The sequence below is a fragment of the Phragmites australis genome, chromosome 5 (assembly GCF_958298935.1).
Source record: "Phragmites australis chromosome 5, lpPhrAust1.1, whole genome shotgun sequence".
Taxonomy (NCBI): domain Eukaryota; kingdom Viridiplantae; phylum Streptophyta; class Magnoliopsida; order Poales; family Poaceae; genus Phragmites; species Phragmites australis.
In genome coordinates, this window is record NC_084925.1 from 7,936,144 (window position 1) to 7,990,000 (window position 53,857).

Below are 53,857 nucleotides of genomic sequence, written 5' to 3' on the forward strand. Positions count from 1 at the left end.
TATTTGCAACAGCAACCTGACGAGGATTTCGCTCTGTCGCATGCATGCACTGCAGCAGCTAAAAACCGGGCCTCCTGGCATGTGATTGTGCCACATCATTCAGATGTCCCCCTCTCTCTGTCTCTCTACTGCATCGTCAGATAGCTAAAAGGTGGCAAGTCCAACTATATAGTTCGAGGCCCATGTCAGATTGGTTTATTGTGGAATTTCTGCTTGTGTTTGATCTGATGAAATCAACGGCAACCTTCGGAAAACAAATGGCAAACTCATTCGAAATTTAAGAGACTCACGGACCAAACAGCCAGCTCGAGAGGCATGGCATTCCACATTGGATAGCTCGCAAGCAGACGAGGAGTGTGCGATGCTGAGAATACGTCCAGCTCAATTACTGACCCTCCGCGTACAACCAGATCCATCTCTTCTTCCTCATCCGGTCATCCCCGTTGTTTTTGGATTTGGACCCATGCTCCTGCCATGAACCGTCAGCTCAGAACGCAACGCATGCTCTGACAATATTCCTCCGCCGGCCGGCATTGATCGTCTGGATCGCTACTGAACTCTCGCTGCCCTCGAATCCTACGCAATTGAACTGTTTTCCGTGGAATTTTTACGTTTCCAACAAGTTCTAGCCCCGTAATTTTGACACTTCAAATTCAAGGAGACGTTGAATTTGGCGTACTTTTATCTCTACCGATGTCTAAAATCATGTTTTATCAAGGCCAGATGAGGGCCGGCACAGATCAAATATTCGAAGCCACGGAGGAAATACTACTTTGTTTGGGTGGTGAAGTTCACCAAGGTTCAAATTCTAGAATCCATAACCGATCCACGTACGGGTGTTTAGGCCAGCGCCAGCCCCAATAAATTCTTTTCGGAGATCAAAATTCTATCGTGAAAGGATTTTCGTTCTTTTCAGCGCTTCAACAGTTTCCCTTTACGGTTTCCTTCACGATGGAATTCTCAGCTCATTCCCTTCAGGATAGGATTCTCTCTCCTTTCCCTTCGCGATTTCTCTCGAAGGGTAGCTGTTGAAGATAAGAGAAAATAAAGAGAATGAGAATGGAGAAGGAAATCGGAAACGAAATGAAATGAAGGGAATATGATTAGGGATGGTCTTGCAATGGTATAATTTATAGCTGTGTCTTCGGAAAAAAAAATTATAGCTGTGTGATAGTGATGTGCTCAGCTGATGTCTTGTTATGGTGTTGGTGATGGAATATGGTGGGAAAAAAGAGTCATCATATTTACTTTTAAAATCATAAAATTACTATGCTAATCAGAAAAAAAAATTATAATCTAGACTATTTATTATTATAAACATCGAACAGTCTAAATTAAAACAAAAAACCTATATTAAATATGATTAATAAATAGCTAAATTCGAAAATCATAAGAGTACATATCAAATATGATTAATAAATACCTAAAAAATTAAAAATTATGGAAAGCTAGCAGTTTGATTTTTATACGGTTTGAGAAGCAAAATATTTAAATAAAAATCAATATTAATAAAATTAATAATAATTTAAATTGAGGTTAGAATAGAAAAAATAAGGATCCATATCAAATATAGTCTTATAAAAAATTAAATTATTATAAAAATTAAATACCTAAATAAAGAGTCCATGTAAAATACAATTAATAAATAGCTATAATTCATAATAAAAAATAATGAACACTTTCAAAATTCCTACAGATAATAGATTAAGAAGCATCTTATAGCTCAAGGTCATCACATTAAGTAAACATCAGACAAGGCACAATACGAAGTTAAGACAAATATATTTTGATTTTAGTTGAACTACCTACAACTGCCACATAATTTTAATAGTTGATCAAGCATATATGAATAGAATTAATACGTGTGTACGATTCGGTTATGTTTGAAACATAAATAAGTTTTTCATTAACATAATTTTTATTTTTTCTAATTTTATGTGTTTTGTTACTAAATGACACTTATCTTATAAAAAATTAAAGATAGTTTCTTTAGTTAGACAAGCCGGTGATTTCAGCATGGAAGTGCTAGCTCTAATAGTCCATGGTTTTATTTTATTTTTTCATGTCACACACATGACAACTTCAACTTGCATAAAGTGACCATAAACCAGGCCGAACATCTCATGTGCCCTCATGTGGCGACCTTTGGATGAAACCCCCTGGATCAAGAAATGGGGCACTACCTAATAGCTAGGGTTCAAGAAGTAGCATGCTGTGGTAGGGCAGATAATCCAACCTACAATAGCATCACTTCGTACTTTGAGCAACCAAGGCTTTGAACACTCACTTCATGAATCATGGCTCCATGATTTCTGTCTATGTTGTCCTATTTAGATACTGATCACAACTCAGTTTTGATGATACTGATCACAACTCAGTTTTGACGGTGTGTATTCTGAATTGGCTGGGCTTAGCTCTAGAACCTAGCATGAACCAAGCTCCAAGATTACTGAGATTACCTACTACAACCTGACAAGAAACAAGCTTGGAATCTGCAATTGAATCATGTATATGCTCAATTCATTCTCCCTGCTCTTCCAAGTGAAGAAGGATGCACTGATGATCCATTGGAAAATGCTAGCATTGGCAATTATATGTACATATAACAGAAGAAAAAAAATTACAATGGCAAATACATCAACGGCAGAAGCTGAATGCTACAACGCAGTTCATTGCCCATCTTCTAACCGACAAGATCTTGGCTGCTCATGTGCTGCTCCATTGCCACCCCCTGCCCTCCTCCAGCTGAGCTCCTCTTCAGATCCTGGTACATCTCCTCGATCATCGGCTTCCATATCCGAACTCGCGCGTTTATGAACCAGTTCGACACCTAGCAACGCAGATCACTCAAATTCGTCACCAAAAAGTTCCAATTTGAAATGAGCTTGATGGAACTTTGTTTCAGACGGAGGGAAGCTTGTACCTGTGAAAAATTTATCGTCGAAAAAAAATCGATAAACCCGATAATCCTGTTGAGGGCCGGTAAATTTACTTATCGACCAAAATTTCGGTAATTTTTGAATTTAGCGTCATTTGATTTCCGGATCCAACATGCGAGCAACAAAACGTCGATCCGTATGCCGCAAACCGCCAAACCACCCATTCCAATCGAAATACATTTATGTGTTATTTTTTATGTCAAATGATTTGGATGCAATCTATAATTTTTTATATAATTGAACCTTTATTTTCAAATTTTATCCGAAATTTTTTGTCTATCGCCGATAAAATTCCGATAAATCCGATAATTCTGTTTATTTTTTTTATCGATAAATTTTTCCTTGGCTTGTACCTGGTTCCTGGTGAGGCCGCTTCTTGCAGCTAGCACGTCCTTGTCATGGTCGTTCGGATACCTGACCAAAGCACCATCTGATCATGATCAACGATGTCGATTCATAGTCACATTTATCGATGAACATGCGGCAAGATCATGGCTTTGAGCGATCGGGGAACGGACTTACGGTTTCAGGAAGTTCTCGAACATCCACGCCTTGAGCACGGCGACGGACTTCTCCGGCAGGCCGCGCTGCGGCCGCCAGCACTGCTGCTCGCCGGGCCGCAGCTGCTGAACCGCCCAGTGCTTCTGTATGAACGCCGCCTCCCAGCTCCGCTCCATGTCGCCGGCCGTCACCGAAGACGACGACTCCCCCAAGCAGGCGGGCCTGCTCGCCGCCGCCATAATCTCGCCGGCGATCCGCCGCCTCAGGCCACGGTACATTGCCGACAAGGCACGGTGCGCGAACGGCGCGCAGATGCTGCCATTGCCGATGCCGGCGCCGCCCGACTGCGTCAGGGTGCTGAACTTGGCCATCGTGCTCTGGATCTCATCCAAGCATTGGTTATACTTTTGATCGATCTGCAAATCATTATCGAAACGTAGTTTGTTAATCTGAATTGCATAAGAAAAATGCTGTGAAATTTGCTTTAAATATAGCCGTATGAACGAACGCCCACCAGCTGAAGCATCTTGATGAGGTCGCTCCTGATCCTCTGAGCCTCCCCCCACCGGGGGCCGGCGTCACCGCCGTGCGGGTGCTCCCCGGAGCATGCAATGAGCTGGTTCGAGCTGACCGCGGACGGCGCGCCAACCGAGCCACTCGACTGCCACGGGCCGCTGTCCGAGTCGGCGGCAAGGTCCGCAACGCCGTTCAGCAGGCGACCGACAACGTCGTTGAGCACCTCCTGTGCCACCGCCGCGTACGGCGAGCGCGCCACCACCACGGCGAAGTGCGCGGACCTGGAGCGCGCTCGCGGGTACACCGGCGGCAGCTCGGTCAGGGCAGAGCGACTTGCTACCGACGAGCACTGGTCGGTGGCGTTCAGCATGCCGTCCGATGACGACTTGGGGCACAGGGTCAGCGACAGCTCGCTCGCCGCCGGCGCATTGGCGCTGCCGCATGCGGTGAGCGGGTAGTGGACGCAGGCCGCGTCAGGGAGCTCGGCGAGGTGGCAGGACCCATGGACCGAGACGGTACTTGATCCGTCGACGCTGCTCCAGCTGCCGTACGGCTTCTTGGACGACGATGATGACCAAACCGCCATCGCACCCGACTGGCCGGGGCACGCCAGACATGCCACGCTGCAGCTGCCAACGTCGGCGGCACCATACCCGTCGTCCATATCCTCCCCCGGCGGCGTCCTCGCGCCGAGGTGGTCGTCCTGCGGCGGTGCGGGCGCGGTGGCGAAGAGCTGGCTGGCGAAGGAGGCGAGTATCACGTTGTTCGCAGCGAACTGCGCGCCCAGGTCCGTCGCCGTCGCGGCGCCGCCAATTGCCGCGCCGCCGAGGCCGAACCCGAAGCCGCCATGCTCAAGAAGCATGCTCGGGTGGAAGTACGGCACGTCAGTGCTCATCATGCCGCCGCCGCCGCCGCCGCTGCCCGCCATGAAGTAACCGCCGTTCATGGCTTCCACACCGATTTGCGAAAACGTTGACGGATTACTTGTCATTGTAGCCCCAGAAATCTTTAAGAATTACTGTGATTTCAGCACACCAGCAAACAACAGCATGAATTAGATCACTGGATACATTGTTATTTGCAGTTTTTGTCGGATCAATATTAAGTGTCCTCGTTAAAAAAATGGTTGCTTGTACAGTTGCACATAGCAAAACTTTCATCTTTCCACCAACTATTTTTGCAGTACCACAATAATCAGGCGTACAAGCTCAAAAAGGATCCTCATGTTGATTGCTAAATTATTCACTTGGAAGAAGAAAAAAGAGTGGGAGAAAAGTATAATCTTGCTGCAACTCTCAAGATATGCACAAGTTACAACATCCTAGTTCTGCTAACTAGTATCTGCCTGCCATTCCTGTAAGCTGCAGGACTGAATCGAACACATTCCTAAATGGATTATAGCATGTATGGTTCATGAACAATAAACTAATGTAATTACAGTGACTAGAGATGTGATTATTAATATGCATATGTGACAGAATGAAGTACAGACAAATGAAGTTCCCGATGCAGATCGTCACCAAATAGCCTAGCAAATCGAAAAAAGACAAGCGTAAGCTGCAATTATTCCTTGAAGAAGAGTAAGTTGAGAAAGAAGCCCTTGCCAAACCACATGCCTACTCCAAAGCAATCAGAGGCAATATAAGATGAACACAAGAACCAAGTGAGACAAAAAGAAAACCCCCAATAACTCTTTGAAGCTTCAGCTCCTCATGCACGTCCTAAAATGGAAAGATGAGCACTTCCAAATGGAATGCGAATAAGGAACAAAAAAACAATTGGGACAGGGAGGTGCTATCACTTCTCAGGCAAGCATGATGATCAAAACTAAAAGGCAAGGTAGGCCTACCTATATCACATCAAACTAATCACTGTTTAAGAAAAAAAAAACACCAAACAAAATTAACCCAAGAACAAGCATGGTATCATAAGAGAAATCCAAGGACCAGGACAAGAAGAATGAACTTTAATTACCTGACGACTACTCTAATATGTTCTAGCCTTGTGGCTAGTTTCTCCCACGCTCCACTTTTCTCTTGCTGTAGCAAATGCAAGCAGGCAATTCACAAGGCAAGAGGACTGGAGGAGGAGGCCAAGAAAGTATGTCCAAACCTGCTGCTTTGGTTTATACTGCATGACTGTTGAGCAGGGTGTGGTCAAGGGTGAGGCAACATCAAACCATACAAGCAAACCACTCTACCTATCAATCAGAGAAGAAGCATGCAGCAATGCAAGCAAAAGCCTTCTGAGCTAGTAACACAAGAAGACAAGACGAAGGGAAGATGGGTCTAGCATTTGTGAAAGCTTCGCAGTGGGACTGTTTGAGCACCGCTACTCTACTCACTGTGCAGGCTTTTGAGGGACGCTTCTCTATGATGATGGAACCGGTTCGTCTGACGTTCACATCAACCGGATACAGTCACTGATACGTAGGCCTCTGTTCCTGTCTCATGCATAGGACATTTTGTTTGCTTTATTTTCTGCATACACTTACACACCGATCCTTGTGATATTCATTTAGGCGTGGTCCGTGCAAATGATCTAATAGGGCAGCTAATAGTGTGATTGGTTGTTCGGTTAGTCTCAGGCTGAATAAAAATAGGATGAATAATGTTATATTTATTGAGGAGGAGAGTATATGGTTGGTTGTATCTGTTTAGACAGATTAAATTAAGATTCTATTTGATTGACTGAATCTAAGATTGTACGAGCGAATATAAGAGTTGAGATTATGATTAGTTGTCCGTATATAAATGATTTTATGATACTCACATTAGACCGTATGTATGAGCGGATGTAGACTTTGCATCCGTCGAGCCAAGCCGTTTATGCAGGCTACATCCGTTAGACTAGATTATAAATATATATTTGTATCCGCTCAACCAAAATAGATTAGTATATATAGATAGCTAAATATAGTTTTTAAAAAAAATTATACTTAGCCGACGTATCCGATAACCAGTCGCACAGATCCTGGAATCGCTGTGCAGGGTTTGCAGCTGCAGCTGCAGCTTCTTGCAGGATGCGAGTATCAAACTTGCCAGTTGCCAGTTTGCCACACTGCCCACACACCTTGAGACAAAGGAGCATTGCTCCCTCAGTAGCTGCACACAAGTCACTTGGAGAGAAAAAATCGCATGCGTACCTCCCAAGGCCGCTATTTGAACCACATGAATTTTACGTAAAACAGTATACCTCCTGCAGAAATCCTACGGAATTCAGGCGTTGCAATGAAATCGATCTAGATCGAATCAAACCACTCTGCTACCTGACTGCATGGATGGATTACCACGCGAGTAGGACGGGGAGCAGGTGGTTGCTGCATTTATGGACGACTGTTGGTGTTGAATCAAATAAAATGAGTAAAAATTTAAAATTAAACAGCATATATAATCGTATTTATTGAAATTTAGATAATATATTATCGTATTTACAATTTTAATATCCATATTCGACACTTTATTTATCAAAAACTGATTTTCGGTACATCGTACATAAAAAAAAACGTTGGCTCGAACATATTCGACATACGAGGTGCCGAATATAAGCTCCAGTGCGATATTCAGCACCTCATATGCCGAATATCAGTTGTATTCGGTACATGATGCGTCGAATATCTCATGGGCTATTCGGCTACAATGTGGTCTATGTCGGCTGCGGATATTATGATGCTGTCATTTTATGTCGAAATCTCATTGGTCAGTATATACCATATTCGGTATATACGGCATCTTGTGTGTCAAATACATCTGATTTTCAGCATATGAGGTGCCGAATATGAGTATTCGGTGAATATACCTGATTTTTTTATAAGTTACCGAATATGGGTTATAGTGTTATATTCTACACTCGGGTCCGTGTTTTTTCGATGTACGATGTATCGAAAATTATTTTTTGAAAAATATCAAATACGAATGCTAAAATTATAAATACAACAATATATTACCTATTCTGATAAATATAATCATATATAATATTATCTAATTTTAGATTTTACCAATAAAATGAGGCACACGACGACGGACGGGGGCTACGTTCCCTGGTACAGTAGAGGGACCCTCCTCTGGAACGGAGCGCTGCATTGCATTGGGAAATGGGAAGGCTAATACTACTAGTTACAGGCAGGCGGGATCGATGATGTCAGCAAAATCTGGGGAGATCTCTGGCAGACACAGCCATTAATTATATGGGACCAGAGAGGAACTCCCGTTCTCAAATAAAACATCGTTTTAGAGATTCATTCTGTTCTTAAATAAAATAAATATAGTTTTATGTTTTCAGTGGTGTTTTTCTAAAGGGGCTACAACCGGAGGTTGGAGTTGAGACTGAATAGGTGGGGTGGATTAAACCAAATTTTGAGAACGGAATTTTGTTCTCAACCGATCAAACCAAAATTTGGTCTTGTCAGGCTATTTTAGTCTCCAAATTTTTTTTCGTCTGCCCAGCCCATCCCTTCACAAATGCTCGGCGTGATTTGGGCACCGGAAGCGCTCGCCCGAGCTGCACCGCCCCTGCCGTGCTGATGTGGCAGCAAGGAGAGGGCGGTGCTTTGTATTAATTGATGGATGAAAAACCATCAAACAATTATATCTCTTAGATAGTGATTCTATTTCTTAATCCGTTTGAACTAACATGCTGCATACAATTTAATTTACAAATCAAGACCCATACTCCTCTATTTAGAAATAATAGATATATTTCTTTTTAAAAAGTCAAACTTTGTATACTTTAACTAAATTTTAATTAAATTATAAGAATATCTAGTGTATAAAAACTATACAACTGGATTCACAATTTAAAATGATTTCACACTATGTATGATTTGTAGCTATAAATAATATATTTTATAAGAAAATCTTAGCCAAAATTTTATTTCAAAGACTGAGAAGAAAATACGCATATTATTTCTAAACGGATAGAGTATTGACTATATTTAATGTTCAAATTTTGTTTTTATTTAAGGTCCACATGTTATACTAATAATAATATATTTTTGACTTACCTCGAACTAAACGTCAAGTTTGAGAACAAAATTTGATCATATTTCGATTTTAACCATAGACAAAATTTGTTTGGCTCACTTTGGCCACCAACTAAATAGGCTCTATATGTTATTAATTAGAAATAGAAGCAATTAAAAGGGGTAATATATTAAAGACGACTATACAACTAGATTTACAAATTTTATATACTTTAACTAATATTTAATTAAATTATAAAAATATTTAGTGTATAATAACTATACAACTAGATTTACAACCCAAGCTGATTTCATATTATATAAATTTTATAACTATAAATAATATATTTTATAAGAAAATTTTAATTAAAATCTAATTTCAAAGGTCGAGTAAAAAAATTGGTTTACCATTTCTCACCGGCATAGTATAATATGGACTGGTATAATCATTGGTACGTCACTGTAGCAAGATGGAGATATAGCATGAACTCCAAAATCAAGGAAACCTGTCTGTTTCTCTTCCTCCTTTGTACCCCTTGGGAAAAGGGAATATGGGTCTGCGCACCTCTGCGGTTGTCTGTATGAGCTCGAACGCAGGTGCTTATCCACGGCGCTCGTCTTACGTGATATTACACACGTGTACGTATTCACACATGTAGTAAAAAAGATTTAGAGGCTTGAGTATATATATTTTTATTCTAATCTAACTGAACTCAGTCTAGTCACGAATAAGCACCGGAACCAGTTACTCTGACATACGTTAGATAACAGTTATTACTAAGGGCATGTTTGTTTCAGCTAGAGATTCTGAAAAGCAGCTTATAAAAGCTGGATTGTGAAAAGTTGGATTGTGAAAAAGTTGGATTGTGAAAAGCTTTTAGACTGTAGATTCAAAAAAAATTAATGGACAGTTTAGTAAAATGGACTTTCACAATCTATCAAAAGCTGAGGAAAACCAGCTTCTCAGATTCTCACAATCCAACCAGCAGATTTTAAAAAGCTATAACCAAAAGCTGTCTGTTTGTTTCAGCTTCGGATTATAAAAGCTGAAAGCCAGAATCCGAAGCTGAAACAAACAGGGCCTAATTGAATCTCTATTTATGACTAAGTTGAGTCTAATTAGATGAGAATAGAGTATATACTCATGCCTCAATCTTTTTTACTCTGTGTAAATACGTACACATGTGTGTAATATAAGTGTGTATATATATGGGTAATATGTGTACCTACGTACTTTATAAAGAGAGACTTAGGGTGTGTTTAGTTTCAAGGATGGAGTGGAATGAGAGGGGTGATTCTGTTTTTTTAGTGTTTGGTTTAAGAGCAGCAGGGATAGGATCATCTCTTAAAAAATATTCTTTTAATATGCTGGATAAAGCTATCCCTCTAAATCAGTAGAACAAAGCCATCTATCTTTGTCAATTATACTTATAAATATGTTTGTATTACTTATTAGTATATATTACTATGAGATTAGAATTTTTAAGATTATTGTACTAATTAGTGGTAATTAATGAGCTAATTAGAGTATGATTAGGATTAATTAGCATATTTTATTGTTGATTAGTAACAACTACTATAAAAGTAACATTAATACACGTGAGTACATGTTAGTTAATTAGTGTATTATTAATAATTATTATTTAAAATTAAAAAATATAATTAGTTGATGATTCCCATCTTCATCCGTTCTCATTAAAAAAAGAGAAACTCATCACATTAAAAAAAATCATCCTATATCATATACTACTTTACCTCCAATCAAACACGCCCTTATGTGGCTCATGATCTATACCAAATATATGTGGTGTGATTACCAGGAAACCATGCTCTACAGATCACACAAACCAAGTGGCCAATTTGTTCCTGAGATGTTACGAAAAAAAAATATATCAGGTACTATTATGTGTTGGTGTGCATATGGAGGTAATCCACTGCAAGAAGGTATGACCTCCATGGCAGTAGCCTATGGATCCTAGGCTGTCCTCCATCCCTGCTCCCTACGTACCTGTGCATAGTGTCCAGCCTCCCTACTCCCTATCCTTAGACTAGGTTTGTCTGCTGCACACATTACATTATTGCGTACACAGTCGTTTTAGCTGGTTTTCTTTTTTTGAGTAAATTGTTTTTGTCAGCTAATGCTGCAAAGTTTCCTGCTTGCAGAAGCTAATTAGCAGTAGTTATGTACTTGGCTTGGTTAAGTAGTGAAGCACCAATATTCACATGCTAGCAGCAGGATACAGTAATCTATGTGCAAAACTGAGGTACACAGAGCCTTCTATGCAATGTGAATAGCTGCAAGATTGAGATTGAGGCAAGTAGTAGAGCCTTGTATGCAAGGTGAATAACAAACAACCTTGCCTGGAGGACATAAAGAATTTGGAGTAAATAAGAGTATTTTTAATAGATTCTCTAAATCTCACTCTTTATATTTTTATATAAAAAAAATTTTTAAAGATTTTTTTCTATTTTTTACGCGTTCTAACTGACTCTTTAAATCTTGCTCCTAAATTTTACTCACTTATAAATTTTATATTCTATAAATAAAAAATATTTGCAACGGCTATATTTCTAACGGTAAAATTTTGTATATAATTGAATTTGTTTGAATTAAAAGAAGAATATCACATGAAATAATAAAAATACATATAATGAAACATTACAAAGAAACTCACTTTTTAACCATATAATCTAGAGCTAAAATTAATTTTAAAAATTAGTCATCACATAAGAAGAATATTAGTGATTTTTTTTAGATTTTTGAGAATTTACTTAAGACACTCGTAATTGTTAAAAGTTATAAAAGTAGTCTTTTTTAGATAATTTTAGTTTAAATTTTACATAGGTTTTTTTAATCTAATTAAAATAGGTTGTATATTGATTATGAAATATATAAAAAAGTTTTAAAATGTTTAGAGCAATAGAAGACTATTATTGAAGAGATAGGAAGGAGAAATCAGAGCTGTCTAGTAATGTTCACAGCTGTTACATCCTCATGGTCCATACTGTCACGATAGCGAGCCTCTCTCCTGCTCCCTGGATGTGGCGAGTGAGTAAAGCGGATAGCGAGCGAGCAAAAATAAGGAGTATAGCGAGTCAGTTGGAGCGTTTTTTTTTCAACTCGCCAAATCTGAGGATGCCGAGCCGTATAGCCGGCCCCTTGAAGTTGCTCTAAGGCAGCACCAGAGTCATTGTTCACTCAGGAACTCAGGCCCTGATTCAGTAAGGTGCAGAGTGCTCTCAGAGTTATTTCATGCGCTGCTGCAGTTGATTCATATGTACACTCAACATGTATACAAAATTACTTTACCCCCTTCTTTTTATTTGCAAGGATACTTCACCCATTTTAAGTCTCGAGGGATGGACATAGACAGAGTTCTTGAGATAAACCTCTCAAGTAACCACAACGTCGTATGCAATGATAGTAATGCAGTTGGAGTATCACACAGGCTAGAAACTGAAACCATGGCTTCTGTCAGAAGTTAACTGGATACGTTCAGAGAACTGAAACTGTATCAAGAACCAGTACAGGCTACGGCATAGAGGTAAAGAATCCGAATTTTGCAAGAATCTGAATCAAAATCCAAGTATCCAACACATACCGTGTTGCAACCCGCAAGAATCCAACAAGGTGCGGAAAACAAAAATAAAGTCGACCACTTCCAATGGAGTTTTATGGCTGTATATAGACCGGGTCAAGCTGATTTCAAATACAGCTTCCTCTAAGAACTTGCCAACGCATGTTCTGATAACCTGCACCCAATATTGATTGGTGGAGATTTCAATATCTTAAGATATCGACACCAGAAAAATAATGACATGTTCCAAAATAGATTGTCTTTCCTGTTTAAAGTAGTCATCAACAGCTTGTACCTTAAGGAAATCGAACTTTCAAGCCAACAATACACCTGAGCCAACAATCTTCCTACCCCTACATTTGAGAAGCTTGACGGAATGTTAATGACCATAAAGTGGGAATCAAAATACTCACTGGTCATTGTTTGTGCTCTCGAACGAACGATAATATCAGACCATGCTTCCATCCTTCTAGACACTAGAGACTCTTTTGCTTGGGTGGGTCATTCAATTTTAAATTGGGTTGGTTATATCATGAGGGATTTGTAGAATGGGTCTTGGAGGTGCGGAATCGACCATCTAAAGGTCAAACGTCCGTACAAAGGTAGACACATAAACTCCGTTAGCTGAGGCATAATCCCAGAGGCTTGGCATTGAACACTGTTGGTGCGTACAAAAAAGAAGAAAAAACACTTGTAAATCATTGACAACCTTAACAGAATATCCAAGACAAGGGGTTGACTGATCTAGAAATTGAAAAAAATAAAGCAGTCTAACTTGAAGCTGGTTACACTTCTCCGTGAAGAGGAGCTAAAATGGTACAAAAGAGTCAAAACGAATCACGTTCTCTATGGTGAGAGTAATACAAAGGGATAATTGCAAATAAACTATTATTCTTGGTGTTATTGCAAGCTTGCCACTAAAAAATTACAAAAATACTATTAAAATTGTTGTTCGAGTGGCATCGTTGTAAAAAATAAAAAACCAGAAAGGTATTTGCAAATGCCCCTAATACAAAATATTTTCACTCAATTGCTAATAGCAAACATAGGAAAAATCATATTTATTGCCTAGAATAGGACGAAGGTATAATCGAGGGGATCACAAATTGAGGCTTACATTACAAAGTACTGCAAAGAGCTTTTCGGCCCACCAGAGCACAACTACTTTTCGTTGAGTTCATCACGAAGAGGAACATCCCTTTGGTGATAGATGCCAAAAATGACATACTATTGACCCCTTTTTAATGAAAATGAAGTGCAGGATGAATTTTCCAAATAGAGCACAATAAAGCTCCTTGCCCGAATGAATTCTGAATTCTACCATATATTATGGGATATCATCAAGGAAGATACAATGATGTTATTACATGATTTGCATTCTGGTACTCTACTGCTTTATAGTATAAACTTTGGCATAAATACCCTACTTCCTAAGGTCAAAGAAGCTAACCACATCCAACAATAAAGTCCGATATGCTTGTTGAATGTGAGCTTCAAGATCTTTGCAGAAGTGACCACATATCGTATAAATAGCATAGTAGATCGGATAATTCGACCCACTCGAACCGCATTTATGCGAGGGCAAAATATCTTAGAAGGGGTAGTCACCCTGCATGAGACCTTACAACAATGTCAAGTAGCCTTTTTTATTGCAATCATTCGTATGAAAGGTTTCTCGTCTAAATGGTGCTCATGGGTCACCTAAATGGTGCTCATGGGTAGAGACCTTTATCTCTGGGTCAAAGTTAATGCTAATACTGGCTAGTACTTCCAAAAAAAAAGTTCTTAAGACAAGGGGACCCACTCTATTCAATTCTTTTTTACATTGCCGCTGACATATTGGCAGTCCACATTGAGAGTCAAAAGAGATGGGCAAATTGATGGTTTAGTGCCACACCTCGTCGATATGTTGATGACACTCTCCTATTCATGAACCATGATTATGAAAAAGCCAGAAATATGAAGGCCTTACTCTATGACTTTGAATAGCTCTCTGGGCTAAAGGTAAACTTACACAAAAGTGAATTATTTTGTTTTGGTGCGACTCAGGACAACGTTGAACAGTATGCCGAATTGTTAGGATGTGCTATGGGGGAGTTTCTCATGCGTAATCTAGGAATTCCGATCCATAATAGAAAACTCAAGAATGCAGATTGAAAAAGGGTCAAGGAAATATTTGAAAAGAGACTGAGCAGCTGGATATGCAAGCTTCTGTCTACGGGAGGCGGGCTTGTTCTTCTTAATTCGGTTCTAAGTAGTCTTCTTACACATATGATATATTTTTTTCCTTATTCCATGAATACTAAAGAGACTGAACTACTTTTTTCAGATTCTACTGGCAAAACGATAGTCAGAAAAAAGTACCATCTCGCAAAATGGAGTTTACTATGTCAACACAAATATTAGGGTGGTTTAGGGATTCGAGACCTTGATGTTCAAAATACAGCCTTCTTTGTAAATGGCTTTTTAAACTAGGAACCGAAGAGGGGGTCTAGCAAAAATTATTGAGAAACAAGTATCTAGGTTTCAAACATCCATCATGTGTCAATTGAAAACCAGACGATTCACACTTTTGAGTAGGTCTCATGAAGGTGAGACTGCATCTATTTTGTTTTGGCACCTTCATCCTAAAACGATGGATCACAAAACTGGTTTTGGGAGGACCATTGGTTGAGAAACTGTTCATTGAGAGACCAATTAAAGTATGACTCAGTTATCAAAGTGCTACAATCCTTTCCACCAGATGTCTTATTCTGTAGGAAACTAATAGGACTAAAACTGGTAGCATAGAACAAATTACTTCAACACCTTACCAATATTAATCTTCCACAATAGCGCAATGAGTTTTGATGGAATTTGACCCAATCGGTAAGATTCTGTGTCAACTCTGTATATCATGCTCTCCTTCACAGCGACGCTCCAATAGTGAATAAGCAATTGTGAAAAATAAAAGTACAGTTAAAAATTAAAATCTTTGTTTGGTACCTACATAAAGGGATACTCTTAACCAAAGGAAATCTAGCTGAAAGACATTGACAAGGTAGTTCGAAGTGTTGCTTTTGCCACAAAGATGAGACAATTAAGCATATCTTTTTTACCTATCATTTCGCCAAATCTGCATGGTTTCTCATCCAGATGGCTTCGAATTTTTACAAACCACGTAGTGTTCCAAATTTATTCGGAAATTAACTTCGTGGTCTTAGTAAACAATGAGAAGCCACAATTATGGTAGCAGCAGGAGCCTTTTGTTGGTCGTTATGACTATATATAAATGATATTGTCTTTAATAAGAAGAAAAATATTTCTTCTTTATAGGTAATTTATACATATATACATTGGCTTCATACCTAGTCTGTTCTGCAACAGCAGGAGCTTCTGTTGCATCGAAAGACGGTGATGGTTGCATTCATGCACTTGGAATGGGTGGCAAGGAAGCTTTTTACCTAGTTTGAATGACTGTCTAAACTGTAGATCAAAACTCCTCCACAATAAACCAGCACTGGAGTATTTTCCTTCCTACATTTGTTTGTGTTTCCCTTTTTTCTTTTGTTCGGTTTGTATGTGTGCATCTTAGTTATATAGAGGTAGAGATTACTCTTATATGTTTGTATCATCTAGACATAACTGAGTCAATAAAAAAAGTGCAGAAAACAAGGCATGATATATTCTTGTACTTCTGGCAAAGGTTGACGCAAACAAGTCATAACCAGGTCTAAAAGAAGCTACATATGACAGCAGGAAATCCCAAGTCTGAACTCAGCTTTTTAATCAACAAGCAGAAGTAGAAAGACGAGCATATTAGCTTTGAAAGGCTCTGAGTTTTTTTTTTTGGAACTAAACAAGGTTCTGAATTCTGACCTCACCAAGAACTTCTCAGTTTGAGACAAGCTACTATTCAATTATATACAGAATCTGTACAGGGTGAAATTCCACAAGAATTGGTAATTTGCAAGGAATTATGTACCTCTTGTTAAATGCTAGGATGTTTCTTGGCATCGACGACTTGCTTATGGGCTTATTGATGGTCGATCACTACCTCCATTTTATTGTTGAAGCCTAGTAACTATGGCGATGCGGCTCCAAAAAAGAATGCTATACTACACGCCTTATGAATGTTAAGGCAGCAAGGAGCATCACATCATCGAAAGAGTTAAACTCATTCTAACTGGAGTGAATAGGAGCTGCATTACTTCTTTCTTCTGTCAATACAGCAACAGTTGCTGCTTCCTCCCTTGATGGAACTTTAAGCCAAACCTTCATCGAGTCATAAACAGTAAATCCTATGGCTACAGATGGTACAACCTGTGAAAGAGAGAACGTATGAAGATGTATATTTTCATTTTGACATCAAATACAGATTATTTACTTTATTAACTTCAAAAGGAGGAGATGAACATTATGTATGTAGTATTCATAACTATATCAATCAATAAATATTACGTGAGGCACTCTTTTGCCTTTTTGCTTGTAACACAGAAATGAAAGGAAAATATGCTGATGTGTCCAAACTAAAATACTACTACAGAATGATCGCACAAATAGAACAACAGCCCTTGATGAAATGGCTAACTCCTACACAGTTCAGCTAAATTAATTAATTGACATAAAAGCGCAAGTGCTTAAATGAACCAAAGACTTTGGAGGCTTCCGATGACAATACATATCAGAACTTATAGCTTTGCCAAAGTCAAGTTCTACAGTCAAGAAATGGGAATTGCAGTGTTTCAATAGCTGCTGCTTACCTGCCGTTTCTCGGCAGCTAAAAAAGGCTTTCTAAGCAAAATACAACTAAATAAACTATTAGTGTACAATACTGGAAATATCTCACCTTCAAATAGTTGATAGATAATCCTGAGAATAGTTGTCGCCAACCTTGCTGTTTCGCTATCATAACAAGGCTTTCAAATGTTCCTTTCCCCACAAGGCTGGATGATGAAAGGGCCTGAACCTGAAAATTGTGCATCAGAAATTATTCTTTAGAATATTCAAATGCTTAATGGCCACATGCTATGAAGAAAACTGTACCTGCATTTGCCGCCTAACAACATCAAGGGGGTATGTTATTGTCTGTCCTAGCAAACCAGCAACTGATCCACAACCAAGTTTTGCTATGATATCTTTTCTGTGCTCTTCAGGAACATGAGTCTTCATCTTCTCATAAAAGTAGAACTTAAGACCAGAGTAAGGGAAGATTCCATATAGTGATGGAGCTGAAGAACAATAAATCTTAGTTAATAGAAGGGAGTGTATTAGAAACTAGCCTTGAGAAAACACTGAAATACAATATAGGCATACCCATGCCATGGTATAGGCCTTTCAGTCCATTTTGTCTGTATATTGTTTTGACACAATCCATGATCCCTTTGTAAACCTGCTGAGAGGGCTTAGATTCTCTGAAACCGATATTCACTGCACCTTTTACCTGCAGAGAAGACTACTAATTAGAAAGGAATTGACAATTGAAGGAAATGGGCGATATACTCATAAAAGAGTACACTAGATAGGTCCTATTAAAAACAACAATAACAGTAGATTATGATAATCAGATCATTGTTCAGAGAATATGTTGACCTGTAAATACATCAAAGGTGGCTTAAAACCAACAGAAGAAGTGTGGTTTTCTAGTTCAATGGAGGATGCAAGAAGGATTTGGACCAACCTGATAAGCCAGCTTTGTGCGGACTAGATCAAGAGGGTATGTGCATATGACAGCTGTTCCTCCAGCTATCGATCCGGCCATGAGATCAAGAACAGGCCCTTGCTCAATATTAGGAAAACCAAGAATGATCCATCGGCGGTATTCTTCATAGGCCATATAATGCAAAGCTGCATAAGGAACAATTCGAGCAACACTAGCTCCATTTCCCCTAGGGAAAGACAATTCAAAAGTCAAGCTCAAGAGCACAATATGTATTGATAACCCACAATTGTTCTGTAAACTAGGAAGAGACCAACCTGTAAAACCCTAAAAGACCTTCTGTCCGAAAGATAGTTTGGAAGGATCCTATCAATCCAGAACCATGAAACTCTGCTCTTCTTGTCTGAAAGCTCCAATAGGTTTCAAATATCAGATGTAAGTGTCATGGTGATAGAGGAAGGGGATTCTGTACAAGCACGAATTTCGAAATAGTGACAACGAACTAAGTGATTGGGACTACAATTATTTTGAAGTAGTGACAACGAACTAAGTTTCATGATGACCAGTTCATGGTTTCTAATAGCAAAAAAAGCACATAAGACAACATATTTTCCTATTTGTATACTGGAACAATATGAACATAAAAACTAGATATTTCCATGAATGCAATATTCTTTAGTTGAATATTTAATTTATCAAAAATTCAAAAGTATAATGGAAATGTTAATTTTGTATAGCAGGTTAGTTAGGTTGCACTTGGCACCAATTTTCTTTTATGTGGAAATGCCCAGCCCAGGTTATTCCATTTAGTAGCATTGGTGTAACATATGTGTTCCACTCTTCTGTCGTAACTGCCACTGTGAAGTTCAATCCTCTGCACACAAGGTACTTTTAAAAGCAGAGTTCCAACCATCAGCCAAATTAGCAGTCATGTTACAAGACATCAGGGTCGCTGATATTTGCTAATCTGTAATCTCCAAAATGAAAGGCTGTGGGGGCTTTCTGCCTCCTAAATATCATCCTGGAAAACTGATTTTCTCACCATTGCTCAATGAATATTCAACTCCTACACCCGAGCATTATCTAGCACTATCCAGGCATTCCCAGAAACTTCCTTCCTAAAAGGCTTTTCATTTCATTAAGTGGTATATTTCCCCGCTTTCTGTCCTGTTACATATAATACTTGACCTGGTATTATAGATTTCACTAAGACCCCACATGAAAAAGTTCAAAAGCTAGCATATGCATGAGAAATTGGGAATACAGACTATTTTCTAAACTTAGTTCATCTAAGCCAGAATCCCCTGTGGGGATCTCAGCGCTCCAAGCTTATAACTTTGGTTGCAGTATCTCAATCAAGAAATATCAATTTTATTCTTCCCAAATTAGTAATTTAGCAGAGGTTCCCATCTAATAGCCTTACATTTCCTAACCAAACTGAACTCACAGTTCAACTAAGCTAGATCCCTAATTTCCCAACGAAGCAGACGTCTACTCCAGTCTCCAGTAAATCAACCACTGACCTCAAACCTTTAATTTCATTTATCCTTCACTTCATAAACCATAATAGTACCAACTCCTAACCCTTGCACAAAGAATGTGCCACGGATTACCAAGGACCAATCCTAAACCTGATAGCACTAGCAAATTCTAACCAAAATTTTGAATGCCCATCAATGTTTCCCCAATGGCCCGATTATAGCATTACGAAGCATCTTAGGATTCTTCACAAGTTCACGCCCTGCATGGCCAAGTGTTCAAGAAAGAATACATTGCTACTGCCAAACCTTTCAAGATTTCTCGGGATTTTCGTTCCTCACGGAATTTCGATCTTTAACAATGAAAGAGACTCGAGGGTACTCGCCTTTCGGCGAAAAAGAACCCACCGACAAGATTACCCGACAACAGAAGCCTCACAAAATCCCATTTCGTCTCCCGGTGGCTCATTAAAGGTAAAATATGCCACGGGAACATTCCCCAAGAACCCAAGATAACCCCAATTCGTCAAGATTCTACATGCTATCACCAACGAAACAAACTGCGGGACTAGAATGACCCTACGTGCCTGGAAGAGAATCTTGACGCGCTCGAGCGGCGCGACGGCGGACTTGGCGACGCCTCCGGCGACCCCTCCAGCGACGAGCTCCCGCACGGCGAGCGGCAGCGCGGCGCCGCTGCTCTCCGCCGCCTCCCGGGCCCGCGCGTCCATGGCGCCCCTCCCTCCTCCTCGCCCTCCTCTCGCGCGTGGACACGGGAGGAGAGCGAGAGGGAGAAGCGAAGCGAGTTAGGTGGGAGAGAAGCCGCCCCGGCCCCGAGACGCCAAGGCAGAGAGAGAGAGAGAGGGGGGGGGGGGGACGAAAGCGAATATGTAAGTGGGGCCCATATGTTCCAGGGCGTGGGGCCCATATGTAAGTGGGAGCAGCGGCCCACGTGGATAGCGTGGAGGTGTCCGGAGGAAAGGGGGAGGAAGCGAAGCGGGAGGTGGTCAGATGTGTCGGAATTGGTGTTTGCGCATTTGTTCCGTAGCAGCAGCTGGTCTGATGACATGTACTATTGTTTTATCTTTAATTTAACTATTAGATAAAAAATAGATAATATAGATAGAATATTTTTAATAAGCTTTTATAAAATTTGCTTCACTGATCAGTTATGACAGAATTAAGGGTAAGATTATATTTTAAATTCTAGTGCTTATGATTTATGCGCGATAATAAATCTATAAAAAAAATTCTTCTTTCTTCTTCTCTACTTTTTTTTCTTCCTTCTCTTTTTCTTATATGCCCAAAAATTAAATGAGGCTTATGAAGCTCTTAAGTGCACCTAGGAGGTAAGGGGGCTTAAACTCCCCTAACCCCTCCTGATCTGTCGCTGTTTACGTCCACACTAATTCTTTCAGCAGTATCATTTGTATGCGTGTGATAAAGATGTACTCACAAGTACGTGAGTGTGGTATACATGCGTAGTGATGTATACCCGTGCTTGTGCATCACCTTGTAATTTGCAAAAATTGTTCCGATTCAAATATGTTGAGTCACTTCCTAGATAAACTTAGAGATAAACACATCGAAAGCGCAAATGTTAAATTGTTTCAACGATTTAGGTTCGTGGCCTATGTAATTAACGAAAAATTACTCTTAAATTAAGATGTCATAGTGCGATTTTTTTCAAGGAATAGTGTGATTTGACTAAAAGAGTACTCAGAGTCAAGAAATGAAATACTCTCCTCTCTTTTTATGCAAGAATTGGAGAATTCGATGTGCATCGCAGTTGATGCAAAAGTCAGATTGAATCATTTGGCTCTTAGATTAAACATGAGGTGCATGCGTGTGTGGACAAGCATGAAGTGTGCGTGGAGAACTTTGATTACTCAAAAGGAGATAGGTCATTCGTTGCATTTGTTTAAAAACAGTCCCCGAGCCAACAACTAGAGAATAAGAATAGTATATGGTTGGATGGTACAAACTGGAAACAATCGCTGTCTTCCAGTTTCAGGTGCTGCTGCAGCCTGCAGACTTGTTCTTGCATGATTCACTCCTACTCGCAACAGGAGGTGAAGTTATCAGGCCTCCGTCCATGGATGGCATGATCAGTTGGGCACACGGACCGCCTTGGGGAGGAGCGCCTCCTGCACGGAGGGAACCAGCGGCGGCAGGACGCGGCACTCGGGCACGGGGACCATGCCCACGCCGGCGACATCTTCTTCCGGTACACTTGCAGAGCGGGCAATCTCGTTGTCGACGATGCCGAGAAGCACCCTGCCGAGGTCCTCGAAGCCGGCCCACCCGCGGACGGTGCCGTGCCCGGCGCCCGGCGGTGAGCCCGCGATGAGGTCACACACGGGGTACCCCGTCCGCGGCATCACGTAGTCCCCTTCACACAGCTTCAGGGACGGGCAGTAGTCGCCCCTGCCATCGCCCAGGTACACGACGGCCCTCCTCCGCCTCTTCGCCGTGGCGGCGCCGGCCGAGGCTTCTTCCTGGAGGTGGAGGAGTATCCTCTCCATCACCTTGCCCTGAAATTGAGTGGCACCAAGCTCCAGTGAGGCGATCAATGATCAACAAGCAACTGATCGGACATGCAGATTCAGTGATGCAAATGTATGCACGTGTCACCTTGCACATGTTGGGAGGGCATGTGGGGAGGGCGCAACCGTGGCCGGGGGCGGAGGCGTGGAACTCGTGGTAGGGGCGGATCCTGAGGCGGCCGGCGGCGTCCACGTGGGCGGGGTTGGTGTCGATCGCGGAGAAGTAGCCGGCGAGGCCGTGGTGCGCGAGGATGGTGTCGATGAAGAAGGTGTTGGCGTCGCTCAGGATCCGCAGCTCGCACCTGCACCATGCATGCACGCATCGATCAATCACCACACGAGTAGTATTCGCGCAAGACACACGTCAGTACGGTACAGAATCTGGAGGCAAGCTAGCACCCATGCCATGCGTGCGTGTTGGCTCCACCTCCGGCCACGCAGATGGATCAGCCAAAACACCCGATCCTACACACAACTCACGTCGACACTGGAAGCAAGGAGACGAACTCGAGCATATATCCTTTTGGTGCTGAGCTCAGAGGACAAACATGCAGGAGCAACTACTGCTCGGGTCTCATGTCACACCTCTGAGACATGGACAACTAATCATGCATGCTGCTAATTCCTCGCCGCACTCCGCTTATTCCATGACGACTCAGTCGTGAGCAAGACACACCCTGCCGACTAGCACAGACCAACAAGCTAACTCCTACATGCAACACCCATGCACTACTCCAGGTGACAGACACGTACTACTAACTCATGCAACTAACACACAATAAACACGGTCAAGATTAGTGCTAACAGTGCGTACCCAAGGGCGTGCGCGGATCTGATGGCCGCGGTGACGTGAGGGGACAGCGGCGCCGTTCTGAGGCAAGCTCTGATGTCTTGGATCGTCTTGCCTTGCGAGTGCAGCTCGCCCATCATTGCATCCTGCAGTGATCAATCAACAATCGCAATTGTTCATTGATCGGCAAATCGCAATCGGTGAAACCAGAGTGCAAACGCGCACTTGTGTCACCATGTCAGGGCGTCTTTAGCACAAGGCTATTAAACAACAAAGAGATCGACCACTGGTAGATAAAAAAAAAAAAGGATTCTTGGAAAGGTGGAACCGGCAGGCCGGCGGCGCTCACGATGGCGTAGTTCCAGGGCAGTTGGCGCAGGAGCTCGTCGAACCGTTGGGTGGCGCCGAGGGCGTCGACGACCCAGTTGTCGCTGTCACAGTCGACGATGGTCTTGTCGAAGTCGAACACCACCAGGGGGGCGCCGTTGCTAGCCGCCATTGTTGCGCCTCGCCTCAAAGCTAAGCTCTGAATCTCTGATCAGAGCAGAGCAGAGCAGCAGCTGTCTACAGAACAGAAGAGGGAACGAACTGAGAAGGATGCCTGCCTTGCACTGAGCGGATCGGTTCGATCACCATTGGCGATGTATTTATAGAGGGGAGCAAGAAGGGAGGCGACGTAGTAGCCATGCCAGCAGCTCGGCTCTGCTCCTGGCATGATGAAACGGAATTGGCAGAGAGAACAAGTAATGGAAGATCACGCGCGCACAGAGAGACGGCCTCGTTGGTTAATGCGCTCTGATGCATGGCGTCTGCATTATTGCGTCCACAAGATCGAATAATTTTCTGCTCCTTTTCCCACAAATGTTCACGGGGAGGAATGGGGATCGTTCCTGAGAATATTCCTGGAACAAAGGGTGTTTGCTCATCGGCGCTTCCCCGCCACCGCTTTCCAGGCGGTTATAACGGCCGGTGCCGTGCCGCCTTTCCCACGACGCCTTTCATGGGATGGCCGGAAAACCTGTGTCGTGGGCGGGTGTGCATTGTGCAAATATGACCTCGCAAGCCTTTCTATTTACGAGAGAACTGTTTTACGAGTTTTCATTCTTGGACAAAGGTCAAATGGTGAAGAAGGACCTTTATCTTGCAACCATGGGAAGGAAATTTTGCCTATGAACGACGACATCGTGGAGCGGTTTGTACATGCCTCGATCAGCAACTCAACATTACTTTTACAGTTACAGATGGATCCATGGGTACCAGCTTAGCCATGCATGCATATTGCTGCAGCAAAGAACTGCATGCGAAGATAGATTTGGCAGCTTGGTCTTGGTCTAGCTAGGGATAGAGCTGCTTCCGTGTCCGACAGCAAGAGCTGGATCAGTTGCTCTCCCAATCTGCAGGCGCAGCTTGTCACCCGGCCACGGCGTCGCTGACGTGTTCCGGCACCAGGCACGTACCTGCATGCTCGTAGCTACGTCCGACATGGCAGAATAGAAAACGTCGGGCCGGTCCGGTCGAGTAGATGCATACGTACGTTGTGCGGGTTCACCAAGCGAATAAGATCAAAGTGGAATATATATATACCCCGGCTGGCCCAACCGAGTCGGCCAATCCTAGCCACGCTCACCCGCGTGCGCCACGTATCCTCATGCCGCTCGGCTCACATGCCCACGCCCACACCCCCGTGTGCTACATGTCCCCGCGTCGCTCGCCTTGCGCGCCCGCGCTCGCCACATGTCCCTCCACGTGCTACTCGTCCTGTGCCACCGCTTAAGTAATTACTAGTTTGATTGGCATGCGTAGCCCGCGCTCATTTTTATTTTACTGTGTAGAGCACGAAAAAAAATATTAAAAAATTAAGTTCACAAATTTTGTATATTTCAATATTTATTTATAAAATCATTAATGTTAAACACATCAATATCTATATTCTAACGGTGGAAGGAATGATGCTCTCTCAGGGGCTTGCTGCTGTAGCAGTGGGCCCAAGTACATATACGTACATATATATATATATATACATATGTATAGATATACATGTATACGTATATATATACATACATATATACATACATATGTAATTTTCTTTTAAAAAATTCTAGAAAAATATCGAAATGAATATTAGTTACATTAATAAATCAGCTAAAAAATCTAAAATGCAAAGAAAAATAGAAAGTTAGATAGTTTGGTAACAAATTAGTTTGACAATAACTACTAAATTGCAGGAGAAAAAGGATGTATTGATTTCTAAGAGGACACAGTTACATGTCTTCATGAGAATAGAAGGCATTTAATTCCTTGCTACAATGCTATGTTGCAAAGAATAGTTTGTCTCGCATAGCTAGAAATCTTTGGGTTATAAGACAAAATAACCCAAAATTTCTGACTTGATTTGTTTGCTTCACAATTGTTAGAAGGACATAGCTGTATGGTCTTTTGAAAAATAGTGGTAAGTAATGAAAAACATGTATGATGTAATAAAGGCAAAGAACAAAAAATAGATAGCATACTGAGAAGCTATTTTGACAGTAATTAATATGTTGCAGGGGCAAAACTATATATTGATTTCTAGCAGAACATGGCTACAAAATAATATTACATACATAGATGTATATCTATATTTAGAAAACTGTCTTCATGAGAATAGAAGTCAAGCAGTTTTCTTGTGGTATGTTAAGTTGCAAAGAACAGTTGTTTGTCGATAGCATGAAATACATGAGTTATAAGAGAGAATAATCCAAAATATTTACCTTGTTCTATTCACTCCAAAATTGTTAGAAGGATATAGCTGGCTGGTGTTTTTGGAATTTTTTTATTGGAAAATTATGGAGCATTGTTGCATAAAAAAAATTCAGCCTCCAAATTCTGTTTCTGCGTAGTTCATAACTGTTGGAGAACTCTGTGATGGACAACATTCTTGGTGATCATTCCAGTAGTACCATCCTCATTCTTAATTAGTATTTTGAGACCTTCTTTTGATGTTACCCTTGAAAGAGCTACATAAAGTTGCCCATATGTAAATACAAGACATTTCAAATATACTCCAACTCTATGAAGTGTTTGGCCTTAAATTAATTATAGAGAAAACAATAGTACTTTTATGCATGCACATAGTTTTAACATGTAGGTGAAAGTAATACTAACTTAAAAAAATTGTTTCATATTTTTTTGAGTTTTAGATATTTTTCTTTGCATTTTAGATTTTTTTAGCTAATTTATTAATATAGCTAATATTCATTTCGATATTTTTCTAGAATTTTTTGAAAAAGAAAATTACATATGTATGTATATATGTATATATATGCATATATATGCATATATATATATATACGTATACCTATACATATGTATGTATATATATGTGTATGTGTATATATACATGTATATACGTATACATACTTAGGGCCTACTGCTACAGTAGCAGGCCCCTGAGAGGGCGCTATTCCTTCCACCGTTAGGATATAGATATGGATTTAGTAGCTGTCATATATTAATTTTTTATAGTATTTAGTAGTTATCATTCAGTAATTTTCCAGTAGTTATTAGTAGTTTTGTTATTCAGTAGTTATGTCAGTAGCTAGACAACTACTGAAAAATTATTCAGTAGTCTTTAATAATTTAGTATTCAGTAGTTTTAATTCACAGTAAACTTGTTTAGTAGCTTGTTAGTAGTTATTAATAGTTACCAGTAGTATTAGTAGTTTATTCAATAGTTTTTATCAGTAGTTTTGCTCAGTAATTTTGTTAAGTTGTGTCAGTAGTTTGTTCAGTAGTGATAATTACTAATACTATTGAACAATAATTATTGATAAAATACTGATACTATTGAACAACTACTAAAGAACTACTGAATACTACTGGACAACTACTAAACAACTACTGAGCGACACCTACTTAACGATTACCGACACATACTGAGCGCATGGCGCATGGGCGCGGACGCGGTCGGCGCGCCACTGGCTGGCGCAAGCGGGTTTTGGGCCGACGTGCTAGTTCGGGCGTAGGTGGGCTGCGAGACGAGCCTAGAATAGCACTATCGTATGTATGTATATATACATATATACGGCAGTACTGTTTTATGTATGCCGGTTTTATTAGTTTGTGGCGTGCAACCTTGCAAGAATATTATTAAGGTTCGGTCGAGGACACACATCCATCGTCAAATTCCTCCCAATTTCTTCCGCGCATCAGATAGATGATTCGTTAGGAACATATGCCATTCGAATCACAATGAAAGCTGTTCAGGGTTTCTGATTCGATCGGTTCCTGTAATGTGTATGTGTTCTATCTCGCTGGTAGCATACGGAGAATGTAGCGTGGATCACCTCGGCATGTATGTATGGATGGATGTGCTTGCAGTATCTACAGCATGATCCGTTCATTATGCATGTTGAAGTTGTGCTGTAGAATATGTGCCAAGAGGACATAACTCGTAGGGAGACCGGGCTGAACCGCAGAAAACTACTAGTAGTTACTACTCCCTCTGATTTATATTTTTTTCATCCATACCCCTATTAAATGACATGATACAATCATTTCATCTCTTTCAAATTAAGCATTAATTTAATTAGAGGTAGAGTAAAAATATTGTAATAATTACACTCTTGATTTTCTCAATGGACAAATATTTTAAAACGGGTTAGTAGGTATACCTATACTTTAAGTGTGGAGCGATTGTTCATCAACATAACTTGCTAATTCACATCACTCTCAAGGACTCCGCGCAAGCTTTACGCCTTCCCTTAGCATTTCGAGTGCAAAGGGGGTGCCAGAAAATGAATCATCGAACTAAAAATGGTTCCTTTTGCCTCTAGATCCGCAACTAGATCTAAAGGAAAACGTCTGTTGATATTGATATGCTAATTTGTTAATTTTACATGAATATGCTCATTCAGTGAGTCTCGACAACTCACATAAAGCAATGCTATTTTGCTTTTCGATCGCTGTAGTGCAATTGAAAGACGTATGGTTAATTTATTCCCTTTCCCATCCATAATTAACAAGCAACCAGGCCAAATTACGGAGGATTACTTTGCGTTAGGATTAGTCATGGCTTCAGCACTAATGGAGTTAGTGACCTTCTTTCCAGAGATAGTGACCATATATGTTGGGACGCTACGCACATTTTGACATTTTAATTTCAAGATCTGACCTATAAAAGATATACTACTAATAAGGGCTTGATGTTGAGTGCATTAGGGGTGGTTACGATGGCATTCTTTAGGTGTCTCGATCAGCTACCACCAAAGTTCCTAAGAAAATTCTTCAACAAACCTGCAGTGTCGGTTGAACATGCTCAAGTCCAGGACTCAAGGGATGAAGAACGTCCAGGAGTTGTGCAGGATTTGTTCATGTGTTAGTTTCTCTTACACATGCCGGGAGGCTAATTGTGCTGCCCACTGCTGTGCAAAACATGTCCTTTTTATTAAGAACATGCAATGCACGTGTTTCATTACGAAGAGTTAAAAAATAATTTTGTTACTAATTGGTGACGAAGTTATTTGCTATGTAACTTAATTCTCCTGTATATGCAGCATATTCATAGCTCATCCAAAACACCACAAACTGAACTCGTCCATTACATGATATTTTTTGGCGGATATTTTTTTTTTTTTTTTTGCTCCCGTCGTTTTTCATTCGAACAAAGAGCTAAAGATGGAGCGCCATGGATACGTTGTCCATGTGGTGAAGCAATAGCGTAAGTGGAATTAGATTTGGTGTTTCTTTTTGTCCCTTAAAAAAGAGGCAATATATCATTATGGCCCTGCTTTACAACCTTCTGTGAGTCATTAACCTTTATGTCATCCTCCATGCGCTGTTCAATGTTGTTTTTCTTTTCTTTGTTTTTTCTTTTTTGCGTGTGTCGATTATGGTGTTGCTAATGGTGGTAGGGGCGCTGCTGGCTACTGAACTGGAGGGTGAAAGTATCAAATGGTCTGAAAGAGAGAGAGAGGTGAATTAGGTACTAATTAAAAATATTTTTTTATCAAATTTTAGAACAAGTAATAATCTTAACTTAGATCAAAGGTAATACAACTACACGATCAAACTAAAGAAATGCAAGAAAACAAGCAAACTACAACACAAAGTAAATACTAAATTGAAAGCTTGCAAGAAAGTAAAGATTCAAATCTAAATGCAGGAAAGTAAACAGATGGGTAAGAAGATACCGATTTTTTTTTTGAGGTATCGAGAAGTTAGCACTCCTCTTAGTTTTCGTTGGAGCATCAATTAAGGATATCGCTCCCCCTTGAATCACCAAGACTCAAGTGCCTCCTCATGTATTACTTCTTCATCTCTAGATTGGCGGGCATCAAAACAAGTACATCGTTCTTCCCGGGACTCCCACAGGAACTTCAAGAGCTTACTGAGACACCTCCAATCACCAAAGATTGACTACGTGTTGCCAACCACCAAGAGTAACAAGTCAAGAGCTTCATTTGACCAAGATCAAGCTTAGACTACAGCTAGATGCACACTTACTACTCTCTAAGCATAAATGATGTTCTTAATCTTTAATTAGGGACTTTGCAAATCACTCTATTGCTCTTTCTTGCTTCTTGATGATACACACAGTGTATGAGCTTCTCTAGGTTACAAAAGATTGAAATGAGACAAAGTGAGGAGGTATATATAGGCTAGATGTCCAAATCTAATCGTTGCTCAATCACACGCCAGAAGATCCGGCGTGCACCAGCTCACATAGGTCGGACCATCCGGCGTATCTTTTCTGAAAACTAGCCGATGCCAGCTATCAATACTGTTACTACTTTAAAATACTCCAGCGAAGCCTCCTGTATTCACGCCAGGCCATTCAACGTGCACAACCACACCAGACGGGCTGTGGAACCCTCTATGCAAGAAATGCTTCGCTAAAGTCACCATGGGTACGCCAGACCATCCGATGTTTTCAATCACTTCTTTTGTCGAAACTTCGATTCTATATAAAAAGCTCCATTGTGTTCCATCCTTATCGGTGGACCATCCGACGTGTTGACTTGAAACACTTCTTCTGACTCAAAAATACTCCGACGAGTTCAATTTGCTGAGCGACGAACCATCCGACGTATGCAATTTTCTCTGAACTTGTCCAATACAAACTATCTTGAGTTCTATCTTCACTGCAACTTATCCATAAGCTTCTCTGAGCTACTTAGTGCTAGAATTTCACAAGTATGCATTCAATCAAGTCTAGACTCACATAGGTCAAGCTACTACTCTTAGTCTTTCTTTATAGTACGGTCAAAAAAATAAGAAATAGAACATATACTACTCTAAGTATCCTTCATCTCCTTATGACACTTAGAACTAGAAGATCCTTGATATTGATGTATATTTCCTTTGATCCTCCATGAAATCAACTTCAGAGACCAAAATTTTCCAATCATCATTGTGAACTAAATTTTTAATCCCCTTCAAAATAAACTTGTTAGTCACAATAATACGGTTATCATTAATCACTGAAACACTTACCACTTAACTAGGAGCCTAGATGCTATAATCTCCCCATTTTGGTGATTGATGACAACACAAAAGAGAAGATAAAGATATGAATTGAAGTACATTTTATCATACTAAGCAATTGACAACATATAATGATTAAGCAAGAGAAAATCTAGCATTAGAACAAACCTATCATGATAGTTGAATAAGAATTAAACTGAGCACGAAAGAAAATATAATGTGATGACAAACGAAACACATCAATAGAGAGAGCCAAATAGCATGTCATTACATCAAAATCCATGAAGATCCAACAAGCCGAACCTAACTACCCAAGCTCCTAAACTAAGTTCCCGCTAAAACTAAGAAACTCTCTAGATACTCAAGCTAACTCTCTCTCCCAACTCCCCCTAACACTAGACTCTCTTCCCCCTAGGACTCCTAAACACTCTCCCCCTTTAGCATCTAAGCACCAAAAAGAGAGCACAACTAAACATCTGGAGATAGAGGAGAAGAAGGGTCCATCACTGTCAAAGATGGGCACACCATGAACTGAGACCCTGAATCAGACTTGGAGCTAGAAGGACTGTGACCCTGGGCGGCTACCTCCTGATCGATCTGACTCTGCACTGTCCAAAGAGTAGAGTCTGTCTCGTCAAGTGCTGGTTGTGCAACTGCTGGAGGCAGCTCGACTGACTACTCCTGAACGGGGACTATCTTCTGTGGAGAATCCTCAAAGCTGAGAGGTCCAGTGGTCAAAGTTGTCTTCAACGGAGTAAACACTGACCTCTGAGAAATCTTGGCAGGTTGAGAGAAGACTTCGTAGTAGAAGAGCGGTGATAGAGGGAAGCATGACACCGGAGTACCCAAGAGACTATTGACACTACCTGGGAGAGGACTCGGGGCTGGAGTAGGGGTTCGAGGTGCAACTGACAGCTTAAGACCTGTAGCCTGGAACAAAGATCCCAAACAACCAGAGATGAAAGTGAACATCCTATCATTGTTCTCTCTATTAGACTGAAGAGCTACAAACATAACCTGTTGCTGCTACTGCATCGATTGCATGAGCGTCATATGCAGCTCCTGCTGGTGCACAAGATCTGCCTGAAGCTTCTCCTGAGCCTCCTCATGAAGTATCTATGTCTCGACCTGAATGGTTAGGGTCTAAGTCTGAATGGCCTGCTGCTGCTGCAACTGCTGAAGTACGATGGTCAACTCTGAAGAAGATGCAGCAGGAGCTACTAGAGGTGTCGTCTCAGGTACTGAAAACTGGCACTAAAGGTTGTGGTACTACCTAAGAAGATTTTCCTACCTCAACGTCATGTGACCTAGCGACTGGCGAGAAGTACTCCACGTCATCTGAATCTGAGTCGCTGTCAATGTCAAAGATGTCATGAGGTAACTTAGCCTCAGCTAGGGCCTAGTCCTCAGCAGTTACTCTCTCTTGCTCATCAACTGGAATATGCTCTCGAGCATGAAACATGGCACACTGACCACGACATCTATCTGGTGCATACTACCGAAAGTGAGTGGGAGACTACTTGTAGGTTTAGAGGAACTCAGGATACCTGATTGAGTGAGCAAGAAAACATGACATAAAATGTGCATATGACTGCTGTCAAACCATAGTCATCCCAACGTATCTTGTGATTTTCCTTCGATCGGTACCTGCTCTCGCATCTTTGAACCCTAACTGCGCCATGCATATATTTTGATATTGACAAGCAAATTGTGGAGCACATGCTAATCGATCAATGCAAGGTGCTGCTGCCATATGTTCATGTGGTCAATGTTGGATTATTAAGGATCATGGTTCTGATACTACATTATCTAAAGCAATGGTTCTGATACTACAACGAGAAGTCGGATCTGCCATACAATTTTTTTGTTCCTTCAAGATATTGAGGTGTGAACTAACCATGACTATTTTGTTTTAATAGATAAATAATTTGTGTTATATGAATTCAATATTCTAATGAGCTAAGAACCCAGGAAGCATATCATCATTTAGGTCTCCTTTAGAATGCAGGAATTGTTTTTCTAGAATCTTGCGGGAATTGAAATGTAAATTTTATGTGAAGTTACTGCATACCAAACGCATCTATAGAAAAAAAAAGTAGTTAACTATCTGAGCAGTTAAGTAAACACAATAATAAGAACTTTATCAAGTAATACCACACCATTTTCAAATATATATTTTATATATTTATTATATTATGTGCTAGCCGTGTGATTGCACGGGGTTTAAAGGAGCCATCAAATTCGGTCTCAACAACGAAAAATGTATCAATTTAATTGAATAAAGAAATAGAAAGTATCACTTTTATGGGGTCAACAGTACAAATTGATTGGAAACAAATAGTTTATAGGTTTAAACCTATAAACTAATATGACTGTGAGCTGATTGAAAGAAAATTTGTCAAACTTATAAATCCAGAGCACTTAGACTCCAATAAAGTTAGTAGATTTGTAAACAAAACATTATCAGAAAGTTAAGTCAACTAATGGTTTGATTTATAGGACAAAGGAGATAATTGTTATATTCTATACACTTATCTGTATAAGATGAGAAGAATTCATGCCTTGAAAATAGACTTTATCGGTTAACTAGGCAGGCTAGCAGCAATACGTGCAATTGTGCGAGCTATTTTGCTACTTTATTGTAATTAGATGTCATGTATTCTGCTAAACTATATTTAATTATATATTTTCTTCTCGATTATTTTTAAAATACAACTTTAACTACTATTTTCTCGTTACTTACTAGTCAAATACCAGAAAGAGGAAGGACAAAGTGGGCCACGTGCCAGAGATATCTCATTTTAATTTTCTTTCTAAAAAAGAATATTAAATCCGGCCCAGCCCTGCTATCATCAGGGACATCTCCATTGGGCCGTCAGGCCCAGCCCGCAACAGGAGCGCTGCCTCTGTACAGAGGGACCACCGCGGCAGCCATCCGCCGGCGCACGATTCCGGCATCGCTCCCACGCGATTCACCACGGTTGGTTTGGTTGGCCGGCGCAGATGATCACGGCAGGGTGCCTCGCCGGCATCAGCGATTCCGTGGCGCAGAAGCTCTCTGGGTACCAGAAGATTGAGAAGCGCCGCCTCCTGCTCAAGATGGTAATGATTCTTGCCTTGTGCTTGGTATAGCAGTGGGTTTGGTTCCGGTAAAAGTGAATCTTTTCGTGTTCATTCATTGGAGGAATGGAGCATTTAGTTATAGGATGAATACAAGGTGATATACTGCTATGTGATGTCAATTCAATACAACTTTAGTTTCACCGTTGTAGGAGTGTGAGTGATTCTTGTCAAGTGATATTGGGGACAATTCTTGGGAGGATGTGGGGGGTTCAGTTGAAAGATGTATTACTTGTAGAATTCAAGTCATTTAGCAAGTAGTTTCAGTTCATCCATTGAATTGCGGCAATGTAGATGTGGTCTGCTTCTGCTTGGTATTATGTTTGTGTGATTTATGTTGCCATAAGTTGGAACTGTAGATAAATTTGTTGGAGAATGACTAAAATTTATGGATACTTTATACTGAGTGCAAACGTGAATTGCTAGTGTACGCTACCAAATTGAGTGTTCCTCGTTATTCAGAATTATGTCTTGTCGTTTCTCAAAATAAGGATCTGCATCAAAATTTGCTTTTGGGGTGTTTGGTAGTTTTCCCTGCTTAATTCTGTCAGAAAAATGTGCACCCCAATTATTTAAGAAGAACTCTTAAAGATTGTAGGTGGGCTCCTTTGGTAAGAGAGTTGCTCTCTGTTTTCTATTGTTCTAACAACTTATGGTCTCAAGTCTGAATTGTGGTAGGTACCTTTTTTTTTAAGAAAAAATATATTTTGTAGCTTTCATGAAGATTTTATGAGGGTGTTAAGTAGTTGAATCCAAATAGAACTTGAAGGCATTTAGCAGTTAACTCAAGCTATGCTTCTGTACTTCTTACTTTGTTTTACTAATTGCTGAGAAACAAATGGCACTCCACATACTTTGATCCAATCCATTAAGTCTGATGCGCTGCGCTTAACTCAAAATAATTTACTCACTGGTGGGCATTATCTTTACATGCCCCTCTTCTTCTGTGTATTATGCTTATTTGCATGTACTTGTCTATTATAATCTTACACTGTCTAGTGTTGCAGCTCATTGGTTTTGCACATGGTGGCCCATTTGGACATTTCGTGCATAAAGTTTTGGATTATATCTTCAAAGGTAGGAAGGATACCAAAGTCCAAAACCATTGCTAAGAAGGTATACTGTTTGTCATTGACAATTTTTTACCATAGCTTTCACTTCTTTTAATGCAGGCTATGTATAAATAGTTCATAGTTCTCCTGCAAACTATAAAATTCAAATGAAACATCGAGTTAATGTTTGACTTCGGTAACCAACTAATAATTGACCAGCAACAAAGATTTAGACTGCAGTAATGTAGAACCAGTGCCTGCAAATTGCCCAAATCTTGATCGGAGCAGCATTGTTTTTGCTGGTTCCAGTAAAAATCCTGGACTGCACTGGGGCACTTGGAACCACCAAGTAAGAGCCTGGTTTCCTGGTGGATTCTGGCAATGTGTTTTTTAATTTTATTTTCTCAATTCACATTGCTAGCTTGATACTGAAATAGTTCTAGATCATTAACTTCTTCAAATTACTAGCAACTATAACATCCCTGCTATTTGCTGCTGGGATTTGGAACCCTGGGTCAAGGTGAAGCTAACACTAGTCAACAGTCTTTATTGAAATCATGTTAGTGTGTATTCGTGATTGATGTATGGCACTCTTTTCAGGTGTTGCTGGAGCAGCTGACATCCTCTCCCTGGAACAATATGTTGTTCCTGTTCTACTATGGATATGTTGTTGAGAGGTAGTCTGTAACTGTCAAATTAGTGTAGTTTGTGGTAAGTAAAAAAATATGTTGACATTATGCTATATCAAATTGCAACTTACAATCTCGAAATTTCCTTTTCATATTTATAGCTTTTATCTCATTTTCATCTCCGACCCAAGGCATGACAATTAGTATGTGTTCTTTGATCAAATAGAAATTGTTACACCAGAGTATTCATTTTGAATGATATGGTCATCTCTCTAAATATAATGCAAGCATTGAGTCAATATATCTTGTCCATGTGCTGTCAGTCCAAAGGTACTTATCACATCTTGCAATGTAGGAAGGCCTTTGAAGGAGGAAGAATAGGGTGAAGAAACAATATCCTTCAGTGCAATTGAGTGCTTGGATGGTATGTATTTTGCTCTATGTATTAATAATACTTGTCTTTGAGTTTCCCTCCACAGATCATCCATCCATCCAATCATTGTGCAGTTTTGGCCAATAGTTGGCTGGATAAACCATCAGTACATGCCCTTGCAGTTTCGAGTGATCTTCCACGGCTTGGTTGCATGTTGTTGGTAATGTTCTTTTTGGCCTGAACATTTCTGCGGTTTCTTTCACAATGCATGACATGCAAAATCCCATTTTTTATCTGGACATCCCTCTTTTTCCCTCCTGCAGGGGGATATTTCTCAACCTTCGCGCAAGGGCTATGTCTTTGAAGCAGGCGTAGACAATTTAGATGGAAAAAATTGCAGCGCAGCTCCAACCTGGTTCTAACTGATCAAAGAACATGGGTGGTGAGCGCTATGTGCTGTACTGTTTGGCAACAAATCGTTGTTCAAGTCATTCAAGTAGTTGAGGATTTCAGTTATTTATCGGGTAGTAGTAGGTTTATTTGATCAAAGAACATGGATGCTTTGTGAATTGTGATGGAACCGGAAGTATATCAGCTGTGACGAATTTGCCTACCTTTGAGCCAGTTGATGCAGCAAAGGTGGTTTCTTTTTCATCATTTTTAACGTGAATGCTTGTCATTTGAAAGTTTTGGTTCAACTGTTCTTACTGCTAAGCCTGTTTCTGTTTGCTTGACGAAACGCCCTTCACAGGGACCAAGAATCCAGAATCTCACATTCATTTCCTTCAAAAACTGGGACGAGACATTGTTTCCAAGTCTTTTGCTCTACCAGCCTGCCTCGGCATGCAAAAACCGCCTGAAATCGGTGCCGAAACACACGAGATTAAAATCGTCGTCGGCACATGTAGCTGAATTTTCGGATTGAATCAGCTCGTCGATCGTGCGTTCGCCATTGCGTGTAGACCTGTACGGTAACAGGCAGCGACCATCCGGATCCGGGCGTCGTAAAATCCCTCGCTTCCGTTACCTTGACCTGTTGAATTGTCCCTGCCGTCGTCTCTGATCAACTCCATGTCCAACAGCCCCTCTCGATCAGCAGAGTGCACGAGCTGGTCAAAGACGAAAGCCCAGTTCTGGCGGCGTTTCGACTCGTATGCAACCCCGTTGCCGTTCGTTGCTACGCACGGCCAACATATGTCCGTGTGGACCATGTTCTTGCAGCAGCTCACACCGTCGCATCATGTACAACTCATTGTTTCAGCTCGATCATGAGTGTGAATCGATCAAAGAGTATAATTGTCATTTCAGTACTGTTACTTGTTACAAAAGAATCAATGGAATTGCTATCAACATTTGTTCTAGGACTAATCAATTCCTATGCACATTCTGATATGGGTTCTTCATCTGCTGTTAGCTATCAAGCGATTCAGTGTGAGTGAGTTGGTCAGAAGAGTTTCCCGGCGAAGTCTTTGATGTCCTCGTCCTTGAACGACGCCGACGCCATCCGCCTGAACTGCTTAAGGTCCGACGTGCTCCGGCCGAGCAGCAGCGCCACCTTGGTCTCGAACACCTCGCCGTTCTCCCTCCGCTCGGCGTCGGCCTCGCCGAGCGTGGCTTCGATGTCCTCCTGCAGCTTGTGGTAGAACCCCGCGCAGTTGCGGAGCAGCTCGAACACCATGCCCACCTGCCCGCCGTGCTCCACCGTGTTCGCCGCCGCCGCCAGCGCGCCGCCGAGGATGGCCACGCCGGAGGCCCAGGAACCGACTTCTCCAGCGCCAATGAAGGCCGCAGCTAGCGCGGCAGTGCTGGCGAGCACGGGTCCGGCCACGGCGAGGCCGCGGTTGAGGTTGAGGACCAGCTTGCCGACCGTCAGGTACTGGTGCTCGTCCTTGGCCTTGAGCACGCGTAGGAGGCCGCGCATCTCGTCCTCGAGGTCCTGGCTCCAGCCGTTGCCGTTGCCGCCGCGCCGGACGGAACTCTTGGACTTCGTCTTGAGCTGCTGTTGCTGGCGACGGCGCGGCCACCACCGGGCGGCCTCGACGGTCTTGGGGAACTTGTCAAGCATGCCGGGGAGCAGCGGCAGCGGGTACGCCGCGTCGAGCGCCAGCACCCTGTCCATGGCCTCCTGGACGTCGGCACTCGCCAACGGCGTCCTGAGGTCGAGCGCGGCGCGGACGTCGCGCTCGAGCTGCCTCCAGAGCCGCGTGGCGTTGCGCTGCTCCTCGGCGAGCTGCGACGGCTGGATCTTGTTGACCGCGGCCATCGTGACGGCGGCCGTGGCGAGGAGGGCCCCCGTGGAGGCCTTGAGCGCGACTATGCTCGTCGGCGCGGCGGGGGCGAGCGCGGCCATGACGGAGGCGGCGAGCGCGAGGGAGTTAGTGGAATGGAGTAGCAGGTGGTTCCAGTTGTCCCGCTGCCTGCCGATGATGTCGTGCATCTCGGCGCGGTCCGCCGCCGCCTCGGCGATCGCGCGGAGCTTCTCGACCGCCTTGGCCGCGCCGTACTCCGCGGGCGCCGCCGACGTGGCCGTCGTCGGGATCCAGTCCAGCTTGAGTCCGAGGCCACCGTCCGCCGTGCTTAGACCGGTAGGAGCGCGCAGGGCCGCGCGGCAGCGAGCGGCGGAGCTCCGGCGCGGCCGCGTGGCGCAAGACGTCGTCGACGACGACGACAACGACGAGGCCGTCAAGAAGAGACGCTGAGCTTGGAGAGCAGCCATGCCGTCAAGATCTGACCGTTGTGCGTCCCAAGTTAGATCTCCTTGGCGGATTGCGACTGCTTTCTCACTCGAGTCGATTGGGAAGGCGAAGTGGATTCTTGGGGAGTGTGAGGGGAACGAGAGAATGTGAGGTGGGCTTGGAGGATGCGCTGGGATGGGAGCGAGGTGGTATTTATAGGAAGAAGGGTGATAAGTTTGACCGGGGGATGTGAAGGGTAGTTGGATCAATTCCCCTTCTTGGACGCGTCCAAGGAGACCGTTTCTGTCTACGGCAAGTTGGTCCGTACAGTCCATGTCCATGGGTTACTCGCTTGGTTTTCTTTTCACTCGGTTTTCATCTGAATGAATCGTCTCAGACACAAAATACGGCCCTTTTTTATGGGTATGGATTCAAAATTTCAAATCTCTCAAATTCAAACTATAATAAAAAACTCCTCCACATCTCCCTCCCATTCTTATCGTCTTCAGCCACTCAACGCTGCCAGATCCATCACCCACCTCCAACCTTGATGTGAATGGGGATGAGTTCAATTTTATTGGGTCAACCCAAAGCTCAACCAGTGGTGGGTCCAATATTTTTACAATTGATGTATATAGCTAAAAAACTTTGTTCAACAACCATAAAATGGTGAAGTGCGGTAGTGAGACAAAATCAAGAGAGGATGAATGGTCTATTTAGTCCGAATACAAAATGTAATTCCAAAATTTTAACAATTACTGACATCTACAAATATTACATATGATATATAGTGATTTTTTTGCAAAAAAATGAGCTGACATATGTATATCCATGCCCCCACATAGACCCACCACTGAGGCTAACTAAAAATACACTCTTTCCCAGGTTATTTTTTCTTAGATTTAGAGGCCAAATAAACTAGAGTGATTAACCTAACTACCTAATGTTTTGCGAACTTACATCCTTAATTATTAACTGCGTGGTCATCAACCTTAAAATCCGATACCTAATGCTTTGCAAAAGCTGAAAATAGACAGCACTTTCTCACATAAATCATTTGAATGAAGCACCTCAATGCAAATGCAAGCACCTGCATTGGAAATGGTCCTAACATCATTTCTCTCTAATCGTGGGGTGTTACATCACGGTCACGTAGAAAGCATATGCCACCTACAACAGATCATCTTCATAAATCGTACTAGTTGTATCATACCCCAGACAGAAAAGGCCTTCATTTGTTTGTTTGTTTTCTTTTCAGGCAAATGCCCATATTTCTTCACCATTGTGCAGTTGTTTTCGTAATATTTCCTTCTTTGTCAAATAGATAACGATACGTGTGCAGTCAACTTTTAGAAACTTCAATCATTAATATAATTAAAAGTATTAAACTTGTCATATAAAAATAGTATTAGTATATTTGTAATGAAAAATAATTTTGACTGACTATATTTTTAAATAATTTAGATAACAAATACTTATAAAAACGATAAAAGACATGTATCGGAGACCAAACCGTTGTCCTAGACGACTTGTAAAAAAGAAGGGACCCGGTAACACCCTGTCTCTTTTAATTCGCAAATCTTTCGGCATGCATGCATGCATGACGCGCGAGATGAGATGTGAAGGCAAACCCACTAGTGGTTCCGGCTGGCCAGATCTACACTGCATGCATGGAGCGCAGATCGACACGGTTGTTGGAGACCAACAGCTCGATGCCGTGTTATGCCCAGTGTGGCCGCAGCGCTGGGCTGGCCAAGCTCTGAACCCTTTCCCAACGGTGAGTCCGTACGCACGTTCAGTGCAGGCGTCGTAGGCGCAGGTGACTGCCGCCTGCTCATCAGCTTCCCGAGCTTGATGTCTCTTGCACAGACGGAAGGAACACACCGGTTAACACTAAGATCGTGTTTGGTTCGGGCTTTTGTAACGTAATATGGTTACAACGGTAACCGATTCTATTAAGCCGCGTTTGTTTTAGCTCCTCCGTAATCGAATCACACCGTAATGGGATACAGGCATGTGAAAACCTCGTACCGCTCCCACCTAGGTGTAATTAGATTTTGTTGCCCGTGGTCGTCAAGATTCGACAACGGGGGACACGGACTCTAAGCAAGCAGAGGCGCAAGTAGCGATTCCTCTTCCCGGTACTAATAGCCTTTAAAAAAATTGTCTTATATGATAAAAGCCAAAACATCATTATAGGTCTAATTTTTGTCATAAAATATCTTTTGTGATAGAAAAATGAGTGTCATATATCGACCGTTGCTAAATATAACTTGGAACATTTTTTACAAAATTCGTCATAATTTTTTTAAGACGATGATCTGGATGTCATAATATATGCACATTTTGTGACGCGAAAATATATCAAAAAAGGTGGTCAACTTGCCACAAATAGCTCCATTTCATCGCAAAAGGTGGGCCAGGTAACCATGGGGTTAAGGTTTTTTTGGGACGAAATGCATTGTCATAATATATATTCACATTTTGTGATACAAAAATATTTCACAGAATGGTGTGGTCCATTGTCACAGATAGCTCTATTTCGTCACTAAATGTGAGCCATGTAACCATGGTTAAGATTTTTTATGATGAAAACTGCCATCTGCAAAGAATTGCAGACAGATACTGTGATAAATGTTTGATAAATTATATAAAACAAATATTCAGTAATTTATAGGGTACAACTAATCTCATCATAAAGAGATCATCATGGTACAATCAATCATTCTTACAATTAATCCTACCAAACACGAAACCTACATGACCTACAATAGAACAGAGCTATCTACTTTCTTCAGTTCTTGAATTCCAAGTTCTGAAATGCACATGAGTCTTAGCAAAAATGAATGCATGAAGTCCTGAAATTGAAAGGTCAGAGCAAAGTCAATCTAGGACTATGGACACAATACAAGGATACATTATCAACTATAACATTACCTTATTTTATAGCTGTAGTAAAATGGCTAAAGAACTAATGCATGTTGATATTAAAAAAAGTGCTTACAATCCAAATGTTTCAACACCGCTAAGCACAGCAATAACCAGCTTGGAACATAAGGGGTTTCACACCCTTGTACTTAATCTTTGTCCTATCCTTGTTCTGCATTATCCAAATAAGATATATGCTAATTGTGGTTGCTGATTTGCACACTCAAACTACATAAATAAGACAGCTACTAAAATTAAACATGATCATGTCTGATTCAAGAAATATATGGACTTGCACTTAACACAACAAATCAATTTTATCCTGCATATACATATATGAAAAAAGAGATGCACTTCAATAATAGTAAGCATATTCTTAGCTATTCAGTGTGCTTACACTAGCCACTTTATTTTCTGAACTGTGCACAAATTTAGAGCATTAACACTAAGGTTTCTACTAGCACAACAATTCACTTAACAGTCAAAATAGTTGACAAGCAAGAATTTCCTGATTTTACACTATGTATCTACTTAAAAAAAGAGTCAAAGCAAGAACTGATCATTATGCAGGCCAAATAATTATCCAAAATGAAGTTCCCTACCAATATGAGAAAGTCTTAGTGCCTTGTTACCAGCCAATTGCACTGCCAAACACATGGCATTTCAACAGAATTGCACACAGAAACAGTGAATTGTACACTTAATGAGGCAGATACTCATAGGTCATATTTTAGATATCAATTTCACGAAAAATGTGCAAATAGCACAATGGTAAGACCTCTAGGTGTAAGACTACTAACTAGGGCTCGAACCCTGGTTATCGCAAAAAAAAAGACCCCTCATTGTGTGTTCCCTGTGGTCGTGGCGTGGTCGCTCAGCAATAGCGTGCGGGTTGTAGCTGGTTTTCGGGACCTTTTCTCAAACTTAATGCAATGACTTTGGGATATCTCTTCCCTTGGATCGAATTTTTTTTTATTGATAGTCTGTAATCAACACACAACACAACAGTAGAGGGAGAGATCATATTATAGAGCTTTGAGATGATTTTAGTTGTTATTATATCCGTTAGTGACTAAGTTGAGAGAAGATATAATTGCTGATTAAGAGCTAGTATATCTAGGGGTAAAAAGGCGTAAGGCACATTCTTGGCCCCATTTTAAGATACGGCGCTATAGTTTTTCAGTTTCCAGCTTCACATCCCCTCCGAGCCAATAACGATGCACAAGATTACAGAACAAGTTTACATACCTTGACTTCGACATGAAGAAGTCGAAGCAGATCACGGAACTGCAGGAGATACCTTGCAATCCCATCAGACATCAGGACACATGCTGGACCAAAGATGCACAAATGAAGCTGTCAGGCAACACCATCGTCTTCTGCTCTCCTCTCAGCAGACATCCCTAAATGCCATAGCTGCAACTGGCAAGCACGAGTCAAACGCCTTGCTACCACATCATAACCTACCCCCCATGTTCTTGCAAACCGAAGCACGCATTCTTGCGAGAACATGCTGTTTACCTAGGTCTTACGGGCGTGACATTTCATCGAACAAGGTGCAGGCAAGCTGACAAGGCCAGAACAAGGGAGATGGAAAACATGGAACACCGCTTTGCCTATGGGTCACTTGGTCACCGGGAAGTTCATCTGGCGGGTCACCCAGCCCGTGCACGCCGTCGCCAGCGCACCCCGTACCACAGCGCCATCCCAGTCAATGTCCCCGACCTTTTAGTGAAAACCCAATCGATCTCCCCAAATCCATCAGCAAGAATCAATTCTTTCAGTGCCACAACAACTCAGATAACACGAATCCAACCCAACCAAACAATACGTGAAAGGAAGGGGGGAAACTCGCCTAAATGGAATCCACGGGAGGTCGCAAGCACCAAATCGACACAACCTTCTTGGCGGCCTCCGCGTCCTCACTGCTACAACATGGAGGTCAAAGGAGTCAAGGGCAGGAGCTTGGATCTAGCCATTGATGATGTGGATCCGACCACCCCCCGCTGTGGAGCAACTCGCCGATGACACGTAGTGGAGGAGGTCCCCATGGACGCGTCGTGGAGAAGGTCACCGTCAACGTGCCGTGGAGCAGCTCGCCACCAACTGCCGTCGTGGAGGAGCTCACCGCCATTGGCCGTCCCTCGCTCAATGGAGAGAGAGAGAGAGGATAAATGCTCGGTGGAGAACGAGAAGAGAGAGAGAGAGAGGGGGGGAATGATAAGGTTTTAGATTTTTGGTGAGGGCAATGCGCGGGACTTGCGTTTTCCGGTTTCGCATGTGTGGGACTTGCATTTTTCTGTTTCGCGTGCGCATGGCCAAGCAATTTCGTGGGTGAGCCTAGGATGCGGCAGGGGCGCGCTCGGGTACAGCGGGCCACAAGCGGCTGCATTCGGTTTTTGTGACGACCAAGATCATCACCAAACATTTAATGACATCTTTAAAATAATCATTAAAAACATTTTAGAGTGTCATAGAATCTCCTCCCACGGATCGACACCAGGATGATGGATTTTATGACGATTCTGGTGCATCTTTAGTGATAATATCTATATTTTTATCATATATAGTTGTGACACTTAAAATTTTGTGACGACATAGTATTTTTACCATCATAATATGATACAATACATGATAAAAAGGGCTGTCATCATGAGTGTCGGAGGATTAACTCCAGTCGCAGGGATCTCGAGAGACCCCTTTTTAGAGATTCGGCCAGGAGATGATCCTAAATAAGTTCGTCGGGGAAATAAATGGAAATGAATGCAATGGCCGGTGGTGGGGGTGTTGATCTAGTGCAAAAAGAAGTAAATACACCAGAATTTAGACAGGTTCGGGCTGCACGGGGGCGTAATACTCTACTCCTGTATGGATGCGATAACTGTCCTGAGGAAGTCCCTCAAGGATGTTACTGGTTACAAGGATGAGGGCCTATCTAAGATCTTGGAGCTCCTTGTTCTTCGGCTGGAACTGGGCTCAGCCTTCCTTACAGTGTTTCTCTTGCGCTGTGTTCTTCGTGTCGACTCTTGGTCTCTGTTTTGCTATTCTTCGTCTCTTGTTCCGTCGCCCTTTCTCGTTGTCGATCGATCGATCGGTCCGGGGGCTAGGCTTACTTCTGTGCCACCGGCTGCTTTAAGTATCCGCCGGCCGAGACATGCCCCGAACGGAAGGAGGGGGCACGAGTTCTGAGACGCCATAAATCGAAAGGGCGTCATCATTTCTTCTAGGCGAAGTGACCGGGGGTGGAAAATACGTCGCACGCCCGGTCGCCCGTCACAATAAATGCCCTGGCAACGGGTGCCGTGGAGAGGGCCCACCGGGCAGCCGCAGGGCAACCCGGCGTGCACGTCCTATCTTGTTCCCCTACCACAGCAGCGCGGCAGACGGAACGCTTTGGTCCTTACGATGTTATCCCGAGACAAGCCGGATGGCACGGGACGGGACCCGTGCAATTAATGACCCCACGCATCTCTGCCAAAATATGGCAGGAACTGACGCTGAGCGCGGTGGGAGCAGTTGGAGGTGTCAGGTCACGCACGCTCATTAAATGTGGCCTCGGGCCTTTGACCGGTTGACACCTCATCGGTAGACCCCTCTGAGGTCTTTCTGGGTCGTCGGAGTACCGAGTGCTCGGGGGTACTGCTTACATCCCTGGGCACTCTCTCCCGAGAATGCCTTTCCTTGTCCTCGGGGAGCCGAGTGCTCGGGGGTACTGTTCACCTCCCCGAGCACTTTCTCCCGAGCACTCTTGCACGGACCCTCGGGGAACCGAGTGCTCGGGGGCTGCCGCGTGCAGCCCCGAGCACTCTCTCCCGGAACTTAGCTCTTCTGATCGTCGGGGGACTAGGGTGCTCGGGAGTGACCATATACCTCCCCGAGCACTTTCTTCCCGGTACTTGGATTCCGTGGATCATCGGGGAACTGGGGTCCTCGGAGCCACCAACCGTGGCCCCGAGCACCTTCTCCCGGGACTTGATCTTTTCCCATCCTATAGGAGAGACCTCGCGGGATGGCGCCATATGGCGGATGGCTGGTCTGACCTCGGGATTCGGGAACCCCCGGTTCCTGATACACCGACAATGAGGGTTTTCATCATAAAAAATAAAAAAATTTATATAGCGACACAGACGAGTCATTGTCTCTTCCGACAAAATACATCTTCGATTGCGAGGGTTCTCGGCAATCGCGTCCTCCCACTCCCATCTCATCTACGCAAGCCCACAACCCACAACAGCATAAACCTTCTCATTGAGTCACCGTCTCCGTAGAAGAGGTCGGGCAGAGGTGGTGCATGATGCGGCGGCCCCGAGCAAGCAGCCTAGGCTGGCGCAAATGCGGAACGGGAGGTGGCAACCAACAGAGGGAGAGGGATCTCGGTGGCTGCTCGTGGAGAGGATGAGCAAAAGGTTTTATCCAGTAAGCAAGTTTGAGATGAGCAGATCGCTGCATGGCGATGACCGGGCAATTTGTCCCTCTGTTCTCTCTTTTGCGATTACTTAGGAGAGCCAAACAAAATAAGTAATCGATTCATTCGGTTAAGATTGCAGTGTATTAAGAGATTGTTTATGAATATGTTTGCATTCTATAACCAAACACTATCTAAGTTCAATCAAAATATTCAAAGTCATATTGATAGTCAAAATTAAAATATGTTAATTGCATAATAATCATACCTTTTATGACTAAAGGGAGTATGAGTTCAACTTATCTATTCTTATTCTCCCCTCATGTCAAAAAAAGAAGGGTGAGGATTTTTATTTATTTTTTTAGAACAAGACCTTCCTAATGCCCAGGCTTCATTAAAGGCCTATAGGGGAGTTCAAGACGGATATCCAACCTCCGCCGGTTAGGCTCCACCCGCTATAGGGGAGTGCGATAAGGGTGAGGATTTTGCTACCACCCTGCTGATATCTGGCAGGCTTTACATCCAGCGGGCACCATGCATGTACGCCGGCCATCCGATACGCGCGAAAATTCGACCTCAGCCGCGCGCCGGTGAAAGGCGTCCAAAAATCAACTCTAACTGGACGTCCAAAAAGATGCATGCCACCATTTCCAAGGTACTTTGTAGTATGTACTCCCTCCATTTTTCACTACGTATTATTTTTTATCATTTTATTTATTTTTAAATACTTGTCACTTCACATTTTTTTAGATGTAGTTTTCAATTTTATTCTTTCTTACAAAATAATATCTCTTACCACCTATATTTTGAATTCTAGAATATTTGAATTACTTTTTAAAAATATTGTTGTTATTTCTTATTTAAAATTAGTATTATCTTGATACACGTGTTTGGTTAAAAATGAAAGTATTGAAAAACCGATCGAGTATGTGTACGCCAAAGCTGCATGACCACAACGTGGCACGAATCTCGATCGTTGCTCGCTACATTGCAACGCTGCCTCTGTTTCATTGACTTTCCTGAGCACGCCATGGCTTCCGTTGACCTTCTGATCAAAGGAAAAGGAAGCAGTGCACCTAGTCTGGACGAGAAAAGTACTGTGGACGAGAACTTTGTACTTTCGATCGTATCCATTGATTCTGTTTGCAATGTCAACGATCATCGTGCAGTTTGCACACCACTTTGTACACTAGTATATATGAATCGGTCTGAGGTCAACCACAGCCAGGGCCGGTCCTGGGAGAGAAATAAAATTTAAAGGCCCCTATAAATAAAATAATATTTATATTTTAATTGAAAACTAAATATATGTTACATTTAAAAGTTCACCATAAAGATAACTTTTTTGGTGACAATAGTAATACACTAAGAAGTAAAAATTATAGTATTTGACTACTAATGATAACACTTTTTAGAGAATATCACAATAGCCAAAATATAAAAGGAGTTCGTCATCCACTCATTCATTACCTACAAAACAAAGAAAACATTTATGAGTTTGAGTGCACAATGATCATTTAAAATAAATTATTCTAACATTTTTAGATACAAAGTCATTAATGATTGTATCAACATCAATATCATACAGTAAATTCTTCTCAATGCATAATGTAGCCAAACAATTTAACCTTTTTTTGTGACATTGCTGATCTCAAATAGTTTCAATAATTTTAGCTTTGAAAATCTTCTTCATCTGATGCTATACTCAGTACAATAAATATGATTTAATAAGCAATAGAAATATTAGGATAACCATTTAATTATCATCCATTAATTGCGGTGAAGTAACTGAATCCGGGTAGGTTAGGAATCCATGAAATCGAAATTGTCTTCTCTATTGATTGCGGTGACATAAGATGAAGAATGTAAGGTGATTGTTGCAGCATTCGATTTTGGGAAAGAGAAGAGGAGTTCAGAATGGATTGTGGTATGGCCGCACGGGTTATCAGTCATTTTGTTCGTTAGTTGTGACCGCATGACAAGTGAAAAGCACAAATAAGGGCATCAACTTCTTCGGTTAGAGGCTTCACTATGTACTACATAGGCAGACCGTCGGCCTTGCTGCATATGCCCAGCGCCGACCCTAACTAAAGCCTGCTGCCGGTGCATCAACCGAGCCCAATAGATTAGGAGTATAACAAGTGTGTGTGTGTATTGTCATAGACGTGAGCTGCGAGGCATGACTGTTGGGCTGGCCCTTGGGCCCAATGTGCTGGAGGAGATCAACGCACAAAAGGGGAAGCAACAGCCAGGACATCGAAGAACTACAGACCAGAATAGCTTCTTCTTCCTTGAGTCTCCCTCCTCGGCTCGGATCCCTTTCCCCTGATGTTCTCGTTCAACATTCCCAGTAACTTCTCTTTATACCTCAATCTAGATTGCTAGTTTCCTCGTCTGTGCTTCTCTCTATCTCTACTTGTACCCGTACTGTGAACCAGACTTGGTTGAGCAATATATTTCTCTGATGCTTGCGGTGATTTGCGTGTTCAAGTGTTGATTGGTGTGTTTGATCAAGCGAGATCGTGACATATGCATACATACGCGCGCGCGTCCACACACACACACACACACACACACACACACACACATATATATATATATATATTGATGTATATGTATATTCATGTATATGTGTGTATGTATGTGTGTCTATATATATATATATATATATATATATATATATATATATATATATATATATGACACCTATTCTATACTCCTAGGAGTATGTACTCCCACGTGCAATATACCACCTAAACAAACACTTTATACTCTTTTATCATTTTTAGTATACTCTAATACTAATTCTAAGATACTCCAATATGAGTTGTATGAAAAAAATTCAATGTTAGCCTTTCATTTTTGCTATATACTCTTTTTTATACATAAAAGAAGTATATACGCAAATTATGATAAAAATCATGGAATTTCATAAAAATTTTTGTGGGATTTCTATTGTAGTATCTTATAATTACTAATGAAGTATATTTAAAGTGATAAAGAAGTATAACACACGTATAAAAATAGTATATGAGAGGTGGGAGTACATACACCCAGAAGTACATACTAGTTTTCCTATATATATATATATATGTTCCATGCTATTTAATGTACTGCACCTTAAATATTATTTCACACGTCAACGCTCGGACCAATCCAACCCGATGGAATGGCCCAACATGCCTGCATTGGAAAAAACAGGAAAATACATATTATAAAACAGGAAAACACATATTACAAAACAAGAAACTTATGTCAGAGTGACCAATGTAGCATTTAGACCCATAGGTAAGTGATAAGTGTTTTGGTGATTAATGTTAACCGTATCATTGTGACTAACAAGTTTATTTTGAAGGGTATTAAAAATTTAGTTCACAATGATGTTTGGACAATATTGGTCCTTAAATTTGATTCTATGGATGATCAAAAGATATGAACATGAAGAATACAAATCTTCTAGTCTAAGTGTCACAAGGAGTTTGTCACGTCCCGAAACCGTAATCATAGAATTAAACATAACCAAGCATCATATTTAATCATAAACATTCATTGAGTGCTTGTTAGTTTCATATGGTGGCTTAATTTTTGCTAAGTGTTTTTGAAAATACTCGACATTAGAGTTTTATTATAGTTCCGCATAGACATTTGGGTGAGTTCAATTTAAATTGAGCTCATCTCATTTTGTAATCGCGACACATAATCCTTAGGATTTTTAGAGCACTAGAACACTATGTTGGGATTAATAAAAAGGGGAGAGAAAGAAATGAGTTTCAGCTAAAATGGACATGTGACTCTAATACGTGGGACCGACCTAGCTGGCCCCTACCACCTCACCTCTCTCTCCCAGCTCCAGCAGCCCTTTTCCCCTCCCACCCCTCCACCCATGCTCCCTCATTCTCACTCTCTCTCTCCCACCAAAAACAGCAAGAGCAGAACTGCTCTCCTTATCCCTCTCTCAAGCTCTCTCCTCCTCCATCCAAATCCCTCCCTCAAGAGCAAGGATTTGAGATATGCATGCTATACCACTGCGTTCCCCACCTCCTAAGTTTTCTATCCATCCAAGAGTTTCTCACATGCATGAAGATTTGGAGGTTTGGCAAAGGATTTTTGTCACCTTGCTTCACTGCATTTTCAGCAGCCTTGTCATCCTCTCCACGGAGCTTTCCTTTCGATTTCTTCCTCAATCGGCAGTCACCATCCTCTAGCAAGGCCTTGGGTAAGTCCTTTAGGTTTTCCTTGGTGAGAATGCGAGTTTGGATGGGTAGGATTCGTGTTTTGCAGCTGCGAATGACGGATTGTGAAGCACATTTTCGTTCTTGAGGTAATTTTGAGCTAGAAGAAATGTTGGATGAGACAACACTTGAATTGTGCTTGTGGAGTGTATAAATTTGGTCTAGAACCAATGTTTTAGTGCCAATACATGTTTATAGGGGTTAGGATTCAACATGCAAATTGAAATGACCTAAATTATTCGTAAAACTTTTTATTCTGAAAGGTATCGGAAGTTTCGATTTTCATATTGGAAGTTTTGATTTTAACTCGAGTTAACCCAACCAAAAAGCCTAGTCTGAGCCAAAGTTTTTGACCTGATCTGAAGTTCCGACCTTGGAACCGGAACTTCCGATTGAATAGAGTTGCAACTCGGGAGCCTATTTTTTTATAGTGCTGGATATTCTCGCCAACACTGAAAGTTCCGACCCTAGTACCGGAACTTTCGATTAATCAGTTTTCTAACCAAGTGTCCATAATTTTAAAGGTTCAGAAGGTCTGATGGACTGGAAGTTCCGACTTCCAGGCTGGAAGTTTCGATCTAAGTCGGAAGTTCCGATGGTACCTGGATTGCAAGACTTCTCTGTTCGTTTGTGCGTCATTGTATTCTTAACTTGTTGTACTACATCCTCATTCATTATGCATCTTGTAGCATACATCTTAACACCTCATTCATACTCATCACATTGCACGCGTTCTTCTTTAGTGAATGAAGGACTGGAGGGTAACGTGGCCGTGATCGAGGGCGATTCGGATTTCATTGTTGTGGATTGTTATCAAGCTGAGCACCAAGGCAAGAAACTAAGCATATTGCATCCTTTGTTCAAATTGAATGGAGTCTCAATTGATAAATTATGCTTTATGTATGTTTGCATGTTTAGCGAGTCGAGGTCGGGTCATATGGGTAGAACCTATATTGTTGCATTACCTCTATCTTAATCTGTTGATGATCCTTATTCCTTGTAACCTAGGATGATATTGTCGATGTCTAACTACAACAGCTAATCGAAATGCTTAGCAAAGCTTAGGTCCTCGGTAGAAGTCGAGCGACGGTGCGACCGTTGTTCGTGAGCTTAGGGCTTACTTACTATTATTCACATTTATAATTATGATGTCGAGTTGGATGAGATGTGAGAATGAGGTGAGATGCGGGCGGTGCTAGGGGTAGGTCGGGAGAGGAGCTCGGATGCCATAGACCGCTTGCATCGTTTAAGCACCGTCTATCGGTGTCGTTAGCTTTAGCACTTTTCCATGCTCACCACATACTTGAATGTGGGATGGGTAAGCCAAGTACCATAAGTCGCTGCGTCCATTTGACTCATGCGCCTGGGGTGTGAGTAAGGGCTTGTAGAGGCACCTGAGATACGCCAGTAAGACGTCATACGTATGGGGTCTAGGTGGCCTCCACATGCATCAGGCTTGGGAACAAAGGTTCACGGTGGGTACATGAACGGTTGGGATGTGAATCATCACTTGCAACTGACGGGTTGTGTGGGTGATGGTCTCATATCATGTGAGTTCAGGAGTACTTCCCTACAGTGTGTAAAATCAATTTGAATTGTCGCGCCCTCTGTTATGAGCAAGCTTTTGTCCATCCGCATCGATTGTAGAGTTACGAATGTGGGATGTTTGGTATGGAGGGTATGTTAGGTATGGTTGGTGATGATCCTTGGTTACATGAGATGGATCCTTTTATATTTATGTGCAGGTTGGTGTTTACAGGGTAGATTTGATAGGTGTTTTAGTTAAGTATAGGTGCTTATACATAGATATTAGGTTGCTTACGTATATGAATATTTACTTAACCTTGTGGTATTTTTCTTGCTAATAACTCAATGCATAACCCTTGGAGTCGGACTATTTATACGCGTCTTATATGATTTAAGTCTTGCGAGTATCTTCGTACTCACGCTGCTCTTTCAGGTTGGCAGACAAGGAAAGGTTAGCTTCTGGCTACTTCATGTCCGCCGGTGCCGGCAGCGGGCAAGAGTAGTGTCGTCTACTTGTGTGGCGAGGTTTTGGTGGAGCTTAAGGGCATATGGCTCCACCGATCTTTTTGTTGTTGTTAGGTTTTAAATCTTCCGTTGCGTAGTTTTATCTCTTTGATGTAAATTATTGTAAATTAGTTTTTGCTTAAGAACTTGTAATATAATGTTAATTACTCACTTTTTATTAAGTTGTGTTGTGATGTTGAATGTTGGAAATGCATGTGATCCAATCTTGGGCACAAAATACGTGCCGGGACTACCGGAGTGATATTCTGTTTAATCGTTATAGTCGTGATTACCCAAATGATCGACTTAATAATTAATTAGAATATTATCTAGACGGTTCCTCACAGAGATGAAGGACACTTAGAGTAGTATATGTTCTATTTTTTTTAATTTTTTGACCGTACTATAAAGAGGTGCTAAGAGTAGTAGTTTGACCTAGTTGAATCTAAACTTGATTAGATGCACACTTATAAAATTATAGCACTAGGTAACTCAGAGAAACCCATGGATAAGTTGTTGAGAAGATAGAACTCAAGAAAGTTCGAATTGGATGAGTCCAGAAAAGTTTGCACACGCTGGATAGTCCGGCGACTCCACTGTTATACACGCTAGAGTGTTTTTGACTCAAAACAGAAAATATGAGAACACACTGAATGGTCCAGCGTTGAAGTGATAAACACGCCAGAGCATTTTACAGGAGATTTGCAAGTTTCAGAAGATGGAGTTTTTAACACGCTAGATGGTCTGGCGTCCACTCAGTGGCTTCAGTGGAGTATTTTTCAAAAGTTTTTCTCAAGGTGCAGTGGAGATAGGAATTACACTCGCAGGATGGTCCGACGTGTTGGCCGAAAGCTCCGTCCGAGTATATTTGAAACTACAACGGCTAGTTAACAACTAATCTTTTCTGTGGATGTTCACATCAGATGGTCCAGTGTATGGAGACAGTGCACGCCGGATCATCCGATGTTCACGAAAAAGTGAGTGGTTGGACAATAGCTAGATTTGGACCTCTAGCCTATAATTACCCCCCTCATTTCATCTCACTGGCATCTCTTGCCATTCCAGAAGAGAAGAAACACTATGTGTGCGATCAAGAAGCAAGAGAGTGCGCTAGAGTGATTTACAAAGTTCTTAATTGAAGATTAAGGATATCATTAGTGTATAGAGAATAGCAAGTGTGCATCTAGCTGTAGTCTAGGCTTGAGTTAGATCAAGTGAAGTGATTTTCTTGTTACTCTTGGTGGTTGACAACTCCTAGCCGATCTTGATGGTTGATGATGTCTTGATGATCTCTTGTAGTTCTTGTAGGAGCCATAAGAGAAGTTTTTTGCTTAGCTTGATGCCTGTCAATCTAGAGATGGAGAAGTGTTAATCATAAGGGAGCACTTGAGTCTTGGTAGCTCAAGGGGAAGCGATATCCTTAGTGGATGTTCCAACAAAGACTAGGGGGTGCCAAATCCTCGATATCTTGAGAAAAAATTCGGTGTCTTATTGTCCATCTCTTTATGTTCCCGTATTTACTTTGAGCATTTATATTCTTGCAAGCTTTCAATTCCGCAATTTACTTTGTGTTATAGCTTTCTTATTTACTTGCTTTCATCTAGCTTGATCGTGTAGTTGTATTACTATTCACCTAGGCTAATGTTGCTTATTTATTTTAGAGTTTAGTAGAAGTAATTTTAATTAAAGCCCAACCCATCCTCTCCTCTTGGATCGTTCGATCCTTATAAAACAGAAAAACACATATTAAGAAACCAGAAGACACATGTTATAAAATATAAAAACACATATTATAAAAAAGGAAAGTCAGAAAACACACGTTATAAAATAGGAGAAAAACCTACTAAGAAATCAAAAATCGTCTATTAAGAAACTGAAAAAACACCTATTATGAAACCAAAAAGGCAGAAAACATAAACAGTAAAATACCTATTAAAAAACTAATAATCCAGAAACACATATTATAAAATGAGAAAACATGCATTACAAAATAGAAATGCTA

At 41.6% G+C, this 53,857-nt stretch overlaps 4 protein-coding genes and 1 long non-coding RNA gene across 9 annotated transcripts; 1 reads left to right on the plus strand and 4 right to left on the minus strand.

Moving 5' to 3' along the window:
- Positions 1-2,571: 2,571 nt before the first annotated feature.
- Positions 2,572-6,324, minus strand: LOC133917419 (homeobox protein ATH1-like). 3 transcript variants are annotated; one of them, XM_062361319.1, is made up of 6 exons: positions 6,157-6,324; positions 5,931-6,094; positions 3,955-5,484; positions 3,462-3,856; positions 3,293-3,353; positions 2,572-2,830 (listed from the first exon to the last, which is right to left on the minus strand). In XM_062361319.1, the coding sequence occupies exons 3-6, from the start codon at positions 4,945-4,947 to the stop codon at positions 2,684-2,686; spliced, it is 1,596 nt and encodes a 531-aa protein (XP_062217303.1). In that variant the 5' UTR covers positions 4,948-5,484; positions 5,931-6,094; positions 6,157-6,324; the 3' UTR covers positions 2,572-2,683. The 3 variants fall into 3 exon arrangements, with proteins under 3 accessions (XP_062217303.1, XP_062217302.1, XP_062217304.1); XM_062361318.1 differs by having other exon boundaries at positions 5,931-6,324; XM_062361320.1 differs by lacking the exons at positions 5,931-6,094; positions 6,157-6,324 and having other exon boundaries at positions 3,955-5,705.
- A 9,912-nt stretch (positions 6,325-16,236) lies between these two features.
- LOC133918666 (mitochondrial carrier protein CoAc2) lies at positions 16,237-20,468 on the minus strand. Its single transcript, XM_062362651.1, has 7 exons — positions 20,198-20,468; positions 18,450-18,535; positions 18,154-18,361; positions 17,790-17,916; positions 17,520-17,704; positions 17,323-17,442; positions 16,237-16,796 (listed from the first exon to the last, which is right to left on the minus strand). Exons 1-7 carry the CDS (start codon positions 20,339-20,341, stop codon positions 16,656-16,658), a joined length of 1,011 nt encoding a protein of 336 aa, XP_062218635.1. The 5' UTR covers positions 20,342-20,468; the 3' UTR covers positions 16,237-16,655.
- A 1,006-nt stretch (positions 20,469-21,474) lies between these two features.
- On the minus strand, positions 21,475-23,862 carry LOC133917420 (inorganic pyrophosphatase 2-like). The gene is made up of 4 exons (XM_062361321.1): positions 23,296-23,862; positions 22,971-23,092; positions 22,245-22,458; positions 21,475-22,144 (listed from the first exon to the last, which is right to left on the minus strand). The coding sequence occupies exons 1-4, from the start codon at positions 23,443-23,445 to the stop codon at positions 21,719-21,721; spliced, it is 912 nt and encodes a 303-aa protein (XP_062217305.1). The 5' UTR covers positions 23,446-23,862; the 3' UTR covers positions 21,475-21,718.
- Positions 23,863-33,472: 9,610 nt separating this feature from the next.
- On the plus strand, positions 33,473-36,238 carry LOC133917421 (uncharacterized). 3 transcript variants are annotated; one of them, XR_009909670.1, is made up of 6 exons: positions 33,473-33,512; positions 34,538-34,607; positions 35,183-35,293; positions 35,567-35,635; positions 35,719-35,804; positions 35,908-36,238. It is a non-coding gene; the product is annotated as an uncharacterized LOC133917421 (long non-coding RNA). The 3 variants fall into 3 exon arrangements; XR_009909671.1 differs by lacking the exon at positions 33,473-33,512 and having other exon boundaries at positions 34,551-34,646; XR_009909669.1 differs by lacking the exons at positions 33,473-33,512; positions 34,538-34,607 and having other exon boundaries at positions 34,621-35,293.
- Positions 36,239-37,028: 790 nt separating this feature from the next.
- On the minus strand, positions 37,029-38,300 carry LOC133917791 (probable F-box protein At4g22030). The gene has a single exon (XM_062361644.1). The coding sequence runs from the start codon at positions 38,298-38,300 to the stop codon at positions 37,029-37,031; it is 1,272 nt and encodes a 423-aa protein (XP_062217628.1).
- Positions 38,301-53,857: the final 15,557 nt, after the last annotated feature.

Coding starts and splice junctions, on each gene's coding strand:
- LOC133918666 (XM_062362651.1), bottom strand. CDS start 20,341: ATGGACGCGCGGGCCCGGGAGGCGGCGGAGAGCAGCGGCGCCGCGCTG. Junction 17,443..17,519: donor TTGTTAGGCGGCAAATGCAG/GTACAGTTTTCT, acceptor CACAATTTTCAG/GTTCAGGCCCTTTCATCATC. Junction 16,797..17,322: donor TATCTATCAACTATTTGAAG/GTGAGATATTTC, acceptor TCTCTTTCACAG/GTTGTACCATCTGTAGCCAT.
- LOC133917791 (XM_062361644.1), bottom strand. CDS start 38,300: ATGGCTGCTCTCCAAGCTCAGCGTCTCTTCTTGACGGCCTCGTCGTTG.
- LOC133917419 (XM_062361319.1), bottom strand. CDS start 4,947: ATGACAAGTAATCCGTCAACGTTTTCGCAAATCGGTGTGGAAGCCATG. Junction 3,857..3,954: donor TCATCAAGATGCTTCAGCTG/GTGGGCGTTCGT, acceptor AATGATTTGCAG/ATCGATCAAAAGTATAACCA. Junction 3,354..3,461: donor TTCGAGAACTTCCTGAAACC/GTAAGTCCGTTC, acceptor TGCTTTGGTCAG/GTATCCGAACGACCATGACA.
- LOC133917420 (XM_062361321.1), bottom strand. CDS start 23,445: ATGGCGGCTAGCAACGGCGCCCCCCTGGTGGTGTTCGACTTCGACAAG. Junction 22,459..22,970: donor AGATCCGCGCACGCCCTTGG/GTACGCACTGTT, acceptor TGCATGGTGCAG/GTGCGAGCTGCGGATCCTGA. Junction 22,145..22,244: donor GCCCTCCCAACATGTGCAAG/GTGACACGTGCA, acceptor ACTCAATTTCAG/GGCAAGGTGATGGAGAGGAT.